At 43.3% G+C, this 60,804-nt stretch overlaps 1 protein-coding gene across 1 annotated transcript; it reads right to left on the bottom strand.

Moving 5' to 3' along the window:
• Positions 1 to 9,739: 9,739 nt before the first annotated feature.
• On the bottom strand, positions 9,740 to 41,587 carry LOC115177728 (growth factor receptor-bound protein 2). Its single transcript, XM_029738665.1, has 5 exons — positions 40,392 to 41,587; positions 20,371 to 20,468; positions 16,118 to 16,240; positions 14,863 to 15,031; positions 9,740 to 13,231 (listed from the first exon to the last, which is right to left on the bottom strand). Exons 1-5 carry the CDS (start codon positions 40,467 to 40,469, stop codon positions 13,046 to 13,048), a joined length of 654 nt encoding a protein of 217 aa, XP_029594525.1. The 5' UTR covers positions 40,470 to 41,587; the 3' UTR covers positions 9,740 to 13,045.
• Between the last annotated feature and the right edge of the window lie 19,217 nt (positions 41,588 to 60,804).

Genomic DNA, 60,804 nt, shown 5'->3' with positions numbered 1-60,804 from the left:
ACTGAGCTGGGGCTTTGAAAGGGGCACCTGGCTCAAGCCCAGGAGGCAGCCGATGTTATGCTAATTTGTCGGTACAGATGGTTTGTTTAGCCTACATAGCAGGTAAGGATAATTATCGTACCCTGTTAGGAAATTGTACATCGCAGGTTAGGTGAATTAATGTAGCAGGTTAATAGAACTAAGGTAGCGGATTAGGATAATTAACATACAGGTTAGGAGAACTAACGAAGCAGGTTATGTGAATTAACCTAGCAGATTAGGAGAATAAAATTGTATTTGTCACATGCACTGAATACAAACAGCTTCTACCCCCCACCCCACACCACTCTCTGTTGTCATCTATGCATAGTCACTTTAATAACGCTACCTACATGTACATACTACCTCAATTAACCGGTGCCCTCCGCACATTGACTCTGTACCAGCAACCCCCTGTATATATTGTTATTTTTCACTGCTGCTCTTTAATTACTTGTTATTTTTATCTCTTATTCTTACCCGTATTTTTTGAAAATGCACTGTTGGTTAGGAGCTCGTAAGTAAGCATTTCACTGTAAGGTCTACACCTGTTGTATTCTGCACATGTGACTAATACAATTTGATTTGAAATTTGATTTGAAGACCTTACTGTGAAATTCTTACTTTTGAGCTCTTAACCAACAATGCAGTTTTAAAAAAGTAAGTAAGAAAATGCAACTAGTAAGGATGCTCTCGATGGTGCAGCTGTAGAACTTTTATAGTATCTGAGGTCCCATGCCAAATCTTTTCAGCCTCCTGAGGGGGAATAGGCATCGTCATGCCCTCTTCACAACTGTATTGGTGTGTTTGGACCATGATAGGTCCTTAGTGATGTGGACACTAAGGAACTTGAAGCTCTCGATCCACTTCCCTACAGCCTCATCGATGTTAATGGGGGTTTGCTCGGCCCTCCTTTTCTTGTAGTCCACGATCATCTCCTTTGTCTTGCTTACGTTGAGGGAGAGGTTGTTGTCCTGGAACCACACTGCCAGGTCTCTGACCTCCTCCCTATAGGCTGTCTCATCGTCGTCTGTGATCAGGCCTACCACCGTCGTGTCGTCGGCAAACTTAATGGTGTTGGAGTCGTGCGTGGCCACGCAGTTGTGGGTGAACAGGGAGTACAAGAGACTAAGCACGCACTCCAGAGGGGCCCCCGTGTTTAGGGTCAGGGTGGCAGATGTGTTGTTGCCTACCCTCACCACTTGGGGGCGACGTGTCAGGAAGTCCAGGATCCAGTTGCAGAGGGAGTTGTTCAGTCCCAGGGTCCTTAGCTTAGTGATGAGCTTGGAGGGCACTATGGTGTTGAACGCTGAGCTGTAGTCTCACATAGGTGTTCCTTTTGTCCAGGTGGGAAAGGGCAGTGTGGAGTGCAATAGAGATTGCGCCATCTGTGGATCTGTTGGGGCGGATATGTGAATTGAAGTGGGTCCAGGGTTTCTGGGATGATGGTGTTGATGTGAGCCATGACCAGCCTTTCAAAGCATTTTATGGCTACAGATGTGAGTGCTACGGGCAGGAGTCACCTAGGCAGGTTAGGAAAAGGGTTAGGCTTAGCTACATTGAGGGGGTTTGTTTAATCTCGCCCGGGTGCCTGAGTAGGTGTTTTGTGCCAGGTGAAAGTTGATTGCATTAGTTTTGGAACCAGGCTGCCTCCTGGGCGTGAGCCATGTGACCTGTTCAAAGTTTTTTCACATGCAAAAATGATTGCTTTTGAGATTTGATCTACCTTCCCAATGAAAATGAGAGAGAAAATGTAAACATTTATTTTATTGAAAAAAATGGATGATGCCTTGTTGACAATGACAGAGTTGCACAGATTACTATTCTATTTGAGAAGGGCGGCTGCACTCCCTCTCCGCTTTCGCCCGATGACGTAACGGGCCTTTGCCTTGTTCCCCGCGGCTCAGCATAATCGAATCCGCCCAGTGGCAGAACAACGAAGTAGTCAGGAGCCAATAGAAAGAGAAGCTAGAGAGGGATTTGGTTTCCCTGGGCGGTTCTTCCCTGGAGTTTCACTGCCGGGCCGCAGTCAGACCCTTCTCATTTTGCCTGCTGACGTCACGGCCATAGCCCGGTGCACAATATAATGACTGTATATGAGGGAGACACCACGTGACTGTGACCAGAATGACATGTCTTTGGACCAAATTTCTCACGCTGTCACCCACTGGGCTGTAGAAAGAATGACGATAAATCATTGAAGGTATTCTGTTAATCTGGTTTGGGCGCCTGAGTAGGCAAAGTTAGCACCGGGTGAAAAGTGATTGTACTTTTTCTGACCAATGGCAAAGTTGGCTCAAAACAAAAGTGAGGTAGGTTAAGCACATGGAGTAATGCGTAGGATTCTGTGTTTTCACATGCAAAAGGGATTCCTTTTGATAAAAACGCTTTATCTGCATTCCCATGTTTCTGAACGATGGATCATGTTGCCTTGACAATATAACCGAGCGCTGCAGATTGTTGTCCGATTAGAGCAGGGTGCACCTCCCTCACCGCCTCGCCCGGTCACGTGACCACATAACCCTCATTGTAATAAAATGGGATTTGGGGTCAATTTTTATTTTACAGCCCTCTACGAGAAACGGAATGTGGTTTACTAGTCTGTATGGGAAACAAACTTTAAAATGACCATATGATAGGCATAAGCCCAACTGTAAACAAAACAAAAAAGTAATTTGTAACATGACATTTTTTTTGCTAGAATCTCTTGTACCCCAAATATAAGCTTGTTTTACTCCAATGTTTGTAACAAGGTAAATGTTAACACACTTCATAGCCTAAAAACATGTTGATATCATGGATGGTCAGTCCTTGCATCCATCGCTCTGTCTATGAATTTGAGAGTGGATACATTTCTCCAGGCCCATCCCTCAGCTTCTTATCAAAACAGAGGTGGGTTGGCCGCTTTGTTATTGTTTTAACTAAGGATTCAAGCTTTAATGGTTTCAGTTTCAAAATGTTAACAACAATACCGTTTTACAAAATAAAATATTCACGCAATGTAGAAAAATGACCGATTCAAATTGTGAACAACCAACATCGGCAAAGGCTACGCTAGTGAAATAAGACATCTTCATTAATAAGACTTGATTAAAAGGTAAGAAAATAAACATATGCTTGATTATACAAAAACATATATATATATATATATATATATATATAAAACGCAAATCAGTCAAGATAAACCTGATAATAACACATCCGTACAAGAAAGTTTTAGTGAATCGGGTCGTTCAGCACAAACCCTTCCTCAACGTAGCAAACGTTAAATCGAACTAAACGTATCATGGGGTAATACTTTCCGCCAAAATGACGCCGCATTTGTTTACGAGGATTCTAACGTTACTTCGTCTTTCAAAGGTTGACCAATATGATCTAATGTCAAAGGCAGTGGCCACTATGTGATATTATTTATTAGATCTGATTAACAACCAAATCACTTAACCAGAAGAGTTTACGAAAGTCAGATTTTTCTAATTGAAGCACGGCTGGCTACAAGCGGGTCTACCTCCACACCACCAGAGCAGAAGTTGTCATCTTTGCCGACATCTCTCGCGGACACACGGTATCTACATAAACATAGCTAGTACCGTAGAGCAGCTGACCTGAGCTAATAAGGCAAATGGATCCACGTTTTTCAAAGATGGATATGTGAAAAGGATGCTTGTCAACACTACAACTGGAAAAGAGTAATGTAGTGCTTATCAAGGCAGAGGTATTGTCATCAATGAAAACAAGAGAAGCGCCTCGTGTTGCCCGGGTGGCTCTCTCCTTGCTGCTTATTGCATCTGTGTGGTCAGTGTAGAGGGGCACTGCAACCAGAACCTGTCACAAAAGAACATCCCTCCTGAGGACACGGGTACAGACAGACTTCAGTCACGGCACAGGCCAACTAAAGTGTCCAAGGAAGCAACAAAGCAGAGTGACATTGTATTTAAGAGACATGACAGGGATAGAGACGAACACTGATGGGGCAAAACAACTAAATCAAATAAAAATGGGTTACTGTGCCTTACCACAGCAGACATTAAAGACCTTGTGACAAGGTTAGAGGCAACAAAAACTGGCCTTCAGCTGGCAGAGACCCTGACTGACAATGCATTCCAGCCTGTGAATGTCCTGGATGAGTCTGGTCCCTCCCATTACAAGGATATGATACTCCACTCCAAGATATCCTGACCACTGATTGAGCAAGTTGAGATGACTCAACTGATTTGAGTAACACTAGATTGTAAACTGTCAAGGTCAAAACATATTGATGACCGTTTACAATCTAGTGTTACTCAAAGCAGTTTAGTCATCTCAACTTGCTCAATTTCCACATTATTTATTACAAGATTTAGTTGAGGTTTAGGGTTTAGGGAGTGTTTTGTTCCAAATACAATGCTTTTAGTTTTAGAAATATTTAGGACTAACTTATTCCTTGCCACCCATTCTGAAACTAACTGCAGCTCTTTGTTAAGTGTTATAGTCATTTCAGTTGCTGTAGTAGCTGACGTGTATAGTGTTGAGTCATCCGCATACATAGACACTCAATATGTTTTGATGGGGAGAAATCGGTCCATAATAAAGCGATGCTCAGCCTTCTTAACAACACTATCAACAAGGCAGGTCCTACAGGCCCTAGTTTTGTCGCACCTTGACTACTGTTCAGTCGTGTGGTCAGGTGCCACAAAAAAGGACTTAGGAAAATTGCAATTGGCTTAGAACAGGGCAGCACGGCTGGCCCTTGGATGTACACAGAGAGCTAATATTAATAATATGCATGTCAATCTCTCCTGGCTGAAAGTGGAGGAGAGATTGACTTCATCACTACTTGTGAGAGGTATTGACATGTTGAATGCACCGAGCTGTCTGTCTAAACTACTGTCACACAGCTCAGACACCTATGCATACCCCACAAGACATGCCACAAGAGGTCTCTTCACAGTCCCCAAGTCCAGAACAGACTATGGACGGCACACAGTACTACATAGAGCCATGACTTCATGGAACTCTATTCCACATCAAGTAACTGACGCAAGCAGTAAAATTAGATTAAAAAAAACAGATAAAAAAAACACCTTATGGAACAGCGGGGACTGTGAAACAACACAAACATTGGCACAGACACACACACACACACACACACACACACACGATAACATACGCACTATATATACACATGGATTTAGTACTGTAGATATGTGGTAGTGGTGGAGTAGGGGCCTGAGGGCACACAGTGTGTTGTGAAATCTGTGAATGTATTGTAATGTTTTAAAATTGTATAAACTGCCTTAATTTTTCTGGACCCCAGGAAGAGTAGTGGGGATTCATAATAAATACAAATATGTGACAATGCACATAAAATCAACAGTGTAATGTTTGGATTCAGTCTTGTGTCAGGTGAACTGTTGTATTCCAACTTTGGTCTAATAGTTTTCCCATAATCTCTAAACTTCCCTTTCAATTGCTTCCGTGCTTCTCATATTTCTTCTGTTTGAAACATTTCAATTTAGCCCTATCCATATAGGCCAATTCCCGTGATAGTGGAAAGGGTTAATGGTTCCAAGACATTTGAAGTGACATGTGCATTAATAGCATATAATCAAAGAGGAAAATGTGAATGACCACTACTATGCTTTAAATGTCCATAAACACTAAGATAGTTAGAACATTTAACATACAAAATAAAATACTTGCTTGCCCAGAAATCTTGTTCCCAAAAAATGTGAGCTGTACCTAAATGATATACACTTAAATTGTCTTCCATGTTGATGGTGATTATATGTTCAAATACACACTTATAACAGATACCTTTTTCTATTTGAAATTTAAGGAAATGTATGCTCAATTACATACTAATTATTGGACAGACAGTGCGAGAGAGACAGGAAAGCCAGGAGGAGTGTCCGTGCCAGAAAGACAGCGGCCCGACTTGAACACGACAGCACAAACACATGGGACCCCAGGGCCAGCGACCCAGACCGCCACACCACGCCAGGCCATTCAAACCAGGGGTGGGGGAACAGTTGGTCAGATGACAACATATGTGCCAGATCTCATTCAGTTCTGAGCACATGCTGATGGGAACTTGCTGCTGGAGAAGTCTTTTATCCGTTCAATGGCACGTTCAACATGAATCTGTAGGTGAGCAATGCGACGGGTGTCACACACCTCTGGAGCAGTGAACTGAGACATCCCCCTCACAAATGGTGCTACAGAGACACGGACTCCTTTGGAAACAAGTCCTGAATGTCAAAACTCCGATCCGCCAGTACCCCATCCCCTGCTTCCAGCATGTCCAGTAATCCACTCCCCCCAAATACCTGTCTGTCAGAGGTTGCCCCCCTATACAGATCAAACTTGTACATAACAGAGCCATGAGGTGCAATGCACACTAAGGCCTTGGTCATGTTATGGTTCTTGTAGTTGAACCAGGTGCAGGACTGTGCGGCAAGCCTGGATGGCTTTCAATGAAAACCTCTGTGCAGTCTACTATGACTCGACAGTTCAGGTATGCTGTCTTGACTGCGACAGGCATACGCTTCTGTACAAACTGCCGACTGGGCAGTTGCTTGAAACGATGATACATGATATTGAACCGAAACGCCAAAGCAGTCAGCAACGGTCCCTCCTTAAAAGTCCCACTCGGAGACGAAGGGGACCAGGAACAGTTCATTCATGGGACCAGGCTTTCTGTGTCTCCCCAACTCTTGGCCATCTTTTGCCGGCTTCCCTTTGAAAACAGAGCCCCAGTAGTGCAGCTGGCCACTTCGCTTTGGTCGGAGGAAGTCGTATAAGTTCAGAAAGGTCATGTAGTCCGGCAGTCCGGTGTCAAACCATATATCACCAGCACTTCCCTGGAATCTCTCTATGGAGGTTTTCCTGTGCAGCTGCCTCTGGAGGTCTTTGATTTTGGCTTCAGCCTTCTCCAGCTCGGCAGTATCTATACAGTTGCCCTCCTCATTCTTCTCACCAACTTCCCCCATGGACGCAACCATCTCTGCTATCTGACAAATAACCAGAATGTGCAATTAGTCACCCGTATGTACTTTATTGTTTATATATTAGGGTATGTATTACTGATAGAGCTGGAGGCAGATACCTAAACATCATTGGCTTCACCTGGAATGCTTTTCCAACAGTCTTGAAGGAGTTCCCACATATGCTGAGCACCTGTTGGCTGCTTTTCCTTCACTCTGCGGTCCAACTCATTCCAAACCATCTCAATTGGGTTGAGGTTGGGTGATTGTGGAGGCCGTGTTACTCCATCACTCTCCTTCTTGGTCAAATAGCCCTCACACAGCCTGGAGGTGTGTTGGGTCATTGTCCTGTGGAAAAACAAATGATAGTCCCACTAAGCGCAAACCAGATGGGATGGCATATCGCTGCAGAATGCTGTGGTAGCCATGCTGTTTAAGTGTGCCTTGAATTCAAAATAAATCACTGACAGTGTCACCAGCAAAGCACCCCCACACCATCACACCTCCTCCATGCTTCACGGTGGGAACCACACATGCGGAGATAATCCGTTCACCTACTCTGCGTCTCACAAAGACACGGCGGTTGGAACCAAAAATCAAAAATTTGTACTCATCATTCCAAAGGACAGATTTCCAACCGTCTAATGTCCATTGCTCGTATTTCTTGGTCCAAGCAAGTCTCTTCTTTTAATTGGTGTACTTTAGTAGTGGTTTCTTTGCAGCAATTTGACCATGAAGGCCTGATTTATTTAGGCTGCAATTTCTGAGGCTGGTAACTCTAATTTATCCTCAGCACCAGAGGTAACTCTGGGTCTTCCTTTTCTGTGGCGGTCCTCATGAGAGCCAGTTTCATCATAGCACTTGATGGTTTTTGCGACTGCACTTGAAGAAACTTTCAAAGTTCTTGAAATTTTACGGATTGACTGACCTTCATGTCTTAAAGTAATGATGGACTGTCATTTCTCTTTGCTTATTTGAGCTATTCTTGACATAATAAGGACATGGTCTTTTACCAATAGGGCTATTTTCTGTTTACCACCCCTACCTTGTCACAACACAACTGATTGGCTCAAACGCATAAAGGAAAGAAATTCCACAAATTAACTTTTAACAAGGCACACCTGTTAATTGAAATGCATTCCAGGTGACTACCTCATGAAGCTGGTTGAGAGAATGCCAAGAGTGTGCAAAGCTGTCAAGGCAAAGGGTGGCTTCTTCAAAGAATCTCAAATATAAAATATATTTTGATTTGTTTAAAACTTTTTTGGTTACTACATGATTCCATATGTGTTATTTCTTCGTTTTGATGTCTTCACTATTATTCTACAATGTAGAAAATAGTCAAAATATAGAAAAATCCTGGAATGAGAAACTTTTGACTTGTACTGTATGTATGTGTATATATGTTTTATTCAGATTTTTCAGGGGGTGCTGCTGCACCCTCAGCGCCCCTTCTTCCCGCAGATTGATGCTGGTGAGCATTGCACATGCGGTGTGTCCTCTTGGGAGATAGGCAGTAGTGTTTTTTTAGGGGGGGTGCACAAAAACACAGGATTCATAATATATTGTTATCTTTTTACAGTTTTTAGAATAGATTTCACTTAATTAGTTACCAGTTAAACGTTTTCTGTTGTCGCTGTGGTTGGTGTTCTGTTGTTTTTGTACTGTAATTGTTGTATTGCCAGCAGATGGTGCTAATAACAGTATATAATCTATGACCACCTGCCGGCCTTACTAGAAAGAGCCAGAGTACCAAAGCCTCACAAGAGCAAAACGCTAGATAGGGATATTGGGTCATTCATTATGCAAGTATGGTATGGGTACCATGATGCAAATGCATGTACATCATAGACAGCATGTCACATTTACACTATAGTTGACTACTAGAGCACTGGGCTAGACCAGTTAAACCTCTTCTTCAACATTTACTTCTCTCCTGTTTAGGTGAGTAACTTGCCATGGATCCTCGTCCCTGTGAACACACTGAGCGGGGGTGTGCCAATGTGTGAAAGAACAGCACAGTCTAACAGACACAGATCAAAACCTCAGATTAGATTAGAGCAGGCCGGTGTACAAAGAAACCAGTGTGAGGCAGCGGAAGTGGTTTTGCATGTGTTTCAGACAGGAAGTTAATGTCAGGGAGAAGTGGCTCCTACACCCCAAACACTGACTTTGATGTGGAGATGGGTCATACGTATGACTGACAGCAGGATGAGTGAGACAACCCCTCCCAACCCAGAGAGAGACAATTTCTATTACATACACTCCAGGTAGAGGCAGTGGCATGTATTCATGGATGCCAAGGGAAGCCAAGGACTTGGGCATATTATTTGACTACTTATGTCATCCAGTTAATCAGCATCTTTCTCTTTTGAAACATTGCGTCACAGTGTGTGGTGTTGAGTGTAACCAAACATGACCCATGATAAGGGTCCACATCCAATCTACTACATTGCTCCTCCATGCTCTCTGTAGGAACTCTGTTGTGCTCAAGCGCTGAAATAGTGGAGTAACCATAGAGATATAGGGCCAGTTTCCCAGATGAAGCCTAGTCCTGGACTAAAAAGCATTCTCAATGGAGAATATACATTGAAAAGAGTTTTGAATTTAATGACTAGGCTTAATCTGTCTGGGGTACCAGCCCATAATGTTCTCAATTCTATGCATAAAACTTGCTCATAAGAAAATGTGGATTGTTGTAATGTGAAACATGCAGTATGCACGACAGCAAGAAGTAACCAACGTCACAACAGTAGCTTCTTCATAGTGATCGTTTTATTATTCTGTCGTTGTCTATCTACGTTCAAAGGAAATCAAATGCTGTGACAGACATCAGGGGACATCATCCTCCAGTTTGAAAATGGAAATGTAAAAAAAAATGTTTTTTAATACGTGCACATCATGAAATGACATAAAAGCAACCATGTCAGATAGACATGCATACAAAAACTTTCCAGCATAATGTAAACAATCACATCGTCTTAGGTGTCAACCACTGTATGATACCACTCTGGAATAACGTGAGTCAGACGGCTGCAATTGAGCGAACGAGGAAATAAACCACAGAATGATACTGGTAGCAGACTGGAGACTGTCGTCACCGAAGTGACACAATAGTGAGTGCTGAGTGCGGCGTTGTGTCGTATTTAACTAGGCTTAATGAGTGGTACACTTGCCGACAACCTTCACACTGTAATGAATGACTGATTGACCGAGGAGAGTGTAAATAATGACCACGGTAGAGTGCAAGGCTGTCCAGGAACCTAGAGACAGCGTAATTAGACATCAATTTTTTGGACTGGGTCCTATTTATCAGCCCCTTTGAGAGCAGCGAAATCCACCGTCTGGTAGCGTCAACTAGCCTGGTAGAACAGACTGAATGCTGAACGTTCAATCTGGTTCAACTAGGCCAAGAGTCAACCAATAGGGTACCAGTCTCAACTCTAAAACCTGCAGAAACATTGACCCTTGCAATCGCATAAGGTCTAGGGCCAGGAATTTTCCTTGAACACGTGACATGACTTGGAAATACTCCAGATCAGATGGTCAGGAAAACTTCAGGGTCATACATGTCATATGATTGGCTGAGAATACAGACACACCTGAAGAAGTAAATACTTGTCTCGTACAGAAAATACACACACACACACACACACTTTAGTGTTTTTTAAAGTTTTTTTTTTTTTTTACATAGTGTGACACTGAACTTTGAATGGGGGGGTGCGGGGGCTTAGCAACAACAGCAAGGTGACACACAGCCAGGCTACAGTTCATAGAGAAACCACGTAAGCAAGGCTTCTCGTGCCCTTGCATTTTCAAACACCTGCAAGTCAATCGGAGTATCAGTTCATTGGAATGGCTCATTGCAGTTCATTGCAGGCTAGAAATAACATTGAAAAAAACTTGCATGGTCCACTCCCTGCATATTCCCTTCAGACCTGCCTCTGTGTATTTCAGCCATTTCACTTCAAGAAACCATAAAGCATATTCGAGTAGTTTTTCAAATCAAAGAGTGTAGATAGGGAATAACAAGCAGAGTGGAGGAGAGATCATATGGAATTCCTTGCATTTGAGGTCCTCTTCAAGATTCTCAAAAAAGGTCCAAAGTAGAGAGTTGTGGACACAGTTCAATAGAGGTCAATGACCCACCCGTTGCGCTTGTCGTCCTGATCTAGAGTCAGTTTGGCAGCATCATTGGTCCTTTATTCTCTTTATCAAGATGGAGGATTCCATTCTGCCTCCGTCACAAGCAGACACTGACTGAAGGATAAATACTGAACATGTTGCCCAGATCAAGCACTTTATGTCCCCTCTTTCAGGAAATGCTCAACTACCTTTTCTGTGACTTCTTTTCACCCGCTGTCAAAAATGTCCCCCTTCAGACACAACTAAACCAGCAGATGTGTTCGCATCTAATCTCATAGAATTCCAAATGCCCTTTTGATACGTCCCATAATCAGACAAAACAAGACTTTGTCATACGCATGTCATTCTGTTGAAAACATAGATCCACACTGCACATTTACATCAAACCATTTAGTCATTTCTCAAGGGAAACGCTACCCTCTGGCACAAAACATTTCTCTTTCATCGTATTATCATACTTGGAAGTGAGACAGAAGAGACTGCGAAGGGTTTTTGAGATTCAGACTGGGGTTTCCATAAGGTAGCCCCTAACCAATGGCTGGCATGTGTGGAGAATGGAGACATTGTATTGGTCACCATATCTCTGCGATCTGCTGCTTAAAAAGCGCTCATTGGTCAACCTGGAGAGACAAAAAACACCAGAGATGGAAAAGGCACTACCCAACTTCCACAAACGCAGGGTGAAATCAGTGAGTGTAGCGATCTCATCTGTACACTATTCAATACCTTCTTTCATAGAACTAATGATACTGCCATTTCAACCCAGTCAACCACTAGCCATCTCCATAAAGAACCGTACAACCCAATTTAGCTACATTTAGGTCATATTTAATCAGCCCCATCATCAGTTAAGTCTATTGATTGCGGATGGACATAAAACTCTATACCATTGTCTCTGATTTTATTGAGAAAGATGGCTACATTTAAGAATGCAGAAAGCGCCTACATGTCTAAACGGGTAAAAAAAGGACAATTTGTTCCAGCTGATAGCCGCGCTTCCGCTTTCATACCAGAACAAAGTAGAAATCCTTTTCCAAATTAGATTTCCGCCTTAAATATTCTTCCTGTATTGAATAACTCCCGATCACATGAACACCATTTAGCTTCTTGTCTCAGACTCTGTGCATGATCTGGGTCATATTAATTAGTGCACACAGTTTCAAAACGTAACAAAACGTTTTGCTACGAAAAACAAAAATTAGTGTTTCTTATTCAGTTCAGGTAGTTCCTCCCTGTTTGGATCTGTTTCCTTCCATTTGGTACCAAATGAATATGATCCTAGAAAACAATATGTAGGCCTACAAATAGGGAAGAAATCAAGTAAATGAATGGAGAAAAAACCCCACTAAAACAGGCTCAAACTACAAATATTTATAGATATACATACACATCGATAACAATAGAATTTCTCTCCAGTCCATGGTCCGTCTGAGAGCCCAAAGCTGGGTTGATATGAATAACACACTAGACTAGAGTCTTTGGTCTCTGACATCTTCATTGTCTTTGTCTAATAGACTGAAAGATAGGATGGTGATGTCATGCGTAAAGAAAGAAAACAAAGAAGGTATAGGAAGGGAGGCCGATGCCGGAGTTGAGCTATAGCCGGATCCCTTGTTTTTTTTTTTTTTTAACTTCAACTTAGGTTCCTTTGTAATGCTTCTCTGTTCCGTGTGTCTCCCTCATTGCATCAAAGAATCCACAGTCAACTGTAGAGTCTGAGTAATGAAATCTGCCTCTCGCTCTGTGTCTCTGCAGGGTTTTTGCTCCTCTTCCCATTCTTCATTTAGGTCTGTGTTTCTGAAGTGTCCCTCAAAGTCCTGAGGGGGTGTAAATGGGCCAATGTGGGACGAGGGGGGGGGGGGCATGTCATTATTCATTTAGCCAATCAAATGTTTTGGTTGACGGGTGTGACATGATCACATGTTTTGGTTGACTGGCGTGACGTAGTTGCGCGGGAACATGCCCGTCTGGCCGTGGCAAGCGCCTTTCCACCAGTTGGGGTCGGAGTTGTCCAGGACCTGGATGAAGTCGCCGCGTCGGAAGCCCAGCTCGCCGTCCTCCTGAGGGTCGAAGTCAAACAGCGCCTGCACGTACGTTGAATGCTGGCGAGACGAGAAAAACACATGGGTTAGAATACGTGATGAGGGTAGTCGGGCAGGTTAGCCAAGACATAGTCCTGGATCGTGTTCATTAGGACACGCAACGGATAATGTTTTAAAATGTTTTGCAACGGAATAGAAAATGTGTGTTTCGTACTGGTCTGTGTAGTAGACCCTCTGTTAAAGTGAGTTTTCTTCTGTTTGGTGCCTAATGAACATGACCCTGTATTCCAACTACCAATTGTATTGCACTTCTACTTGTATATTTGTCTCATAACCAACATGGAGACCATAGTGAATTAAGCTATTTGTCTGCAAAATTGCTTAGTGAACTGTAGTTCACTGGTAATCGGCTAAGCTGTGTTTTTGCATGATTGCTTAGATGAGATTACGTGATGCAATCTCATTAAACGATTGTCAGAGATGAGGATTTCCCTGGTATTCCGTATGTGTGTATACATACATTACCTTCAGAAAGTATTCACATCCCTTGACTTTTTCCACATTTTGTTGTGTTACAGCCTGAATTTAAAATAGATTAAATTGAGATGTTTTTTTGTCCACACAATACCCCATAATGTTAGTGGAATTGTGTTTTTGGACATTTTTACAAACCCATTTAAAAAATGAAAAGCTGAAATGTCTTGAGTCAATAAGTATTCAACTCCTTTGTTATGGCAAGCCTAAATATGTTCAGGAGTAAACATTTGCTTAACAAGTCACATAATAAGTTACATGGATTCACTCTGTGTGCAATAATAGTGTTTTGTTTTATGATTACCTCATCTCTGTACCCCACACACAATTATCTGTAAGGTCCCTCAGTCAAGTAGTGAATTTCAAACAGATTCAACCATAAAGACCAGGGAGGTTTTCCTATGCCTCGCAAAGGGTATCTATTGGAAGATTGGCCAAGTTAGAGTTTTTACTTAAATCTACTTGAAAATCTATGACAAAACCTGAAAATGGTTGTCTAGCAATGACCAACCACCACCAAGCGCTTGAAGAATTTTGAAAATAATAATAGGCAAATGTTGCACAATCGAGGTGTGGAAAGCTCTTTAGAGACTTACCCAGAAAGACTCACAGCTGTAATCGCTGCCAAAAGTGCTTCTACAAAGTATTGACTCAGAGGTGTGAATACCTATGTAAATTAGATATTTCTGTACTTCATTTTGAACACATTTGCAAACGTTTCTAAAAACATGTTTTCACTTTGTCATGATGGGGTATTGTGTGAATGATGGGTGAGGAAAAAAATAAATGTAATACACTTTTTAATTCAGGCGCTAACAACAAAATGTGGAATAAGTCAAGGGGTGTGAATACTTTCTGAAGGCACTGTATCTGTGTGTACATGTATTTGTGTGTGTGTATTGGGGGGAGGGGGAGAGAAGGACGAGGATGAGAAGAAGTAGAAGAAGCAGAAGAAGAGGGAGATAAGGACAGAATAAACATAACATTTGTGATTACTGATAAGGTAAAAAGGAGGAGTGATTTAGGAGAAAAGCGGCTTTTCGAAAGTAATAAAAAAGGGAAAACTGATATGATCGATGAGGGTCCCCTGTGTGTGTGTGTGTCCCTGTGTGTGTGTGTGTGTGTGTGTGTGTCCCTGTGTGTGTGTCCCTCCTCACCTGTGGGACCTGCTCGATGTCCCTGAGGAAGATGGGCTGGTTGCGGGACACAGAGGTGGAACGGTGGTAGTCCACCAGGGAGTTGAGAGAGTTGAACTTGACAACCCACAGGAAGTACTTCCCAGCCCCGTCACGCAGGACCTTGAAGTGCTGCACGTCATTACCAAACCTGGGGAGAGGTAGCATAGATCTAGAAGTGACTGGTTAAGTTTAAACAAGGTGACCATCCTACTACTTCCATCAGTCCAACCGTTTCAGATCTGTGATGACCAAACCTGTGGCGGAGGAGGAAGAGGAGGAGAAGAAGGGGGATATAAGTATAGAATAAACAGAAAGCGAGTGATGACATTTACCGTGGTACCCATCTGAGAACAGCAGTCAAAACACTGTTAAGTCTACATCACATGGGCAATCGTTTCATAACCATCTGTGTCAGCGCTGTCATGAATGATTTAAGCCCAGATGGCCCAGTTTCCTTCTCTCCACGTGATATCATGAGTTTGGGATTTTGACTCAGAAGAAGATATACTTCATTAGATTGCATTAGACAGGGACAGTTGTTTGGTACACAGCTGTGATACTAGGACAGTGCAACTGTAGCAGTAGCGACAATAATAATATTCTATTGTCACCTACTGTAAGTGCTGAACTGGAGTCTGTGTCCAAAATGGCACCCTATTCTCTATACAGTGTACTACTTTTGGCCTGGACAAAGGGAATAAGGTTCCATTTCTCTCACACACACACACTTACTTACTTACTGCAGACACAGCCTGGGACTAGGGAAAGTGCCAGCTTGCAAAGCTTTGATAAGAGGCAGCAGCGCCCACACCGGAGCATCTGACAGAGACCAAAGTGCTTTAGTAGCAGATAACTGTTGATTAGCCCCAGGTGAGTCAGAGATGACACAGCCAATTAACTTGATATGGATCTGTAGATCTGCACAGCGACTTTACATAAAGACTAGAGTGGGAACAGGGTGGCCAGTCACTGACTTAGAACAGTCAGTACTTCCCAGGTCAAGCTGGCTAGACGCCACCCTCGCAAACCAAGATGGGAGCTGTGCTTGACAAAGGAAGCACTTGGCACAGAGTTAGAAAAAAACAATTAAATGAAGGACTGATATTGGAGAAAAGTGAATTTTTCTAAGTAATAAAAAAGGGAAAACGGATATGATCGGTCGTTGAGTTATACGATTGAACTGAAATTAAATAAAGGTTAAATAAAACTGAGTGTGTGCATGCGTGCAACATACTTGACAGAGAGGGAGAAGTCTCCCGGTGCGCTCTCCGACTCTCGGATGAGGAAGGCCCCATCGTGCCTCTGTTTGTTCAGCATCTCCTCTGCCTTCGCCCGGGGGATCTTACCATAGAACCACCTGGGACATTACAAATCAGAACAAAACACTTTAATAACTCATTAAAAATTATATAAAAACAAGTTGTAAGTAACAGTGACAAGTGCTGTTTTACTGCAAATTAATTAGAAAAAAATAGTGCTGGCAAAACTGGTTGAAATGACGTTGTTTCAACCAGCCCTACGAAGCTGGGTGGTTTTTCCTTCTTAATTTGTAGGAAAACCAGCACTTATCAGAATTTGATTAGTTAGTTAGTTAGCGTTGACCTTTTGAGTAATCTCAAGGCGTAGGGTCATAGGCGTGACTCAATGTCATGGGAACATGGCCTTAAGCAGAGCTTGACCTCAAACCTGACCCCTGTTATTGACAGTTGTAGTGGTTGTTGTGTCTGTGGGGGAGGAGTGAGTGAAGTGCATAGTGACCAATAACACTACTAAACAATGATGTCAAAATCAGAATATCGCATCTATTTTGCATGCCAAATAGAATGAAATCAATGCAGTAAGTGAGCACCGGTGAGCCATTTAATTTGTCTTTTTGCATTTGTCCTAGTAGGTTGTAATTACAGGGAGGTTCCTGGTCTGATAACATTTTTTTTTTAAACTGGTGGAGCCTTGGGCCGAGACAATGACAACTCTGTGTGCTGCCATGGTAACCGCACCTGCTACCTACTCCTCTGGCTCTGACTGTCTGGCTCTGACTGTCTGGCTCTGACTGTCTGGCTCTGACTGTCTGGCTCTGACTGTCTGGCTCTGACTGTCTGGCTCTGACTGTCTGGCTCTGACTGTCTGGCTCTGACTGTCTGGCTCTGACTGTCTGGCTCTGACTGTCTGGCTCTGACTGTCTGGCTCTGACTGTCTGGCTCTGACTGTCTGGCTCTGACTGGTGCCCAATACCAGCAGTCAGTCACCAACCCCCATGGATACTCCATACAGAGTGTGAGTGTGTGTGTGTGTGTGTTTGCGCATGGGTGTAGTGTGTGATGGTGTGTGGGACCTCCCTTTCCTTCTGTGACTCGTCAGGTGTGGAATTTTACTGTCTAGATAAAGGTGTTATGTCACAATGTGCCAACAAAGGTGTTGCAACACAATGTTTGCCTCTATCTCCAGTGAAAGCATACACACCCTGAGCTTTATCTATATAGCTTAATTTAGCCATATAGCTTAGCCTTACCATATACTGTAGCTTATCTTAGCGATAGCATACCCTTGGCTTAGCCAATAGCCACAGCCTCTGCAGTAGATCATGTCAGTGCAGGTGAGTGCTAGCGCTAAGCCGCTTAGCTTGTTCGTTTGTGAGCTCAGACAACATGACAAAGCCAGAGGACCTGATCAACTCCAGCTGTTCCTCATGAGGGAATGATAATATAGCCAGGTTTCACATACAGCATCATCATCATCAGGGCAGAGTCCTCAAACAGTGTCACAAGCCGATAGTCACATACCCACCGGCTAGTTTTGCCTGCTGGGTAAAGATGACAGATACGAGTAGAACAAGTTCAGTCCATTACATGTGTACACACACATTGACCTGTTAGGTAGCACTAGCATCTCTGGGCCATTGGTTTCAACCCACAAGCCTTCAGTATTTAGCAATGCTATTCTTTGTGCCTGGTGTTCACACGCGAACAGGCTTAGGGATGACAGAACTCTAACCCCCTCATCCACAGTGCTCTGATCTCCATGAGGTAACACCCTGAGGTAACAGTAACACTGTGTGTAGAGAGATAATGTGGATATCCTCCTATTATCCCGGTCCTTCCTGCTTTGTGGTAGGGGAGTGCTGCTCTTTGATGTGGTCGCACTGACATCCACGGCTAGCAGGCTTCCATAAGGGAGTCTAAGCCCTTTACACACTATTGAGCCGAACCAAACCATACTGTTGTGACTTGGCTATCTTCTCCTGACATGATCCTTTCCAGCATGGTAACAGCAACCGTGGTGGATGTAACCAGGTCAAGGCCAGACCCAGAGTGAAGTGAGTACTGTTTTTTTTTTCTTCATATCCAGCCCCACCATCTGCCTGCCTGCTATCCTGGACCCTCCTCAACCAGCTGCTCCTCTATAGAGCAGGTGATTCCCTCCCTCCTGTATTTAGGCCCAGCTGACCAATCAGTCATAGGATCCTTAAAGCTAATGGACAGTCTCTTCCTGACTGCTATAATAGGGCCCTCTGTCTCTGATTGGTTGCGGTGTGAGAGCCCTCACAGCCCTGAGAGCAGGTGGCGGCGGTGGGGAAGGCGTTCTCACACAGCTGACAACTATACAGGACAAAGCCCCTCTTTGCTACTGTGTGTGTCTGTAGAATAGAAAGTACAATCCATCTCTATTTAGTGGCTACCTCAGAATAGGATCCATTTAGTGACCTTTAAGTTTATGTAGAAAGGGCAAATGTAGGACAGTTACAGTACAATCCATCTCCCATCTGACAGTTGCACAAAAGCCCTGTTGCTCGGCTGAAGTCATATTCTTTACAAAATATAGCATGTTAGAAACGGTGCCCCATATTGAAACAATAGGGCCTACAGTGCATTCGGAAAGTATTTTGACCCCTTCACATTTTCCACATTGTTACGTTACAGCCTTATACTAAAATTGATTAAATTATATTTTTTCCTCATCAATCTACACAAAATACCCCATAATGACAACCTGAAAAGTTTATATTTTTTTGCAAATTTATCAAAAATAAAAAACAGAAATACCTTATTTACATAAGTATAAAGACCCTTTGCTATGAGACTCGAAATTGAGCTCAGGTGCATCCTGTTTCCATTGATCATCCTTGAGATGTTTCTACAACTTGATTAGAGTCCGCCTTTGGTAAATTCAATTGATTGAACGTGATTTTGAAAAGGCACACACACCTGTTTATATAAGGTCCCACAGTTGACAGTGCACGTCAGAGCAAAAACCAAGCCAAGCTCAGAGACAGTATTGTGTCGAGGCACAGATCTGGGGAAGGGTGCCAAAGAAATGTCTGCAGCATTGAAGATCCCCAACAACACAGTGGCCTCCATCATTCTTAAATGGAAGAAGTTTGGAACCACCAAGACTCTTCCTAGAGCTGGCCGCCCGGCCAAACTGAGCAATCGGGGGAGAAGGGCCTTGGTCAGGGAGGTGACCAAGAATCCGATGGTCACTCTGACAGAGCTCTAGAATTCCTCTGTGGAGATGGGAGAACCTTGCAGAAGGACAACAATCTCTGCAGCACTCCACCAATCAGCTGTGCAGCGACGCTCCCCATCCAACCTGATCGAGCTTGAGAGGATCTGCAGAGAAGAATGGAAGAAACTCCCCAAATACAGGTGTGCCAAGCTTGTAGCGTCATACCCAAGAAGACTCAAGGCTGTAATCGCTGTCATAGGTGTAATCGCTGCCTTTTTTTTGTTGCTTTTTCATTATGGGGTATTGTGTGTAGATTGAGTGGAAAAAAAACTATTTAATCCATTTTTGAATAAGGCTGTAATGTAACAAAATGTGGAAAAAGTCAAGGGGTCTGAATACTTTCCCAATGCACTGTATGTTAAGTAGAGGGTATGTAGAAAGCTCTACATAGGCTATATTGGGCCAGAGGGCGATTGTGGGGGAAAACCTAATAGGTCTGACGCAGCAGAAACAGACTCTGGAATCAGGACTGACGACGCCACATGATGAGGGATTCTGGGTTGCCAAACCGACAACCCTGCGACCACATGGATCTCAGAGGCCTATAAACCACAAATCAGATCTAGAAAGCAGGGTCGCTTCCAGGCTAGCTTCCAGACCACAGCAGCAACATGAGGAGACCTTTATCCCCCTTATCTTCAGACCAGAGGAGCATTTATCCTAGCCACAGGAGTTCGCTAGACTCTGGTTCCAGTGTCTTCTGAATGGTTCTAACCATGGGAACTAGAGAAGTAAAACTGTCTATGAAGTTACTTTTCTTCTGATATTTAGCACAAATAAATGCCCTTTGGAAAAAAGACACTTGACAAACTAGTACTGGAACCAACATTAGAACCTCACAATTGATACCCCCATTTTGAGCTCCAGGTTAAACATGAAGTCATTTGGGGGAGGTGAACGCTGCCATTTTGGCTCTCCAGTTTCATGTGGACTTGTGGCAGGCTCAGATAGGGCAACTGGTATCGAAGGCTGGCTCATACTTACGGGTGTCCCTTCATTTCTATGTAGTTCTTGGGGATGAAGCCTTCCTTCCCATTCAGCTCTGCCTTGTACCAGTTCTGGTCGCATTCTTCATTCAAAACCTGAAGACACAAAACAGAGGGAAGAGAGCTGGGTCAAAGAGTCACAAATGGTTATAAGCATGGCCGTGACAAACATTAAGACCACACTATAAAAACCCACTGACATAGTGGGTACATGAAAGCCACATTTAAGGAAATATCATGCTATATTCATGCAATATCCTCTATATTCATGTATTGCCATGTACATACACTGAGTGAACAAAACATTAGGAACTGCTCTTTCCATGATAGCTTTCAGCTGGATTCACCTGGTCAGTCTATGACCCCTGATTGATGTCACTTGTTAAATCCATTTCAAATCAGTGTAAATGAAGGGGAGGAGACAGGTACAGGGTAAAAAAAATAAGGATTTTAAGCCTTAAGACATGAATTGTGTAAGACAAAAGTGCCATTGAACAGGGTATGGTAGTAGGTGCCAGGCGCACTGGATTGAGCGTGTCAAGAACTGCAACGCTGCTGGGTTTATCACACTCAACAGTTTCCCGTGTGTATCAAATCAAATTTATTTGTCACATACACATGGTTAGCAGGTGTTAATGCAAGTGTAGCGAAATGCTTGTGCTTCTAGTTCCGACCATGCAGTAATATCTAACAAGTAATCTAACAATTCCACAACAACTACCTTGTAAACACAAGTGTAAAGGAATGAATATGAATATGTACATAAAAATATATAAATGAGTGATGGCTGAACGGCATAGGCAAGATGTAATAGATGGTATGGAGTACAGTATATACATATGAGATGAGTATTGTAGGGTATGAAAACATATAAAGCAGCATTGTTTAAGGTGGCTAGTGATACATTACATCAGGATGGTAAGATGCAGTAGATGGTATAGAGTACAGTATATACATATGAGATGAGTAATGTAGGTTATGAAAACATAAAGTGGCATTGTTTAAAGTGGCTAGTGATGCATCTAATTACATCAAGATGGCAAGATGCAGTAGATGGTATGGCATACAGTATATACATATAAGATGAATAATGTAGGTTATGTAAACATTATCTAATATAAATAATATAAAAAAAGTGGCAAGTAATAAATTGATTACATCAATTTTCCCTTTATTAAAGTGGCTTGAGTTGAGTCAGTATGTTGGCAGCAGCCACTCAACGTTAGTGATGGCTGTTTAACAGTCTGATGGCCTTGAGATAGAAGCTGTTTTTCAGTCTCTCTGTCCCCGCTTTGATGCACCTGTACTGACCTCGTCTTCTGAATGATAGCGGGGTGAACAGGCAGGGGCTCGGGTGGTTGTTGTCCTTGATGATCTTTTTGGCCTTCCTGTGACATCGGGTGGTGTAGGTGTCCTGGAGGGCAGGTAGTTTGCCCCCGGTGATGTGTTGTGCAGACCTCACTACCCTCTGGAGAGCCTTCCGGTTATGGGCGGAGCAGCTGCCGTTCCAGGTGGTGATACAGCCCGACAGGATGCTCTCGATTGTGCATCTGTAAAAGTTTGTGAGTGTTTTTGGCGACAAGCCGAATTTCTTCAGCCTCCTGAGGTTGAAGAGGCGCTGCTGCGCCTTCTTCACCACGCTGTCTGTGTGGGTGGACCATTTCAGTTTGTCCGTGATGTGAACGCCGAGGAACTTAAAACTCTCCTTGGAATGGTCCAAGGACATCCAGCCAACTTGACAACTGTGGGATGCATTGGAGTCAACATGGGCCATCACTGTGGAAGGCTTTCGACACCTTGAGAGCTCTCAGAGAGACAACGACCAAACACTCTGGAGTTAGATGGGTTTTTAGGGTTGGATGGAAGAGGATTCCGGTTGATAGAACATGAATTGGATTTTAGGTGTGAGTTGGAGAAGTAGTAGTATGAGTCTTGGTGGAATTGCTCTTTCTGGATGAGTTTGTTTGAGTGAAAAATTAATTGTGTGTCTAAAGGCAACTTCTACCTAGACAGATTAGTTCAAACACATGGCCTAACACCTCCACTCTTTATTACTCTGTCTGATGCCAAACCAACTCAGCTTCAGCATGGGACTGCATCGTCTCCCACAAGCAAGACCATCATATAGAACACTGATGGGAGTGGGGCCTCCATCGTCTCCCACAGTGTCTCCACACTCTACGGTGGATGACCAGTCATCTTAGTGGAGAGAAATGGCCAGGCTCAGTCTCTTAGCCTTCGCTGGTCTCAGTAAACACCCATTAATCTTAGCTTTTTCTCGCTGTCTCTCTCGGTCTCTGCCATGGGGCTATGGCGCCACTCTTACCAGGCCACAAGTGAAATGGACTGCCACTGTAAACACAGAGGACAGGAAACAATGTGCACCAAGCAGGGTTATATTTTAGGCTTCCTAATGTAAATAATAGTGGGTTAGAAATGTATAGGCATTTGTGATGTCACATACGGGCCAATTTTAACCGTGCTAGTGATTCCTAAAATGCTTTCTGTTGTACCATGATCTTCCCCAACTCTACTACTGAGCAATTTGACGATAACAGAATGAGGCTGAGAGTCAGATGTTTCACTTTAAAATGCACGTCAAACAAAAACAATGATTGCAAAGTTAAACCATACAACTCCACGCACAAGGACGACTAACAATTTCTACTGAAAATGTTACAAAAACACATCTACTTGGCCTGTGCAGCTGCACAGTTTGGTAACAGAATTATGGTTTGTGCTGTTTGTGCCATCATTCTGTCAAACTTTGAATCTGCACTGTTCTTTAAGAAAATGGGTTTTTGTAAAATGTTCGTGGAAATTGTTAAATGCCATCCTTGTGCAAAACGTTGACTGCTTTTGTTTAACATACATTTTAAAGTGAAAAACTGGGAGTCTCAGCATCATTCTGTTACCATGGAATTACCCCACTGTTTACCATAGATATTTGTTCCAAAAATAACTATAACAAGGAACCAGTGTTGTACTAGCTGACCTCCTTTTCCTGTGGAGAGAAATCTGAATATATGCAAAATCTGCCCCAATTTCTGTTCTATTGAATTCAAATCCCCCATTGGCAGAGATGAGGGGTTTAAGACAAATAAGCAAGCATACCACACACACACACACACACACACACACACACACACACACACACACACACACACACACACACACACACAGATGAGGGGGTGGATACCCTTATTTGTTCTGAGGGATGCTGGTGTGGGTTTACTGCTGGCCTCTGACTGCTTCCCAATCTGCCAATCACACACAGTCAGCACCTCCCATAGCACGACCAGCGCAGTGTGTGTTTGGCCCATGCCTCTTTCTAACACTGGCCGGCTGTCCCTCTAAACTCCGCATGACCTCACACCCCAAAACACGGTAATAAATACTCACACAGGTTGAGAACGCAGGAGATAAACATACACAGAGAGAGAGGGGAGGGGGGAGAGAGAAAGACAGTGTGACACAGTTCCACACCCCCTCCCAGACACACACGCCCAGCTGCTCAGTACTGGTGACTCACCCAGTCTGTACCCTGGGGGCTGTGTTGGCCTGAGCAGGATTCTAAAGTGATAGCTACTGCTAGTGATGAAGAGAGGAGCGGTGCTGTAACCTTGTGAAGAGTCAGAGCCAATCCAGTCCTGACAGACACATGTAGGGCCTCTAGTATGACTGAATACTGCTCACACATGAATCTCTGAGGGAGAGAATGAGCTAATGTCTCTGTGCCAGTGTGTGTGTGTGTGTGTGTGTGTGTGTGTGTGTGTGTCTGTGGGAGTGTGCGTGGGTGTTTGCGTGGGTGAGTACATCCATGTGTGTGTGCCTGCGCAATCCCATGTCTGTGTGGAAATGTGCAACAGTGTGTGTGTGTGTGTGTGCACTGGAGGGAAGGAAATGAGGGATATAATGACAGTCCTCTCCCTCCCCTGAGCGAGGCAGGAGCTCCGGCTGCTGATAAAACTAATTACACCAATGCTAGGAAACAAGGAGCTAGTGCTGACGGAGAGAGAGAGAGAGAGAACGTAGAGGGAGAAGGAGACAAGTACACAGAAGTAGAGGCTGCATCCTGTATGTGAGTGCGTGTGGTATGGGGGTCATAACAGGTGGAACAACAGAAGGGTACTGGACTCTATACTGGAAGCAATGTGGACACTCTCCACCTTCCTTGCTGACCAGTAAGAACTAGGAACGCCCTTCACATTAACCCTTCCAACACAATCATAAGAGTAAGACGTAAGAGAAAGAGAGAGTTTCTCTTAAAACACATCTAATCCATGGTTTGGAAGGATATAACTTTGTTATCCCATTGTTTTTAATTCCTATAGAGACTTTCAGAGCATGTTATGAAAAAAAGAAAAGGCAACGTGGCCATGCATTTGGCACTATAGCAAAGTGAATTTGAGCCAGGGATTTGTTAAAGCCAAATAAAGACAAGCGCACTTCAAAGAATGAGAAACAAAACAGACTAGTAAAACCCATCCGACACGGCAATGAAGACCGTTTCAGTCAATGTCTTTTTTCTGGCTACCATTAACAGTACATTTTGTTGTACAGTACATCGTTTCATCAGTGGCTGTCTAATTCAGTTTGGACTTCCCATAACAGAGACCGGTAATGGGTTTTAAAGCTGGAAAAACATAAAACTGTCTGTCAACTTCATGAAATGAGACCACACCACTCAGTGCTATAATACAATCTGCTAGTTTGATCGCATCAGGCCTTGGGACAGAAACAGAGGTAGCCTAGCTGTCACAAAAGGCTGACTGGCTGGCGCAATGACATGCACACACACACACACACACACACACACACACACACACACACACACACGTCTCTCCTAGCTCTTTCTTCCTGTCGCATACAATGATGCATTCTCTCTCTGTCTCCACCCTTCTTGATACCCCTCTGTGTCCTGCTTCATATCCCTTTTCTCTCTCTGTACTGCCTCTCCTTCTCTCTATCCCTGTCCCCCCCATTCTGTCTCCACTTCTCTGCATTTTCTATACCCGAAGCACAATGACACTATGATATGTATAGGCTATGTCATCAGCAACCACCGTGCTAACGGAGGGTGAAGCTATAAGCGCCTGCTTCCCATTCAGCATGCAGAACCTTGGACAGTGGCTGTAGTGAATGATATATCTCAGTATGGTAATCACCTCACAGAGTGTTACTGGTCGTGGCTGAGGCACAGTCCTCTGGATGGATCTCGTTGCAAACCTCTAAGGGCGTTGATGCGGTTACATTTACAAGATCAGGCCTCGGAGTAATCTCCTTCACAGCTGCCACACACACACCATCATGATCATCCCAAATCCTCATCCTGTCATCTAAACCAGACGTGATAAGTCTTGCGATGGCCCCATTACTGCTGCAGCCGCCGTGCCCTGACCACGTGTTACAGTTTGTGTTTAGAACCACTGTGGTTTTTCAGGAGGAACGGACACCAGATGGGACTGTACGTGACATGAGATAAAGTGACCTGGGAGGAAGTACCCGGTTAACACGCGTCACCATGGGAGTGGAACACGCCTGTCAATGGCAAAACCACATAGTCAGTCAGCCCTCTCTCTCTCATGATGGACAAGGAGTAGAAGGATGGAAGAGAGGAGGAGGGAGGTAGAAGGGGAGGTGGAAGAGAGGGGTATTTTGCCACTGCATAGTGTAGTCCAGAGAGGATTGGGAAGGAATCAAACTGCATGATTATAACCTGGGATGTGAAATCAAATCGGGGCAACAACTCAGCAGACACCGTGCTCTTAAATCTAAAGCATATCCACAGGGGGTTCCTCTCCTCCGACAAGAGAGACTTCTGTGTGGTGTTTGAGTGGGGGGGGAATGTGTGTGTGTGTGTGTGAGCCTGTTCTGTATCCACAACCAGCCAGGGAACAAGGCATTCAGGGCGAATACTGTTTTCTGGTGCGTCATGAATATACATGAGATGGTAGACGAGAAGGAAGGAGAGGGAAAAATGGAGCATAATGAAAGAGAGAGAGAGAGAGAGAGAGAGAAATTCTGAGAGAGAAACACGCACACTTACACACGACACACAGGAGGTAAGCTTATCTTTCTCCCAGAGCGATAAACATCCAAGATGTCCGTGGAGGTGTGTGGAGAAACAGACGGGCGATACCTGACAGAAAACTTAATGAACTATGTGAGGGGAATCAGAGTGTGTGTGTACGCACGTTGGGAATCAGAGCAGACAAGAAAATTGATGAACTGCAGGGGGGAGCGTGCACTGAACAAAAATATAAAACGCATCACGCAACAACTTCAAAGATTTTACTAGGTTACAGTTCATATAAGGGAATCAGTCAATTTAAATAAACTCATTAGGCCCTAATCTATGGATTTCACATGACTGGGAATACAGATATGCATCGGTTGGTCACAGATACCTTAAAAAAAAGGTAGGGGCGTGGATCCGAAAGCCAGCATCTGGTGACCACCACTTGCCTCATGCAGCACGACATCTCCTTCGCATAGAGTTGTCCAGGCTGTCGATTGTGGCCTGTGGAATGGTGTCCTACTCCTCTTCAATGGCTTGTAAAGTTGCTGGATATTGGCAGGAACTGGAACCCGCTGTCGTTCACGTCGATCCAGAGCATCCCAAACATGCTCAATGGGTGACATGTCTGGTGAGTATGCAGGCCATGGAAGAACTGCGATATTCTCAGCTTCCAGGAATTGTGTACAGTTCCTTGTGACATGGGGCCCGTGCATTATAATGCTGAAACATGAGGTGATGGCAGCGGACGAACGGCACGACAATGAGCCTCAGGATCTCATCACGGCATCTCCATGCATTCAAATTGCCATCGATAAAATGCAATTGTGTTTGTTGTCCATAGCTCTTGCCTGCCCAAGCTTATTGATCAGCTTATTGATATGCCACACCTGTCAGCTGGATTGATTCTCTTGGCAAAGGAGCAATGCTCACTAACAGGGACGTAAACACATTTCTGCACAACATTTTAAAGAAATAAGCTTTTTGTGCATATGGAAAATTTCTGGGATCTTTTATTTTAGCTCATGAAACATGGGGTCAACACTACATGTTGCATTTATACTTTTGGTCAGTATATTTCTTTCCACGAAGAGGCTCTACATAAACTCACAAGAATCTGCTTTGTCTCCACAAAAACGTACAAATAGTGCTTTAAGCAGCGATTTATAGAAGCATACTGTAGGAATTGGTACAGTGAACAAAGTGGTGCATTTCCATGTACAGTACAGTGATTTGCATCTGTTTAGACCTCTGAATACAAACAACTATGACATGTCTAACATTTTCCAACCCACTGCTTTATAAAAATAGCAACATTAAGCATTGATGCATACTTTGCATAGTAACATGGTACCTAGCGTGTCTACATTATCCAAACTACTGCTTTATGAAAATAGCAACATTAAGCATTGATGCATACTTTGCATAGTAACATGGTACCTAGCGTGTCTACAACATCATCCAAACTACTGCTTTATGTAAATAGCAACACTAAAACATTGATGCATAGTAATCAATTACACTATCCTCTAGTTGGGATGAATCTTACATTGCCAGTTGCCACACATCCAAGTCTTCACTTGGATAAAGTCAGTGGTAATCGAGGCTCATTACACAACCCTCTAGTTTTCTGGGATTTTGGATGGTGCCAAGAGCCTAGCCTGTAGCAGCTGGAGCCTTGCTTTCCTGGAGAGCTGTGTGCTGTTGTGTCCCTCTCTGTCCCCTATCCTGGTTCTGCCCGGTTGGCCCCGGTCCCAGCCTCTGTTTTGGGACTAATCCATGAGGTCTATTTATCCTGTGTCGGAGGAGGGGATAAAGGGTGAGGACCGACAGCTAAACCACTAATCCAGCTACAGCACTGGGACACTTTTAACGAGATCCCAGATTGGGGCTGTCTGGATTAGAAAGAGAGAGAGACAGAGAGAGCGACAGAGGGAGAAAGAACGACAGAGAAAGAGCGACAGAGTGTGAAAGACAGACCCATTAGGTTTAGACAGGCAGTCACAACATAGCCCACTCAGACTAGAGAGAGGCTCAGTGTAGGGGACAGGCCTCTGAGGATCTAGTCTGCCCAGATGGCCCCTCTCAGACACTCTCTCCCCCTGGGAGGGCTTTCTATCGATGTCTACAAACAGTCAACAACAGTAGAGTTTCAGGGTCAGCACAGAGACAGAGAGAGAGAGAGCGACCGAGCGAGATACCTTGTGTTTATTATCTATTTCAATTGCTTTGGCAATGTAAACATATGTTTCCCATGCCAATAAAGCCATTAAATTGAGAGAGAAAGCAGAAAGCATACACACACAAACTAACCCCTCTACCCTGCTCTCTACCCTGCTCTCTGCCCTGCTCCACTGACAGGTGTAGTGAGTGGTATGACATCTACCACTTGTGAAGGAGCGCAGGGGTTACTTAGGGGAGGAATGAGTCACTCTGATACTCTGGCTGGGAAGATGAAGAGAAGATGAGTGTCCCTGGTGTATCTCTAATGCGAACCATGTCTCTCGCCTCACAGGAGACACAGCAGGCAGCCGGGCCTGGGCACGTTAGCGCTAGCATAAACAAGTTAGCGCGGTAATGCTAACTGACACAACCCAGGTGACAGACGAGCAGATGCTACAGAGGTAACTGCAACTGATCCTATTTTGAGGAGAACTATTGAGCGAGGTTACGCTTTACAAAGTGAGCGATGACAGGGAACACTGCTGGTTTGACAGTCTGCTGTCTGTCCCGTCTCTCGGTACTTGGGTGTGTGTGTGTGTGTGTGTGTGTGTGCGCTGTGGTTGCAGTCAAATTTCTTTACACGGAGGGATGGAGCATGAATTTGCACGTCCTATATAAAGTGCTAACGATGAGTCGAAATCCACTTAGCCTATGGTCTTCTTTTAGTGAAAGTGATTTACAAAAGTAAACATACTAGCAATATGCTGGCTACTGTTGGTCGTCTGCAAAAAGAAAGCTACAAAAAGACATGTAGAATTAGTCTTGGCTAGCCTACTGTAGCCATGTCGATATGTCTTTTGGACTCTTAAAGAGGCAGTGTCCTATTTTCAAATCTTCTCAAAATGACATACTTTAGAAACAAAAATATATGCAATTAATACAATTCTAAAGAATAGTGTAATGACTTACATTGCCAAATTATATTACACAGCTTTTTAATACATATAATAACCAAATGTAGCCTCTTAATAGCTGAATATAGAGAGAAAGCATGCCAACCTATAGGCCCTGCATGACCCAGTGCATTTAAAGGGATACTTCTGGGTTTTGGCAATGAAGGAAGTCGGAGTTAGTTTTAGCAAGCTAATGCTAGGTACCTACTAGCATGCTAGCAGTTACCATAGACTTCCAGCCTTTGTGTTAATGCTAGTTAGCAATTGTGCTAATGCTAGTTAGCAACTTCCTTCAAACATTCATTGCCAAGATACTGAATTATCCCTTTAAGAACTACACCATGTCCGGGCCAGTAGAAATTCTGTTCAGGCCAGTAGATTTTTGCCAGGGTCCAACGTTAACTGGACAAATTTTACCAGTGACAAAAAAAGCTAACGTTGGACCCTGGCGTGTTTCATAGTGGCGGCGCATAGGCTCTTTACTGTGCGTTGACTGACGAACAGCAAGCTTGACTTGTTTAAAGGTGTGGAAATGCCTGAAAAGTCAATCTCATTTATCCTTGCCATTCATAAATCATACAACGTAGTTACTGTATATGTCCATGGTGTCGCATCGGGACAAGTAAACTAAAGATCTCGTTTGTATTTTCGATATGAAGTCCTTTAGTACTCGCCAGACAATGATGTTAAAGTGAGTGACTCGTCAGTCGTCTACCGAATCGCATCGCTAAGAGAGCAGTTTATTTGGCTCTCTAATTTGCATACTGGTAGGCTTTGAATTGTTTTAAAAGCCATTATACTTATTTTCAAAAGATAGATATACTGTCGGTCTACTGATTTAATGAACATTTTGACAATGCTGCTTTCTGTGTGGCAAAGCCCATGTTTAACACCTGCTTCATTGTTCAATCATACCTGAAGCCTGTGGAAGTCAGACTCTTACAGGATGCATTAAAGGCTCAGTGCAGTCAAAATGAACTTGTTCCTGTGTTTTATATCATATTGCACAACAGCTGATGAAACTAACAATATAAAAGTGTGAAAATATTTTATCAGTGTTATATCCTGATTATTAGAATGTACCAGAGGCCACCAAAATAGAGCTTGTTCGGCAAAAATGTCGTAACCTGACCCTGGCTGGCTACTTTTTGGATTTGGCTGGCTACTCCATGTGCTTGTGGAAACACTGTATACGGTTGTTTAGTGGGAAGGGGCGCAGGGGTAACTTAGAGGAGGAATGAGTCACTCTGATCGGGAAGATGAGCAGAAGACGAGTCCTGTATGTTGGGGTGCCTGCCTAGCATGTTAGCACTCTAATGCCAACTGACTCACCCACGGTGATGAGAGACCAGCTGGGGATGAGTCAGCATGAGGCAACAGAGGGTCTACATAGTCCATCTTTTTGTCCCAACTAGGCAACATACCTAACCAACTGAGCTAATTGATCAGTTCAGTGATTGAATTTAACACAGCTGGTCTTCCAGGTCAGTTCAATCAAAAACATGGCACACAAGGACTAGGGTTGAGAGTCCTGTACTGTATGTTGACACACAAGGACTAGGGTTGAGAGTCCTGTACTGCATGTTGACACACAAGGACTAGGGTTGAGAGTCCTGTACTGCATGTTGGCACGCAAGGACTAGGGTTGAGAGTCCTGTACTGCATGTTGACACACAATGACTAGGGTTGAGAGTCCTGTACTGTATATTGGCAAGCAAGGACTAGGGTTGAGAGTCCTGTACTGTATGTTGGCACGCAAGGACTAGGGTTGAGAGTCCTGTACTGTATGTTGGCAAGCAAGGACTAGGGTTGAGAGTCCTGTACTGCATGTTGACACACAATGACTAGGGTTGAGAGTCCTGTACTGTATGTTGGCAAGCAAGGACTAGGGTTGAGAGTCCTGTACTGTATGTTGACACACAATGACTAGGGTTATACCAGAGAGGAAGGTTTATTCACAATACCTCCCCTTAGCCATCCCCCTCGTTTTAGAGGGTCGCTCGGTGGAGGAGTGGCACTCAAATGGAGCAACTAGTGGTAGGGAGAGCTAAATTAGGCCTAGGGAATGGGACATCACTACATCAGTTGCGCACATCAGAAACTGTCAACGAATACCACTCAATTCATTGACGACGAGCCTTGTGTTTTTCACAATGTCTGTACTGGTGGCAGTAATAGCTTTCCTTATATTTCTAATGCAATAAATACATACTTACCATATGAGCAACAAATGAGAACAGCAGAACAATATGCCCGTAACATACCCATCCTCTAGTTGTGGTTCAAAGTGGAGGAGTACTGAAGTTGGACCTTCATTCCATAGCAGTCTGACATGTAACAGTCGCATTTCCTTCGCTCAGTCACTACCAGGGGAAGTACTGTTCTGAAGTCATCAAACCGGCACTAGCCTACACTCATAGATAGAGGCTCCGTGTGGCAGATTTCTAGGCTAATCAATGGAAGATGGAATTAAAATTACAGAACTAAAAGTTCAATGAGAAGGACAGGCTACAACACCAAGAACCAACAGGTAGGCTGCTACTTAATAATCTGAATGCGAAATAAATGTACACATACATGTTATTCAATCATTGCACCCACACTGCTCGCGTGCGTCAACGAGCGTTTGCGTTGCCAAGCGCTAAAATAGAAGTCAGTTCTATTTGTGACGCTGAATGCGGTGCAAGTCCTGCCTCTCCTATCTCCTCATTGGTTTATAGAAGCATATACCCACGTGCCATCGCCTCATTGGTTATACCCACGTGGGTGATTGAAAGATGAACTGAGGTCGGTAATAACCCTTATTATGAAAGTTAGTTGCCAATCGCTATATAAAGTCCAAAGTGCAATCTAGCTAGCTAAATTGCCATTAATGTTTCATGCTTTTCAACCTGTCCCCAAATTAATATAATTGGTTCAGAGATTGTTTTGATATTTCAGCCTGCGTGTTGTGATCGCGTTTGGTGCGGGGGGACCAAATCAATTTGCGGATGCACTCATTTGGGCATGGTGTGATTTAATATAGAAAGGAATGGAAACCGCACAGTTAAAGTTATGTAGTCTCAATTAGCCTTGCTAAGCTAATTTCTCTCAGTTTGATGCAGTCAAGACAGATACTAAGTAATCAGAAGAGATGAATAACGAGCAATAAGTATACCACTGCGAGTCAACATGGTTGCCATCTCTCTCCCCCTCCCTGCTCCCCTGGTTACTCTCAGAAGCACACTACAAGGCTTCTGGAACTGCAAAATATGGTTATTTTGCTGGAATGGGTACAGAAACGGTTGTAACGGGATTGTTACATCGTAACTATTACTTCTCAGAGGAGGCAGTGGTGTCACAAAACTCATCAGAAACTCTGGGTATAGACTAGAGTTTGGGTACAACCAGAGATACTGGATATAATGACGGGATAAGTGTCAACAAATCCCTAACAATGGGATTCGTTATCCACAGAGCGGAATGGCAGGCTGTCGAGCTCCTGTCTATTCCTCTCTAGTGATTGGTGTATAGATCTCGTTATTTAATAGTTTGTAAAAAATATTAAATGAGGGGTGTTGACGTCAACCGCCTGTTTTCAATGTAGAGTGAGATGCTATGCTAACCTCATGAATATGCATAGATTGTCACAAGTTCCAACAGGGACAATTCTGATAGAAAGTGTTTTTTCTCAAAGTTGCCGGGATATCACTCGGTACACTCGTAACATGCTAAGCATTACGAAATGTCTATTAGATCAAAAAGCCTCACAATATCACAATAGCAATACATTTTTATCTTGACTAAACTCTCATTGCCCCCCATACAAAAACACTTCACTTGCTTAATAACTAATAATCTTCTAAATGTGGACAGATTTTGGGTGCAGTAAATCCTCTCGCTCCGCCTCGTCGGGCTCAATCCCAGTTACCCCCAGCCTTAGCCCTCCCCCTCCGTTTTGTGCCATCCCGCGAGTCACATCGAGTCGGAGTGGTGTTCCAATTCAACTTTGAGCGAGGGTTAGTGCTTTTGAGCCCTGTAGTTGACCCTCCAAACGATGCAAATTGACATGCAGACTTCCTATCTAGTGGTTATCAGAACTCCCATGATGCACTGTGACCCAAGTCTCTAAAGTTGCTTCAGGAAAATGGCTGGCAAAAATACTACGATGGAAGCAAACGTAAGTAATTATTACGTCATAACAAATCATGCAAAAAAAACGTACAGTTAAGAGGAATATATTAATGCAGGAAAGGATTGGTCATAAGTTAATTTACGAAAACCGCTATTTAACAAGGTGACTAGCTAACATTAGCCAACTAACCATATATTTAGCTTGCTGATGGACGTCACATTTGTATGACCTGTAATGCGTGTTGTTGAATGTTTTAGAGACTCCTGAGCAAACCAGACTGTCATCTTGTGAAACCCAGTGCAGTGGATGTAAAGAATCTAGCTTAGCTAGCTAAAACATGTACTACAAATTGATTCTACAATTTGTAAGCTTGTTTTGCTGTTCATGAAGAAATATTTCACTTCTTTATTGTAGTAACTTAACTAGGGCTGTGAAATTTGGATTGTTGACATTAAGAAAAAATCCCTAACCGAAAAGCGTTTTTCTCCCCTCACTAAATTTAAAATCACAGTGCAGTTATCACAAAACTACCACCAACAGGTCCTGATCATCATCATAAAGGAATTTGTTTTTGTTTTTTACAAATACCTAACACAACAATGCTGTTACATTTAGTAGGAGAAAAAAGCTTATATATATATATATATAAATAAATAAAACAAATGCCACTTTGGGAACCACATTAGCAAAAGTTATGGGTGTTTTCATGCACATTATGTTGATGGAATTGTGTTCTATCACGACGGCCAAATTACAGGATGGGAAAGAAGAAAATGCTTAACTTATCACACACACACCACACACACACACACCACACACACGGTTCCTGAAACAATTACGCTTTTCCTGGAATTGAAGCAAACCAGTAAATAATCTTGCAGTGAGCATTTAGCCTGTTCCCTCCAGTCCCCGGAAGTATACAAATAGAGTGAGAACAATCAATATCAGGAAGTGGCTATATTGACATCACAGTAAAGACAAATGAGGTGTGAAAAGGCAACTTGCGCATCCAAAATGGAACCCTATTTTCATATATAGCGCATGACTTTTGATTGGGCCCATAAGACTCTGGTCAAAAGTAGTGCACTATATAGGGAATAGGGAGTCATTTCAGGGTGTTGTGATAAAACTTTTGTATTTTTTAAAGCTCAGTGGAGGGAGGGAAAACAAAGCTTCTAGTTAGAAAGCCATCCGTATAGAGCTAACAGGCCAAGGTATTGTATGTTTGGTCCACATGGGAGAAGGCCGGTTTAGGTTTAATCAATGGTTAAAGCATTTGACTGGGCTTGAGATGGATCTTTGAAAGAGCACTGTAGAGAGGGTGAGAGGCTGTGTGTGGTGTGAGAGAGAGGTGAGGGAGAGGAGATGGTTGTTTCTGAGGCATTAGACAGAGCGGTGTTAGGGATCGCAGCTTTGAGGAAAAACATCATGCTGAAGAGCCCACGCTAGTCCCACTGCGGATTAGTTTAGTGTGTGTCTGTGTGCGTTTTCTAGGGTGGGCTTGACACAGTTGTGTGTGTTAATGTATCTGCTTGCATGCGTTTGTGAGGCTGAGAGTCAAGAGAAGCATTAGCTGTGACAGGAAAACATGTCTTGCTTTTCACACTGTCGGGCCATGATCACGCGCTTAGCTAAAGAGCAGTAGGGAGTGTGTTGTGGTGAGCCTCAACTACTGTAGCCCTGGAGAGAATTAAGACTGGGTGAAGTCAACCCATGCAAAATGAAACTCTGGCAAGTTGTAAGGTCTGGACATTTCTGAGCACACCTGAAAAGATAGTCACTCTTTTCTCCTGAAAGTTTAAAATCCCTCGTTCCTTAGATGTTGTCAAATCTCAGGACATTCCCAACAGAATTGGAGCAAACTCGGCAACTACCCATCCCAAACCACACAGGAGGACAAGCAGGAAAACAAGGAAGCAAGGCTCCAGGATGGCTTCAAAGCAAAGGTCCCTGAACACAGGGGTAATAAGAGCAGCCTTTGGCCTTACGACTGGGTCAGACAGTAGCAGTAAACTTTTCAAAGCTACACTGAAACAACTCTGTGTGTAATATATATATATATATATATATATATATCTCTCTCTCTCTCTGTGCACGTGTGCACTGCCAGCCCTCCAGTCAGACGAACTCATACTGTAATTAGGTCAGATTCACTTCCAAGGGTAATAAGCATCATCTATGCTGCAGTAGCCGCAGGGGGACGAGGGTGCAAAAACGTTTTTAACACCCTGCCATTGTATTGAGGGGAGTGCATGATTTGTTAGAACATCCTAACTTTACCTAGGGGGAGTGCACGATTTGTTAAAACACATGGATATTAATTCACAAACCTAACCTGATACATGATGGCTTTATGCTTGAAAATACCCTTGTTCTAAAAGTTTTTAAAGTTGTGTCCATCGTGTAGTAAGGCAACACGATACGTCTTGGGATTCGGAGCCGCTAATCTCATCAAGAAGGTTTCTCAACACTAGTCTACCTCTGTCTGCCATTCCACCCTCTCTTTCTTCATCATGCTTTGTTTTTCTGCCCTGTAATTGAAAACTCTATATACTGTAACTCTGTACACACAGTGACAGGAGATGACAAGAGTGAGCCTGGCACAGGAATGTGGGTTTACTTTAGACCTGTTCTCCCTCGGTCTTCTTTAGCACATCTAGCAGATCACATGCTCTGACATGGGACCTGCTAGTTTGTTTAGATCTTTCACTCACTCTCTTTCTGCCAGGGGAAATAAATAAACAGGGCCTCGTTCTCTCCATCAACAGTGCTTCAGTCGGCAGGATGAAGAGAACAGAGGAGAGAAATGGAGAGATGGAGGAGTGCAGCCAGCCGCATCGCTCACCTTCATTTCCTCCTTCTGGAGGACAAAGTTAAGGACGAGAGCTATGACAGAGAAGGGCAGATGGATTAATGATTGTTCTGTTCTTCTCTCAATGGGGATAGTCAATGTGGGTCTATTGTCTTTCCTTCCATCACCCTTGTCTTGACACTCATCTGGATAGAGTGGTGATTCCACCTTGTAATGGGAGCGTTGATACATTCGCCCTGTCAAAGAAGTCAGTGTCACCCACACACGCAGGTGCACACGCACCCATACACACTCATAAGTATACACGTAGAAATGCTATGGTCAAATGGCAGAAGAACCTATTATGCATGACATAAGTGACCCATAGGACGCAGCTTCTGGTGTATAAGGTCCTAAGAAACCTAGCCAGGTTAACATCCGCCATGGGAATGAGTTCAGTTCACTAGCTAGTGTTGACAGACGCTGCCTGTCCTTTACTGTACATTCACAGTACATTCCGTTTTAGCTCCCGCTGCCTCTGGCATTCTGGGAGAGTGGAGTGGAGTGCTTTCTTTCTTTCTCTCTTTATCCTTCTGTGCCTGACTGCCAGCTCGGAAAACAGACTTCTGACGTCCCTGGGTTCGCACCAAAAAGTCAAAGAGCCAAAGTGAGACCAGGCAGGTCTGAGATCTGTGCTGTATAGCCTTAGCCAAACGGCATTGACAATGGCCATAGGATTTGGCTACACAGCAAAACCTAATCTGGGACCAGGCTAAGGTGCTGCTACTTCCCTAAAAACTATTTAGCCAGACACAATCAGGTGACTTGAGACCAAAGCTGTTTGTTGTTTCCTTCTTCTCCTTTGTTTGACCAGAGTGATGCTCCATTCTCTTTGGACTTCTCTGTCAGACAGGAACCTGGTCAAGGGCTGCGTGTCTCAGATGGTTTTTCTTTCCACTCCTTGCTTGCAGGCTAAATTTAGACCTGATGCTGCCCGGCTTTTGTGCTGCGGCCTCAGTTGACAGAAAAAAATAAAGGGAGAGAGAGAAACAGAGAGACGTTGCATGCCCCAGAGCCATTGAATGTCTGTCCTGCATCAAAAAACCTCCGTAAATAAAAACTGAGGTCTCCTCTCATGCCCTTCTAAATGCATGAGAAAAACCGAGATGGTTGTGTTACTCAAGACATCAAGACAAGACTTCTGGCAGTAAGCGTTATTTATTTCTGACAACTCAATTCCAGAGAATAAACTCCTCCACCCTTTGTAAAGTGGGGGATGGGGGAGTTACCCTACATATTAGGAGGAAATAATCTCTCATCTTCACAGATTTTAAAAAATATCCACGAGGACTTAAATGTCCCCTGTATTGTAAGGGGATCTCAAGAACTGAGCTAAATCGATCATGGACATGGCACATCACACATCGGCTGGATTCTAATTCTCAGCAATTCACCAAGACAGTAGGCTTATTCCATAAGAGCTCAATTCATCAAGAGAGTAGACCTACTTCATAAGAGCCACTTGACTGAATACCATGTAACAACACTTGTGTAATAGTACATGCTGGAACAGTACTGGAGCATTGACCCAGTGCCAGAAGCTTTGAAGTGTGTGGTTAAGAAGAGGACACCTATGGGCCCCGAGAATTGTGCCAAAGAGCCCCGTTCTCCCGCCATCCTCCCTCCACGGTCAGAATTCAATTCGGAAAGGAGGGATAAGATCACTGCCGACGTTCCTGAATCCCCTCCAGATTCTCCCTCTATGAACTCAGAAGAGCCAAGACTGCGTCAGCAGAGCGTTCCCGGGAAGTTGCAAAAATGGAACTAGACAGAACCCTTTCGCAACTCCTGGCAGAGTTCATGCATGCTGCGCTACGCAGGAAGAACCAAGCAGGGAGGGGGGAGGGGGGGGGGAGGGAGAGAATAGCCTCGGGTGTAGTAGCGATTTTACCGGCAAGTTGTTGCCACACACCACATCACACTCTTGGACGATTAATATTTATGTGGTGCCTGCCGAGCGAGCAAAGCCTAAGGCCCAGGGGATGGAGCAAGCTGCCTGGCATACTCCCCATCCCCTTCTACAGTGCTGCGATAAAGAATGTTCGCTCTCCATTGAGCTTCATTTCTGTGAACAAATCAGCTAACACAAGAAAGAAATCTATTGATTTGGCTGTTAGAATATAGCCCGCTCCCAGATCCGTTTGTGCCGTCTTGCCAAATGCTATGGTCATTGTCACGCCGGCTAAAAGCTTGGCTAATACAGGAGTGACATTGGTTTGGCTGACAATGTACTGTACGGATAGTAAAAGTTACTTAGACTAGTGTATACTGTATGCAACATAGCCTGCACTCACATGCCTCCTATCACCGATCGGCAATCGCACCAATTGTCCTTCAGATGCTCCTCTTGGGCAATTACAGACTTGTTAAGTCGGTAGATGCTGCCAGAAACGGCGTGACAAACATGGCTTCTCTTTGAAGTGTGAAAGCCGCTGCATGATGAACTGAGGTTGACTCAGGCAACAAATTGACTGATAACTTTGTTCACCGTTTTCACAGCTCGCGGCCATATTCCTTTTAAGGCCACATGATCAGATTTGTTCCTGTTTCTAGTGTGAACATCTTCAACTGCTGTTTCTCTTGAGGAGATATGAATGTGTATTCCTGTCCTGGTTGGCCGGATCCGTTTCTGCCTCTGAACGTGGCGTTGCCGGGGTACATTGCCGGAGTAGAGGACAGAGCACAGGGCCAGACCATTCTCAAAACACCAGCTGAGAGAGGGAACTGGAAAGAAGACTGCACACAACCACAACCAGCCGTTTACCTCAGACACACACACACACACACTTCACTCTCAATCTTCTCTTTACTGCATATAGTTTTTATTACTATTTTTTGCATATGGTTTTAACCCGAACTGACACCAGTATTATGATTGCAGTGCAGGCAGTCGTGTCAGCATGCAGTTATGCCACAAAAAAGCTCAGCTATAATAGAGCTTTTATAACCATTATAGCATGTCTTGAAGCAGAGCTGTTAAAGTACAGTTCTGACACTGAAATGAAGGAGCTGTCATAATCCCAGCAAGGGAAGGGGTGTGGTTGTAAACATACTGCCAGCTCATCCTCTCTCTTTAGCTCTCCCTCTCCGTTTCTGAAGTGAGGGAAAATGTATAGAAGCCTAGGATGATACCGGAGACGTCCTGTTTCAGCATTATCACATAATCTACTTAACCACAGAAAAAGTCCAATATTGCTCAACTACTGAGGATAATGAAAGGATTCGATGGAAGAGCTTATTAAGCTTAGTTTTTAACAAACTAGGGGGAGGGTTACTTACAGTAGCATTCTGTCTCCTCTCGAAGCATTTCTTTGACAAAAATATTGTCATATAGGCTACAAAGACTAATTTTGGGGTTGCTCATTCTGGTTCTCCACACAAAATGACGACTGCATGTAAAATGTGGCGTACAGTATAGGATGCTTGTTATAGGATGTGAGAAAGAGAATTATGTCCTGCCAAAGACTACCAGTGCTATCCTTTTCCATATCTGTACGGAAACAATCGCTGAACTTTTCCTTGAAAACATGACACCGATTACCATATGACTTGCCATTGGCAATGACATTAGCTGCCCCTCATTCAAATGTGTTGGAACCAAAGGACAACACCCCTACAACATGTTTATATTTATATTATATTCCCTCTCATTCTGTAGGCCTATCATAATAAATAGACCTTTAAAATCTCTTAGAAAATACTTTATTGAATATCGACCAATTAAAGTGAATTAGGGGAATTAGAGGACTTAGATAATGTCCTTAAAACCAGTGACTGTGCAGGAGTGTCTAATCTGAAGACACAAAATGACCAACAACAAAAAAGGTAACAGGCTATTGCAAATAGTGTAATAACCACAAAGGAAAAATATCTGACACATTTCTTAAGAATATAAACAGTGAAGCAATGGGCTGCTTACCTTCAACGTCTCTCCACGTTTAAAACTCAACTCATCATCTGCAGTGGCTTTGAAATCGTATTTGGCAATGGCCTCCATGGTGAGGATTGTTGGAACACCTGTATGCTGTGTTGATGAATGCACAAGTACCCTTCTGAAGTCTTTCAGTTGAGTTTAATCCTCAAAGGAAGGATGAAAATTATGAACAATGTCAGAAGAAAAAAAAAAACAGAACAGCTCCGGTCCCGTTTTCCCCTTGGTCTGACCAGTCACTCCGAGTAGCACAAATACCCTCACTCGCTTCACGCCGCTACAACCCTGTGAATAAGAACGCAGCTAGAGAACCTAAGACTATGTAGCAGCAAATGAACATTAACCAACTAGGAAAAACAATGCACTAATATGATAGCTTGTGATGTGACGCCGCGCCCATAGACAATACTAGCATTCTGACGCTCGCGCAATCAGGGGAGGAAGGATATCATCTGATTGACGTTTCCTCAAGCCAACTAACGCACATCATCTCCACAATTGACCAATCGGATGTGAGAATACTGTCATATCCAATAGGTGTTCTGTAGCTGTGCAAAACCAATGGGATTGCTAATTTACACGGTTTGTAGAGGGTTTTTGACAGGCAGATGTGGTTGATGACTCAAAACTCGAGCTAAATGTAGAATGTCTAATTTCGACTCAAAAATCGTTTTGTCTCGTACAATGTTTTCGGCCCTCTTTCCTTGCCATTAGCCAAGTCCTTCGTTTGTATACCTTTCCAGCTCCTTTGAGTGAAATATTGGGGAGTAAAAACAAAAGAGCTGCGATAGTTGTAACAATACAATAAATTATTGTTTCCAAATTTGACAAGCAACAGTTTGTTACAAAGTTAAAAGTAACCTATTTGTCACAATTGCTAAAACTACGAAATTAGACGTGTAGGCCTACTTTAGCTCCAACAGAAGAAAGATGACGAAGATACGACTTTTAGGCTATTGTTGTGCTAGTCCTACAATGTAGGTTAATTAAACAAGAATATAGGCTAAATCATTTCAAAAAAGTGGACGACGGTCCACCGGGTCTTGCTTGAAGCTAAAGTGAAACAGTTCAGGTCTCCGAAGTAGCCTAGTCCACCTACACTCATTTAATGTTACCTTGTTTTCTACTTGCTATCCCTTGGAATTATACAAAAAAACGTGTTATTAGTAGGCTATCCACTTCCTAGAACGTGAGCTCTCTATATAGGAAGCTTCCTATCGCGACATTTTGGGAATACTTCAATCTGCACAGAACTTTGCCCACTCCCCTGTTCCACTGCTCCGCCCGCCCTCTCTCTCTCGCTCTCTCTCTCTCTCTCTCTCTCTCTCTCTCTCTCTGCAATTCAAAGGGCTTTACTGGCAGGGGTAACATGTTTAGATTGCCAATGCAAGTGGAATAGAAAATAAACAAAAGTGAAATAAACATCATAAATTAACAGTAAACATTAAACTCTCAAAAGTTTCTTAAAGAATAGAGACATTTCAAATGTTATACTTTTGGCTATGCGCAGTGTTGTAACAATGTGAAAATAGTTTAAGTACAAAAGCAAAAATAATTAGACAGATGAATATAGTTTGTATTTTGAAACAGATTTTTTTGCTTCACTGGATGCCCTTTTGTAGCAACAGGTCACAAATCTTGCTGCTGTGATGGCACACTGTGGTATTTAACCTAATAGATAAGGGAGTTAATCAAAATAGGATTTGTTTTGAAATTCTTTGTGGGTCCGTGTAATCTGAGGGAAATACGTGTCTCTAATTGGCATTGGCAATGCTCCTTTTATGGACACATCACTGCACTCTATACTCCTCTGTAAACTGGTAATCTCTGTATACCCGTCGCAAGACCCACTGGTTGATGCTTATTTATAAAACCCTCTTAGGCCTCGCTCCCCCCTATCTGAGATATCTACTGCAGCCCTCATCCTCCACATACAACACCCATCTGCCAGTCACATTCTGTTAAAGGTCCACAAAGCGCACATCCCTGGGCCGCTCGTCTTTTCAGTTCGCTGCAGCTAGCGACTGGAATGAGCTGCAACAAACCCTCAAACTGGACAGTTTTATCTCAATCTCTTCATTCAAAGACTCAATCATGGACTTACTTACTGACAGTTGTGGCTGCTTCACGTGATGTACTGTTGTCTCTACCTTCTTGCCCTTTGTGCTGTTGTCTGTGCCCAATAATGTTTGTACCCTGTTTTGTGCTACTACCATGTTGTGCTGCTGCCATGTTGTGTTGCTTCCATGTTGTTGTCATGTTGTGTTGCTGCCATGCTATGTTGTCGTCTTAGGTATCTCTTTATGTAGTGTTGTGTTGTTGCTCTTGTCGTGATATGTGTTTTGTCCTATATTTTTATTTAATTTATTGTTAATACCAGCCCCCGTCCCCGTAGGAGGCCTTTTACCTTTTGGTAAGCCGTCATTGTAATTACAAATTTGTTCTTAACTGACTTGCCTAGTTAAATAAAGGTTCAATTTTTTTTAAATCAGTCATACATTTGGCAGGAGGTTAGAAAGTGCATCTCAGTTTCCACCTCATTTTGTGGAAACTGAGCACTCCTTAATTTTGGATCAGTCACAGTGATCAGGTATTCTGCCACTGTGTACTACTCTCTGTTTAGGGCCAAATAGCATTCCAGTTTTCTGTTTTTTTGGTTAGCTCTTTCCAATGTGACAAGTAATTATCTTTTTGTTTTCTAATGATCTCTCTCTCACACAAACACACACTTTTGCATGAATATGCATGTGTGAAGAGTAGAAGACAACATTTAGTTGGGCTCTAGACCTCACCTGCTGTAGATGTCTCATAAGGTGTAGGGTACATGTAGGCCTAATAGGTGTGTAATTCTAACAGGGATTACTGGGACATCTAGTGGTACAAAATTAGAATCAATTGTGAAATGATACAGGAGAAAAAATATGCGTATAATTTCATAGGCTACATACAGGTAATTGCCCAAAGAATGGACTTAACACTTGAATAAATGAGGGATACAAAATATTTTCAAAGCAGGTGCTTCCACACAGGTGTGGTTCCTGAGTGAATTAAGCAATTAACATCCCATCATGCTTACTGCCCTGCAACACTATAGACATCGGGCGTCCAGCATTGCCATCAGCAATCAGATCAACTTCCAAATATTGTTTTACAAAGTAAAACGACAGAGTGAGAGGCAGAAAGGCTTTTGCCATGAGCTCATATGCCATCACCAGCAAGTGAGCTGTGCATCATTGGGTGAGTCAGTGAAACTGGAAAGCATTTTTAGCACTATAATTTTGAGTTGGATGACCGTTCAAAACGAATTTTCCCAGTCTGTCATAAAGTTCGTCGTCTGAGGAGGAGAAATCATCGGACCAATATGCAGCGGTGAAATTGCTCATCTTCTTATTTATTAAAGAAAGGAAAAAAATACTCATACAAAACAAACGACGAAAACAGTCCTGTAAGGTGCTCAGACTATACACGTAAACAACCACCCACAAACACATATGAAAACTGACCCGCTTAAATATGGCCTCCAATTAGAGGCAAGGACAACCAGCTTCCTCTAATTGGAGGTCGTTCCAAAACCCCAACATAGAAATAGAAAAACTAGAAAACCCACATAGAAATAGAAAACATAGAACATCAACCAAAAACCCAGAATAACTGGTCAGGACATGACAGTCCCCCCCCCCCCCCCCCAAAGGTGCAGACCCCGGATGCACCGAAACACAAAACCCCCACAGAAATAACCCCAAACTTTAAGGGAGGGAAGGGAGGGTGGCTACCGTCATCGACGGCTCCCGTGCTACACCCCCCCTCCCCAATCCTCCAACTACGGAGTTGGCTCAGGCTCCGGCTTTAGTCCCCATCCTAACCTGCCCACCCCCCTTGAAGGCTCATGGCTGTAGACCACTGCTGAAGGCTCTGGGCTGAGGTGCGTCGCTGGAGACAGACCTCGGGCTGAGGCGCGTCGCTGGAGACAGACCTCGGGCTGAGGCGCGTCGCTGGAGACCTCGGGCTGAGGCGCGTCGCTGGAGACCTCGGGCTGAGGCGCGTCGCTGGAGACCTCGGGCTGAGGCGCGTCGCTGGAGACCTCGGGCTGAGGCGCGTCGCTGGAGACTCAGGGATGAGGAGCGTCTTTGCAGGCTCCGGACTGTGGGCCGTCTCTGCAGGCTCCGGACTGTGGGCCGTCTCTGCAGGCTCCGGACTGTGGGCCGTCTCTGCAGGCTCCGGACTGTGGGCCGTCTCTGCAGGCTCCGGACTGTGGGCCGTCTCTGGCGGCTCCGGACTGTGGGCCGTCTCTGGCGGCTCCGGACTGTGGGACGTCGCCGGAAGCACTGGATGGGGAACTGTCGCCGGAAGCTCTAGACGGGGCACTGTCGCCGGAAGCTCTGGACGGGGAACTGTCGCCGTAAGCTCTGGACGGGGAACTGTCGCCGTAAGCTCTGGACGGGGAACTGTCGCCGTAAGCTCTGGACGGGGAACTGTCGCCGGACGCTCTGGACGGGGAACTGTCGCCGGACGCTCTGGACGGGGCACTGTCGCCGGAAGCTCTGGACGGGGAACTGTCGCCGGAAGCTCTGGACGGGACTGCGCACTGAAGGCCTGATGCATGGGGCTGGCTTTGGAGGCGCCAGACTAGTGACACGCACCACAGGGCTAGTGCGAGGAGCAGGAACAGGACGTACTGGACTGGGCAGGCGCACTAAAGGCCTGGTGCGTGGGGCTGGCTTTGGAGGCGCCAGAACCGTAACACGCACCACAGGGCTAGTGCGAGGAGCAGGAACTGGATACACTGGGCCATGAATGCGCACTGGAGGTCTGGAGCGCACAGCCTACACCACCCGTCCTGGCTGGATAGTAACTGTAGCCCTGCACGGGCGGAGTGCAGGGCATGATGGATGCTGTGTGTAGAGCAGGTGCAGGGTAGCCTGGGCCTAGGAGACGCACTGGTGGCCAGATGTGTTGTGCTGGCAGACTTCTCACTGGCTGGATGCCCACTCTAGCACGGCACTCACGGGGGGGCTGGTATCACCCATACTGGACTGTGCGTGCAGATGGGCGAGACCGTGCGCACTTCCGCATAGCACGGTGCTCTCACCGCCAAACGCTCCCCATAATAAGCACGAGGAGTTGGTTCAGGCCTATTGCCTGACTTACGCCAACTCCCCGTGTGCCCCCCCCAATTTCTTTGGGGGGGGGGGGCTGCCTCCTCACCTCCTGAAATGAAGGATATAATGCCTCGTACCTCTGACGCTCAGCCTTTGCTGCCTCCAGCTCTTCCTTTGGGCGCCGGTACTCCCCAACCTGGTGCCATGGTCCGTTTCCATCCATTATTTCTTTCCATGTCCACGACTCTAAATAGCTCCTCTGTTGCTCCTTCCTCCGCTGCTTGGTCCTCTTATGGTGGGTGGTTCTGTCATAAAGTTCGTCGTCTGAGGAGGAGAAATTATCGGACCAATATGCAGCGGTGAAATTGCTCATCTTCTTATTTATTAAAGAAAGGAAAAAATACTCATACAAAACAAACGACGAAAACAGTCCTGTAAGGTGCTCATACTATACACGGGAACAACCACCCACAAACACAAGAGAAAACTAACCCACTTAAATATGGCCTCCAATTAGAGGCAAGGACAACCAGCTTCCTCTAATTGGTGGTCGTTCCAAAACCACCACATAGAAATAGACCAACTAGAAATAACATAGAAATACACTAACATAGAACATAACCCAAACAACAACGAAACACCCTAAACAAACACCCCCTGCCACGGCCTGACCAAACTACAATAACAAACAGCCCCTTTACTGGTCAGGACGTGACAAACACTCTAAACAAACACCCCCTGCCACACCCTGACCAAACTACAATAACAAACAACCTCTTTAACTGGTCAGGACTTGACACAGTCGGAACTTGTTTTTCCCCGCTTTCCCAGTTGTCTTGAACACACTGAAGTCGGAGATTTCCAAACTCCTAATTCCCAGTTTTTTTAAACGCAGCATTAAAAACGATTATGCCAAAGTCTCCAGTCGTGTAAAATGACGTAGAATTGCACGAAATGCGTTTATAAAAGGCCCAACATTTCCCGGACACTAGGCCACAACATTTTTCCCCCATGTGTGTAACTTCTGTAAGTGCCTCTACTCTACTGCTCTATGCCACTACGCACATGTGATGATATGCATGCCTTGCTTTATTATAAAGGTGATTATTTTCTAATGCATTCTGGTACCTCACCACACCCTCATATGCCATGCCTTGAAATATGCATATAGACGGACTATTAGTACATTTATATTCTAAAACTTCTGACAGCCAACTTTTTAACTCCATCCATAACTTTTGGACATTATAGCACTGCAGAAGGCATGAATCACTGAGTCACTGTTAGTTTTACACTTAAGACAAGAATTTGTGAATTTTGTCTCTTGTATAATCAATTCTGTACATTATTTTAGTTACAGGCCGGCTCCAGGCATAAGGGATATAAACGGTCGCTTAGGGTCCCTGGCCGCCAGGGGTCCTGCGACCCCAAAAATATGAAACTTTTAATTTGTTTAATTTGTTTTGTAACTCAGTCAAGAATAGTAGAATACACAAGGTGCAAGTTCTACATTTTGTTGTGTATCAGCAGTTTCTCTTGTTTGGTCAGTCACTGACAATTAGCCATGTCAGCTAACAAGTTTTTAATTGTAGTAATCATGGCTGAATACCTACCGGGCATGCAGGACATGTGCCCTGGGGCCCTGACCTTTAGGGGGCCCCCATTGATTTTGTTAGTCACGGTCACGTTGTATAAATGATTGGAGACAGGCGCAGGAATACGTAATAGGGGGTTTTAATACTCCACCCAAAAATACAACATGCCATGAAAAGGCACAGGGACGAAGCCCAAAACAAACACGTATACAAAAACACAGGGATGTAACCCATACAAAAGAGCCAGGTAAAAACTCCAATAAATACACGGGACAAGACCCTGAATTTATTTTTTATTTTATTTTTTATTTCACCTTTATTTAACCAGGTAGGCAAGTTAAGAACAAGTTCTCATTTACAATTGCGACCTGGCCAAGATAAAGCAAAGCAGTTCGACAACATACAACAACACAGAGTTACACATGGAGTAAAACAAATATACAGTCAATAATACAGTAGAAAAATAAGTCTATGTACAATGTGAGCAAATGAGGTGAGATAAGGGAGGTAAAGGCAAAAAAAGTCCATGGTGAATAACAATACACGGGACGAGACCCATAGTAACGAGTACACAATACACGCAGCACGAAAGCCGAAACCACAGGTACTCACAAGACCAATGGACATGGGAACAATAACCGACAAGACAATGATGAACAGAGGGCACATATATATATACAATTACTAATCAGAGGGAATGGGAACCAGGTGTGCGTAATGAAGCAGTTCAGTGACGCCTAGAGGCCAGTGACGTAGAACTCAGGAGCTGGTGCACGGAATCCGTGACAGTACCCCCCCCCCCCTCCTGACGCGCTGCACTAGCAGCGGGATGACACCGGCCTCGAGGACGACCACAGGGATGCGGTGCGGGTCGGTCATGGCCAGTTGTAGCTGCCGAAGTTGTGTTGTCATAGGACGGGCCAATTGCAGCTGCCGAAGTTGTGTTGTCGTAGGACGGGCCAATTGCAGCTGCCGAAGTTGTGTTGTCGTAGGACGGGCCAATTGCAGCTGCCGAAGTTACGTCGGCGTTGGACGGGCCAGTGGAAGCTGCCGAAGTTGCGGCGGCGTCGGACGGGCCAGTTGCAGCTGCCGAAGTTATGGTTGTGGGCGGGCCATTCCCGCTGTCTCCATTTAAGGTCGGTTATTCTGTCATGTTGTATAAATGATTGGAGACAGGCGCAGGAATATGTAATAGGGGGTTTTAATACTCCACCCAAAAATACAACATGTCTTGAAAAGGCACCGGGACAAAACCCAAAACAAACAGTTACACAACACAGGGATGTAACTCAAACAAAAGAGCGAGGTAAAACCTCTAATAAATACACGGGACGAGACCTGTAGTAACGAGTACACAATACACGCAGCACGAAAGCCGAAACCACAGGTACTCACAAGACCAACGGACATGGGAACAATAACCGACAAGACAATGATGAACAGAGGGCACATATATATATACAATTACTAATCAGAGGGAATGGGAACCAGGTGTGCATAATAAAACAGTTCAGTGACACCTAGAGGCCGGTGACGTAGACCTCCGGAGCTGGTGCACGGAATGAGCAGCAGTACCGGGGGAATCCGTGACAGTCACTCTCACTCAGATATCATTAACATGGCATAAGTCATGGCAAAATAGCTAGAATTGCATGAAATTTGTTATAAAACTGCAACATTTTCTCTACGCCCCATTGCAAAATGTGTAGAATTGCAGGGATAAAAAACTTTAAAAACGTATATATTTCTCTCCGCCGTCAAGACGAGGTCAAACATTTTTTTTGCCCACTCCAAATCTCGCTTAGTCTTGGTTCCAATAGTTTATATTTGTTTCTAAGAGACAGGCTTTCTGTAAGGTTTTGTATATGTTACCTATCATATGAGTATCATTTTCTGACTTAAATAGAAGCCCCTCATGTTGTTATAGTGTTCTTAACTGTGAAGTTGGTCATGTTCTTAGCTCCATCCTTTGAAAACAGACATGTGAAAAGATTCTGGGGATGAACATGCACATCTTCAATATGTACCCATTGTTTCTCTTTAGTGCATTTAACAATATGTTGCAAGTAAAAGCCTTGGACTCTTCCATAAAGACCTGATTGGTGGAGTGCTGCAGAGATGATTGTCCTTCTGGAAGGTTCTCTCATCTCCACAGAGGAATTCTGGAGCTCTGTCAGAGTGGTGTTCATGGTCACCTCCCTGACCAAGGCCTTTCTCCCCCGACTGCTCAGTTTGGCTGGACGGCCAGCTCTAGGAAGAGTCTTGGTGGTTCCAAACTTCTTCCATTTAAGAATGATGGAGGCCACTGTGTTCTTGGGGACCTTCAATGCTGCAGAATTGTTGTTGGTACCCTTCTCCAGATCTGTGCCTCGACACAATCCTGTCTCAGAGCTCTACGGACAATTCCTTCGACCTCATGGCTTGTTTTTTTCTCTGACATGCGCTTTCAACTGTGGAACCTTATATTGACATGTGTGTGCCTTTCCAAATCATGTCCAATCAATTTAATTTACTGCAGGCGGACTCTAACCAAGTTGTAGAAACATCTCAAGGATGATCAATGGAAACAGGATGCACCTGAGCTCAATTTTGAGTCTCATAGCAAAAGGTCTGAATACTTATGTAAATAAGGTATTTCTGTTTTTTATTTTTAATACATTTGCTAAAGTTCTAAAAACCTGTTTTCGCTTTGTCGTTATGGGGTTATTGTGTGTATTTATTTAATCAATTTTAGAATAAGGCTGTAATGTAACAAAATGTGGAAAAATACTTTTACAATTCTGTTATGAGTTTGTTATTATTTTATTGTTGAAATGTATTATATTTATGGATCTGTAATCTGCAGGGGACTTTCCAGATTTTCCTGGTTTTAATATAATTGAAATAACTGTTTGGAACTTGGAAGCACTGAATTGAGTGACGTGTGTTGTCATTTGAGTAAATAGGGGAGATACTTTCTTCCAGAATGTCAAATAAAATTATATATTCTCCAAACAAATGTTTTAACAGTATCTAATATTTATTTTGGGTGATTTCTATGTTGCATCCTAAGATGCTGGGTTCTTCTACTGAAGACTCCGAAGCGTACTTATAATAAACGGAACAGATATATTTAACGTTCTCCTGAACACATTCCAGTCGACCACTCTCTACAGTGTCTTCAGCCCAACTCACCAATACATCATTGAACTGTACCCACCCTTGCATCTCATAATCCAATCACTTCAATGCCAGAACGAAAACCCCAAACTCCTCCCAGCTGCCCACTGCTCTGAGGCTAGGAAACACTGTTACCACTGATAAATCCACTATAATTGAGAATTTCAATAAACATTTCTCTACAGCTGGCCATGCTGCCCACCTGGCTACCCCTACCCCGGTCAACTGCCCGGCACCCTCCACAGCAACTCACCCAAGCCTCCCCCATTTCTCCTTCAACCAAATCCAGATAGCTGATGTTCTGAAAGAGCGACAAAATCTGGACCCCTACAAATCAGCCGGGCTAGACAATTTGGACCCTCTCTTTCTAAAAGTATCTGCCAAATAGTGTTGCTACCCCTATTACTAGCCTGTTCAACCTCTCTTTCGTATCGTCTGAGATTCCCAAAGATTGGAAAGCTGCCGCGGTCATCCCCCTCTTCAAAGGGGGTGACACTCTAGACCCAAACTGCTACAGACCTATATCTATCCTACCCTGTCTTTCTAAGGTTTTCGAAAGCCAAATGAACAAACAAATCACTGAGCATTTTGAATCCCCACGTACCTTCTCCGCTATGCAATCTGGTTTTAGAGCTGGTCATGGGTGCACCTCAGCCACGCTCAAGGTTCTAAACGATATCATAACCGCCATCGATAAGAGACATTACTGTGCAGCCGTATTCATCGACCTGGCCAAGGCTTTCGACTCTGTCAATCACCACATTCTTATTGGCAGACTCAACAGCCTTGGTTTCTCAAATGATTGCCTTGCCTGGTTCACCAAATACTTATCTGATAGAGTTCAGTGTGTCAAATCGGAAGGCCTGTTGTCCGGACCTCTGGCAGTCTCTATGGGTGTGCCACAGGGTTCAATTCTCGGGCCGACTCTTTTCTTTGTATACATCAATGTCAAAGTTAATTGAAGTATGTCAAACTTGATGGTTGTGCTCTGACAAAGGATCTTGCTTCAAAACGTTGCCCTTAAGTAGGCCTAACAATAAATATAATTAAATGGAATTATTGCTGTTCCCATTCTGAACCTTCTTTTAAGATGTCAGTTAAAGTTAATTTGGTGTTTATTAGTAATGCAATATGGTAAACTTATCAGGTTTCAGGTAAGACCAAAATACAGACTGTGTTGAAGTAACAATGTTTATTACAGCAACAGGGGCAGGTAAACGACAGGTCAAGGCAGGCAGGGGTCGATAATCTATAGTGGTGAGGCAACGGTACAGGACGGCAGGCAGGCTCAGGGTCAGGGGCAGGCAGAGTGGTCAGGCAGGCGGGCTCAGAGACAGGACAGGCAAGGGTCAAAACCAGGAGGGCAAGAAAAAGAGAGACTGGGGAAAAGCAGGAGCTGAGACAAAACGCTGGTTGACTTGACAAACAAGACGAACTGGCAACAAACAAACAGAGAACACAGGTATAAGTACCCAAGTGATAATGGGGAAGATGGGAGACACCTGGAGGGGGGTGGAGGCAAGCACAAGGACGGCCTCCCTGTGGCTCAGTTGGTAGAGCATGGTGTTTGCAATGGTGTTTGCAACGCCAGGGTTGTGGGTTCGATTCCCACGGGGGGGCCAGTATGGGGGGGGGAGATAAAAAATGTATGAATTGAAATGTATGCATTCACTACTGTAAGTTGCTCTGGATAAGAGCGTCTGCTAAATGACTAAAATGTAAATGTGAAACAGATCAGGGTGTGACAAAACTTGAAAATGGAAATTCATATCTTGACATATTTTATGTAGACTGGGAACTGACAGTAGCTAGCTATGGAAACTTCTTTCTGAGAACCTTGCATTATGGTTATTCTTGTCAAGTAATACCTCACCATAGCAACCATCTGTCTCTCATGGCAACATTCTAAAATTATCCACCAAAATTGGTACAACCCCCATTACTAGCCTGTTCAACCTCTCCTTCGTATCGTCTGAGATCCCCAAAGATTGGAAAGCTGCTGAAGTCATCCCCCTATTCTTGCTGCTGGTGATTCTCTGATCCACCTCTACGCAGACGACACCATTCTGTATACTTCTGGCCCTTCTTTGGACACTGTGTTAACAAACCTCCAGACGAGCTTCAATGCCATACAACTTTCATTTCATGGCCTCCAACTGCTCTTAAATGCAAGTAAAACTAAGTGCATGCTCTTCAACCGATCGCTGCCCACACCTGCCCGCCCGTCCAGCATCACTACTCTGGACGGTTCTGATTTAGAATATGTGGACAACTACAAATACCTAGGTGTCTGGTTAGACTGTAAACTCTCCTTCCAGACTCACATTAAGCATCCCCAATCCAAAATGAAATCTAGAATCGGCTTCCTATTTCGCAACAAAGCATCCTTCACTCATGCTGCCAAATATACCCTCGTAAAACTGACTATCCTACCGATCCTTGACTTCAGCGGTCATTTACAAAATATCCTCCAACACTCTACTCAGCAAATTGAATGTAGTCTATCACAGTGCCATCCATTTTGTCACCAAAGCCCCATATACTACCCACCACTGCGACCTGCATGCTCTCGTTGGTTGGCCCTCGCTTCATATTCGTCGCCAAACCCACTGGCTCCAGGTCATCTATTAAGTCTTTGCTAGGTAAAGCCCTGCCTTATCTCAGCTCACTGGTCACCATAGCAACACCCACCCGTAGCATGCGCTCCAGCAGGAATATTTCACTGGTCACCCCCAAAGCCAATTCGTCTTTTGGCCGCCTTTCCTTCCAGTTCTCTGCTGCCAATGGCTGGAACGAACTGCAAAAATCACTGAAGCTGGAGACTCATATCTTCCTCACTAACTTTAAGCACCAGCTGTCAGAGTAACTCACAGATCACTGCACCTGTACATAGCCCATCTGTAAATAGCCCATCCAACTACCTCATCCCCATACTGTAATTTATTTGATTTATTTTTGCTCCTTTGCACCCCAGTATCTCTACTTGCACATTCATCTTCTGCACATCTATCACACAAGTGTTTAATTGCTATATTGTAATAATTTTGCCACTATGTCCTATTTATTGCCTTACCTCCCTTATCCTACCTCATTTGCACACACTGTATATAGACTTTTTCTATTGTATTATTGACTGTATGTTTGTTCATTCCATGTGTAACTCTGTGTTGTTGATTGTGTCGCACTGCTTTGCTTTATCTTGGGCAGGTCGTGGTTGTAAATGAGAACTTGTTCTCGACTAGCCTACCTGGTTAAATAAAGGTGAAATAAAAAAAAAAAAATATCATTTTCTCCTCTTAAAACAGAATCAGGCATCGGTCATAGGTCATGGTCATATCACTGTCATTGTGCATTCCCCCTCTTATTTCATATATGTCTGTAACGGTCGTCGTTGAAGAGAGAAGGGGACCAAGGCGCAGCAGGTACGTGAATACTCATACTTTAATTTATTTAATTAAAGTGAACACGAAAACAATAAACAAAGAACGACAGACCGACAGTTTCACAGGATAAATATAACAGCAGTGCAAAATACAACTACCCACAATCAACCAGGTGAAAACAAGCTCCCTATATATGACTCTATATCAGGAACAACGATGTACAGCTGTTCCTGATTGAGAGCCACACAGACCAACAAAGAAATATACAAACTAGAAAAACCTAGAATACCAAAACAAGAACATACACCAAAACCCCGGGAACACAGAAATAAAACACCCCTCTACATACACATAACCCCCGAACCACATAAAACAAATACCCCCCGCCACGTCCTGACCAAACTACAATAACAAATAACCCCTATTACTGGTCAGGACGTGACAGTACCCCCCCCCAAAGGTACAGACCCCGTATGCACCTCAACAAAAACCCAAAAAATAAATACCCAACTAAAGGGAGGGAAGGGGGGTGAATAGGGTGAATATGCACACTCAAGTTTAGTGTTTTTTTTATTGTCTTATTTCTTGTTTGTCTCACACAAAAAAAATTGCATCTTCAAAGTGGTAGGCATGTTGTGTAAATCAAATTATATAAGCCCCCCAAAAATCTATTTTAATTCCAGGTTGTAAGGCAACAAAATAGGAAAAATGCCAAGGGGGTGAATACTTTTGTAAGGCACTGTACCTCTCTTTCATGAAATGAGACACACATAGGATTCTTAGAACTAATCATGACAAAAACCTTGCCTTGAGGCCAAGTTATAACATTAATAAACCACACAAAGGATGGAGGATGAAAAGGTAGAACGACACAGAAGAAAAGGAACAAAGTAGCGGAGATCTGCAATTACTAATTAATACTACTAATTACTTGGCGAAAGTGCTACCGCTTGGAGTTGTGTGCGGGTAATGTCTACTCTAAACTGTACATATGGTATACATTTGCATTAAATAAATGCTTCGTCATCACAAATGTTTTTTTTAAAGGAATGGGGCAGTCCCATTCATTTCGTATTTGTTTATGTTTATTGGATAGGATAGAGACAGAGAAGAAGCATGGAAGGAGACAGTGTGCTGAAATAGCAGTGGGCTAGATTCAAACCCATGCTGGCAGCAGTGTGTTCCAGGGGCAGCTTAGACCACCCTAGGCCACTCCAATACCATTTTAAACCCAGAAACTCGAAGGCGACAATGGAAAAAAGGAAAAAGAACAAGATAGAGGTGGAATATAAAAGGTTTGAGAAGCATTTTGCTTGGGAACTGTTCCCTTTTCCAGCTATTTTCAAACTTCAAACTACAAAAGTGCTGAACAGATATACAACAATATTATATTGTCTCTATCTATATATTGTTTGGCCATTTTTGGTCAATTATCTTCCATGATAGCCCTGTCTCCTTCATGTCCACATAAAAATACATAATAATAACAATAATAATAATTAGTCACTGCACTTCTTGGAGAAGGTCTCTTATTGGCTGAAGAGATTTTGCTTGATTTTCAGCTCCATCATGAGAGAAATCAATAAAGTGACAAACTACTTTAGGATAACGGACAATTGCTTTGCTACGATGTCTCAATGTGCTCCATTGACAGGATATCCGGTCACGTTGCCAGCACTTACATGAATGATAAGTAGCCTTTGTAACTTCACACAATAACGACAATAAAGAACCAATTCATGCTCCAGTGATGTCATTGGTCTTTCTTAAGTTCTAATGTTGTGTATAGGGACAGAGATATATACAATATTGTGACTCAGTGAAAGTGTGAATACTAATGTAATTACTAGGCGTGAATACTAAAAATAATTCCTAAGAGATGATTCATTATGCATTTCCCGTGCCCATGGTTAGCAACAGGAGGTAGTTGGGTCAGACTTAAACCAATGAACAACTTATAAAGGCTTAATTGAGCTTTCATTAAGTCTTCATAAGCACTACATAGATGGATCACCAATTATTTATGAGCAGACACAGGAGGAGCTGTAGAAGGTCCTTTTATCTGGCCTTTGCTAAAAGTAGCGTGATCCCTTTAAATAGCATAACATTTACTTGAATTAATTATTTCTGAAGCATCTACAGTATATAACCCTTATGAAGGGTTTATGAAGGCTTCAGTAAACCATAAAAGTTACTTACAAGCTCAATCTTCTCAACAACCCAAATGTTTTGGGGGTGGATATTTGGTTAGACTATCTCGTTTTTTGATTGACAAGCAGCTCCATCATAATAGAACACAGCCATAAAGCATGCCTGCTAACTTAACTAGTGTGTCTATAATGGGTTTCCAAAGAGAGAGCATTTTGTATTGAGTGTGACTCCTGGAGGTTATCATGCAGGGGTGCATCCTTACATCCTGATCCCAGATCAGTCTGTGCTGTCTCGTCAATGTTGTCAAGACAGTACAAACAGAGCTGGGACCAGGCTAGAGTATCATTATAGATGAATAGAATGGGGGCCTAGTTTCATGTTGTCTCCACAGAGAGAGGTCACAGTATGGGATCAATGTGTGATCTGATCAACAGATCTTCTTATATAACTGGCACCTCAGGGGAGAATAGCCTATATAGCTAGAGAGGTGTGTGTGTATGTGTGTGGGACAGTACATACAGATTGTTGAGTCTCCGGGGGGAAAATGAAGACTAAGAAATACATGAATATGACTGAATATGGTTTCTTAATCCATTTGATCAGTTCATGTACATACACTGCGTTAGACCTCAAACTGTTTCTCAATATCAATCATGCACAGTATGTGCCATGTTCAAAGAACTTGCATGTTTATTTATCGAATATGGTATACTCTCTCTAGTTTGCAACTAGAGAGAGTTTTCAACTAGAGAGAGTAAAAAAGAAAAAAAAAGAAAAAAATTGTATGAAATGTATGCATTCACTACTGTAAGTCGCTCTGGATAAGAGCGTCTGCTAAATGACTAAAATGTAAATGTAAAATGATAAAGTGTTGTTTTTAAAAAAAGATGTATGTTGTTTTTCTATGCAGATGAAAAACACATTCAATTATTCCCAAGCATAAAGTTTGTTTCTGGTTATAATTAGGGAGTATATATTCTGGGTTGCATTGACAAATGCTGGTTACTTATGTTTCTAGACAAAATAAAACAGACGGTAAATTCATACTGGAAATATGTTTATGAATAAATAACATTTAGTAGGGTCTTCAAGGAATTAATTTCCTTAAAAAATACTCAGAAATCAAACAAAGTTATATTTTTACCTTAGTGGGCTGAAATGAAAATGTGCTTGGCATTTGGAGAAAAAAATTCAAGTGTAGAGTTCTCAAAGCCCTCAGGCTCTAAAGGAGCCTTCTGAAGCCAACCCAGCGCAGAGCAGACACACTACAGGAGAGAGAGAACACACACGACCTCTCTCTGGAGGGCATCATCTTTTTTGAAGTGTAGATTCTGAGAATGGCAGGTCAGTCAGTTTAATACTGCATGGATGGGAGGTGTCATTAAAGCTCCATAGTCATTAAAGCTCCATAGTAATTCAATCTCCACAGTAATTAAAGCTCCATAGTCGTTAAAGCCCCGGGGTCATTAAAGCTCAATAGTTATGAAAGCCCCATAGTCATTAAAGACCCATAGTCATTAAAGACCCATAGTCATTAAAGCACCATAGTCATTAAAGACCCATAGTCATTAAAGCACCATAGTCATTAAAGCTCCATAGTCATTAAAGCACCATAGTCATGAAAGCTCCATAGTCATTAAAGACCCATAGTCATTAAAGACCCATAGTCATTAAAGCACCATAGTCATTAAAGCTCCATAGTCATTAAAGACCCATAGTCATTAAAGACCCATAGTCATTAAAGCACCATAGTCATTAAAGCTCCATAGTTATTAAAGCTCCATAGTGAGCTGATTTTCTTTCCACTTTGATGTTTAATTGAGCAAACAAGAGTGGCTATTAAAGGGCATCAGAAGTAATTATATTATTACATTAGCCACCTAGGGACTGAAGTTGAGCCTTCCTCATTTAAAAATCTGAAAGGTTACCCAGCACTCAAGAACTTTAAGTAAACCCTTAGAATGAGGTTAATATGGAAAGTACCGCACTGCGAGTTAATGACAAAGTCAACTCAAACAAACCCAATGTCCCGGTGGCCTCATTGGTGAAGCTTAGGATGCTGTTCCTTCTGGTTTCCAAGAACAGGACAATGTTCTGTCCATTATCTGTGTTCTGTATAGTGGTCATTATCTCATTTAATCCCATTCATTCTACTGAGTCTGACAGTCCACTCTCCAGACCAGAACGCAGCCATAAATCAAGCCAACATGATCACATATAAGAACACACTGGTTGCATCCCAAATTACACCCTATTGCCTTTATAGTGCACTACGTTTAACCAGAATTACACCCTATTCCCTTTATAGTGCACTACATTTAACCAGAATTACACCCTATTGCCTTTATAGTGCACTACGTTTAACCAGAATTACACCCTATTCCCTTTATAGTGCACTACATTTAACCAGAATTACACCCTATTCCCTTTATAGTGCACTACGTTTAACCAGAATTACACCCTATTCCCTTTATAGTGCACTACATTTAACCAGAATTACACCCTATTGCCTTTATACTACACTACGTTTAACCAGAATTACACCCTATTGCCTTTATACTGCACTACGTTTAACCAGAATTACACCCTATTGCCTTTATACTGCACTACGTTTAACCAGAATTACACCCTATTGCCTTTATACTACACTACGTTTAACCAGAATTACACCCTATTGCCTTTATACTGCACTACGTTTAACCAGAATTACACCCTATTGCCTTTATACTACACTACGTTTAACCAGAATTACACCCTATTGCCTTTATACTGCACTACGTTTAACCAGAATTACACCCTATTGCCTTTATACTACACTACGTTTAACCAGAATTACACCCTATTGCCTTTATACTGCACTACGTTTAACCAGAATTACACCCTATTGCCTTTATACTACACTACGTTTAACCAGAATTACACCCTATTGCCTTTATACTGCACTACGTTTAACCAGAATTACACCCTATTGCCTTTATACTGCACTACGTTTAACCAGAATTACACCCTATTGCCTTTATACTGCACTACATAGGGAATAGGATGCCATTTGGGACGTCTCCTCACATTGGTCAAAAATTACTGCCACAGAAAACAGATAAAACTCGCTGTAACCGCTCAATGTCGTCAATGCAAGGCAGGAGGCATGGCTTGTGTTCTTTCAGACGTAGTCATTAAAATTGAATGCATCAGATGTATCAATGAGACTACAATAGAGAGAGCCTGTTAATTGAAGTCTAAATGGGTGCCATCTTTGTGAAGACTCCATTGGATACCTTTATCCTATTCATTCATCCCTTCTCCTTAGGTTCACACACTGTGGATCTCTGTCTCACTGTGACTAAAGATAAGGCACATCTGTACATGTCTGTAAATGGCTCCGAGCCATACTTGTCTGTCTCTCCATAGGAACTAAGGAGCTAATTGTATCGACATCTCTACTCACCCTCAGGTGTCAGGGCAACAGAGAGTTGAATGTTCTACCTGACGGCTCACCATGTATCCCATGATTCACTGGTATGAAATCAAAAGGAAGGTTAATATACACAATTTCATTTATACACAATTTCATTTCTCAAGATGTACATTAAGCATAAATTACATTAAGACAGACTAATATGAATTTGTCTGGTCTCATTGCCTTCAATCTATGACTCAGGGCAGCTTTACTTTTCCAAACAGAAATGGAATGTGTGAAGGTTGGAACTAAGCCTGATATGATCAAACGATATAATCTGCACTCAACCACTAGACACAACCATAACAACTGCAATAGTGCCATCTACTGAGCAATTATTGCAAACCATGTGTGTCACATTCTGACCAGCAACGGGGTTATTTGTTATTGTAGTTTGGTCAGGACGTGGCAGGGGGGTATTTTTTTATGTGGTTCGGGGTGTGTGTTTATGTAGAGGGGTGTTTGGTTAGTGTTTTTGGGCTATGTTCTATGTTAGTATATTTCTATGTTCTAGTCTAGTCTTTTCAGTTCTATGTTTAGTTTATTGATTTGGTCTTCAATTGGAGGCAGCTGTTTCTCGTTGCCTCTGATTGAAGGTCCTATATAGAGGGGTGTGTTTTGTTTGGGTTTTGTGGGAAGTTGTGATTGCATAGCTGTGTTTAGCCTGTAATCCTGTTCGTTCGTACGTTTTTTGTTTTGTTTTCTTAAGTGTTCAAAATAAATATAGAATGAACACTCAACCCGCTGCGCTTTGGTCCACTTATTACGACGACCGTTACAATGTGAAACTGACCTGTCTAGTTTACCTAAATACTGGCATTAGGGTGATGAACGTATGATGCATCATAGTGATCAAGTGAATGACAGAATGTCCCACAAAAGCCCCACTCTCTATGTGCATCCAAAACGACACCCTGTTAGGCTCTGGTCAGAATATTGCACTATATAGGGATAATGAACACATCCCTTCAAGAAAATACAGGAAGGGAAATAGCTTTGGTTAACAGGCTGATCTTAATACCAATAAGATAAAAGCCTCTTGCTCTAACACTGTTGATGTATAAAGTACTAGAGACCAATTTTAATTTAAGGCAGTCAATTCAGAAAGTAAACTTAATTTAAAAAAATTGCATCTGTTTTCAATGACTTCTCAAACTGAGTAGTAGAAGCTATTTATTTAAAAAGTGTTCCCATTTAATATATATTTTTTAAAATCACCTTCTGAGTTGAATGCCTTCAATTCAAATTGAGCCCAGCCCTGAAGTGCAACAATGTGAACCTTTCAAAGAAATACTGGCATGGTAGGTGAGAGAGATGTTGATGTTTACAGGTGTGCTTTATGTAGACGCTTGTAGAGTATAAAGACAGCTCCAACAATGGAACCAGCACCATACTATACCCATGTATACTATACTATACACTGAGTGCACAAAACATTAAGAACACTAAGCAATGAGGCCTGAGGGGGTGTTGTTTATGGCCATTATTACCATTATAAACTGGTTACCAATGTAATTAGACCAGTAAAAAGTAATGTTTTGTCATACCCGTGGTATA

Source organism: Salmo trutta, chromosome 38 (genome assembly GCF_901001165.1).
Source record: "Salmo trutta chromosome 38, fSalTru1.1, whole genome shotgun sequence".
Classification (NCBI taxonomy): domain Eukaryota; kingdom Metazoa; phylum Chordata; class Actinopteri; order Salmoniformes; family Salmonidae; genus Salmo; species Salmo trutta.
Note: the sequence above shows the minus strand (reverse complement) of the source record. Positions and strands in the feature narration are given on the sequence as shown.

What these genes read in the sequence shown, in the direction of transcription:
- LOC115177728 (XM_029738665.1), bottom strand. Translation starts at nt 40,469, where the DNA reads ATGGAGGCCATTGCCAAATACGATTTCAAAGCCACTGCAGATGATGAG. An exon ending in AACGTGGAGAGACGTTGAAG is followed by an intron (nt 20,469 to 40,391) that starts GTAAGCAGCCCA and finishes TTGTGTCTTCAG; the next exon opens with GTTTTGAATGAAGAATGCGA. An exon ending in GACTTCTCCCTCTCTGTCAA is followed by an intron (nt 15,032 to 16,117) that starts GTATGTTGCACG and finishes ACCTCTCCCCAG; the next exon opens with GTTTGGTAATGACGTGCAGC.